Below are 71,278 nucleotides of genomic sequence, written 5' to 3' on the forward strand. Positions count from 1 at the left end.
GCTTATTGGTGGTGCTATGTTATGGAAAAGTGCCAAACAGAAATCGATTGCTTCATCGACTATGGAGGCTGAGTTTATTAGATGTTATACTGCAACCAAACAGGCAATTTGGCTCAGAAATATTGTAAGGGGATTAAGTGTATTGAAAAGCCACTTAAGTTGTACTGTGACAACAAGGCAGCAGTGTTTTTCTCGAAGAATAACAAGAGATCACTTGCAAACAGACTTATGGATATAAAGTACTTGAAGGTAAGGGATGAAGTGAGGAAGGGAATATTGATAGTCAACACATAAGCATAGAACTTATGGTTGCTAACCCTCTTACAAAGGCCTTAACAGTGGGAGTATTCAAGAAGCATACTCTTGATATGGGAATGAGAAACTCTTTTGATTTAGTTAATGAGTAGGAGTAAGCACTCGATTGATTCTTATATGATACATTCAATTGTTGGTTATTGTTCTTTGTCAATTTCTTTTGTTATTTGAACTATGAATGAGTTTATCAGTATGGAAATTTCATAATTGATATAATATTTTTAACAGATTTCATACTGAAGTTAATTTCAGTTTGTTTTGTGAACTAATGTTTTGATTATTAGTTCTTGACACCATGACTTTGTTAGCAACAAAGTGCTTTAAGTTGAATGTGTATGTGATCCTAGAGTGCAAGGAACAAACCAAGTTGTTCTTTGTTTTCTTTAGTTCTGCATTCGATTCAAAGTGACAGGTTGCTGGGAAAGGTTGTTGCATACTTATGAAGACTCAGTGATCACCATGAGTTCTTATTTGTTAGGATAAATCGTTGACATTCAAGTGGGAGAATGTAAAGTTGTGAATGATAATGAATGATGTATTAGATTACTTGTGTTGTAAGCCACTTGTTTATCGAGTTGTTAACGACATAAGTAATCTAATAGTCCTAGTGAAATAAGGATTATGGAGTCTTAAACTTTACAATTGACCTCAAAGAAATCTAATAGGTTTCGCTACAGAGATATAGAATCATGGTACTCAATCACTTAATTGATAGGGTTTAATTTTCACAACCAATAATAGGCTAGCTATGATTAAACCCTAATGATATAAATACTATGGTTAAGTCCCTGCTTCCATATGCTTAATCTCTCAAATACATTGAACCCTATTCATATAGCAGAGTGATATTATTGAAGTACTGAAAATAGAAGACAACCTAGAACTCTGCAATGGCTTCTTCTTCCTCAGGTAAGTTTTATGCAGACCTTATATTTTGCATATCTGCATGCAGTCCTTCCTTGTTACATAGAAATATGGCTCATGTAATCCTATAACCTTATTGTCCCATTATCACATGTATGTCTATATATGTGCATGTTACTTTTGTAATCCTTACAGCATGTCCTCCTTTGATCCGGTGAGGGTTTCGAATTCGATTTTAATAACCAATTTCAAGCGTGTATCTTGTCGTGTTCATGTGATATCGTATTAGATAAATGTTATGAATGACTATGAATAGAAAACCCCAAACCCCTCTTCACGGCTGAAACTTACCAGTAACGGTGGGTATAACATTCTACTTCATTTATTAGGGAATGGCATTTATGAGAAGGGAAAACGAAAACCCCATGCACAAGCCAGCAACATATCAAAAAGGACAGGACATCCACTTCATACCACAACCAAATAACGGAAGGTGCCCACTTTGGCAAAAGCCTTAGCCTTGACATGTTATTTCCCAAAAGTTATCATTTCTGTTAAGCTGCAATTTTTCTTCAATAGTACATAATACTGAAGTTTAGTGAGTGTAGGTTTAATGGGAATAGGAGTTCAAATGAGATAGGAGTGAAGATTTGGAGATTATGAAATACCAAAGAGTGAACGCTTTCGCTATCTTGGATCTATCATGAGATCTTAACCATATAATACAAGTTAGATGGATGAAGTGGAAGGGTGCATTGGGTGCGTTGTGCGATCGTCGTATGCTATTAAAGCTCAAGGGAAAATTTTACAGGCCGATAATAAGGCAAACAATGCTTTATGGCAGGAAATGTTTGGTCGTCAAAAATCAACACGTGCAAAAATGAGTGTAGTAAAGATGAGAATACTTCATTGGATGTGTAGGCACATGAGAAAGGATAAGATTAAGAATGAGAATATTCAATATAAAGTAAGATTGCTGCAATGGAATATAAGATGAGAGAAAATCAGTTAATGTGGTTTGGACACATGAGCCCAAGGTTCTAAAAAACGCTAGGCGATAGTCGGGCGGCGAGCCAGCGCCTAGCGCCTAGGCGGCTAGGCGGGATCTAGGCAGGCGCCTAGGCCGCCTAGGTGGATTTAGGTAAATTTCTTGTATATCTTGTAAATAAGTGCATATTGATACATAAAAAATTATATTTGTATGAAATTCATAGATAAGATAATAAAAGAATGATAAATATAAAAAGAATATTTAGTTTTTAAATAATTAGTATTTAATTTTTAAATAATAAATATTTAAAAGCCCCACCTAGTGGGTTGGGTAGTTCATAAACATTTAAAAATCAAATGGTTGTTCATAAAATCCACGTGTGAGAGGTTTGACACCTCCCCTCCACCCCCACTTTTCTCACATCAGGTAGGATTCCAAAAGGTGGAACTAGTTACGCCTTGGAAAGCGGTCTCACAATATTTTTTTTGGGTTTTCTTTTCCTCTTCTGCCTTGGAAAGAGGAAAGCCCCATTAATGTTTTGAATTTTTTACTTTTTCTCTTCTTCTCCTTCTCCGATTACTCTGTTTTTCCATTTCCTCTTCTTCTGTTGCTCTGTAAATTTCCACAGCAACCTCTCTCGCTTCTTCTTTGAGCTTCTTTCTGCTTCCAAGGCGCTCGCTCTGTCTCTCTCTCTTCTAGCCGCCAAACAACTTCCAGTTCTGCCCCATCAACTCTATTAATTCCACCATGAAACTCTGCACATTCTGCAACTCCATCCAAAACCCATCTCTAAAGTTCCAATCTTTTCTCTTACTCTTTTCAGCCACTCTCCTCATTTACTTCACCGAATCCAAACTCCAAACTCCACTCATTCTACCCCTCAGAACCCAACAAATTCCATCTGGGCCCCTCCCAAAGTCCCCAAACAAGACTCCTTTCCACCACAATGTCACCCTCACAGTCACCCTCACAGTCACCGTCGTAGTCGGAACTCCGCCGCAGAACGTTTCAATGGTCATCGACACCGGAAGCGAGCTTTCCTGGCTTCACTGCAACAAAACCCGGGACTATAACAACACATTCGATCCGACCCAGTCCACCTCCTACTCCCCCGTCCCATGCTTCTCATCCACCTGCAAGAATTGGACAGACCTTGCTGATTTATGAAAAGATTTTGAGTTAATCGCGGCGGAGCACCGCCGCCTAGCGCCCAGGCGCCGCCTAGGCGGCCGCCTCAACCATTTTTTAGAACACTGCGTGAGCCTACTGATGTTCTAGTTAGAAGATGCGACTATGAGATGAAGCTCAGGACAAAAAGGGTAGAGGAAGACCTAGGAAGACTTGAAAAGAGACTTAAGCAAAGATATAGAGTACTTGGAACTAGTGGAAGCCATGACACAAAACCAAGGCAATGAAGCTCTAGGATTCATACAGTCGAACCAACTTAGTGGAATAAGGCTTGATTGTTGTTGTTCTTGTTGTTGTTGGTACGTAGTACTGAGTGATATAAAAAATGAATCAATGAGATTGAAAGTAGAAGATAATAGTTGTGATTAAAACACTCGTAGCACTGATAACTTAGCATATAGTTCAAATGCTTACAAAAACACCACAAATTTCTCACATTTTCTCTTTTTGAATTTGTGTTTAAATCAAAGAACATATAAAGGAGAGCAAGAATTGACAACTCTGGAACTTGAAGTGGAGCAAAATCCAAAGCTTTTATCCCCTTGACTAGGAGTTTTGCTTCCAAAAAGAGGCATACTGTGCTCAAAAAGTCATATTTTTCTGTTCAATAACGAAAATACTAGAACAACGTCGGGCACTTTACTCTCTACCGTTATCTTTTTCCTTGTTCTTTAACAACTTTTCATTATGAGTTATGCAAACCAAGGATTTCATCCCAACAAAGCACTGAGTAAATATGACTACCTAGACACCAGACACCATCATGTAAAGTGGACATATAAATATGCAATCTTCACTGAAAACATGAATTCTTACATCAATCATGTTACAAACTTACAAACTGTCAGGTAGAATCCTTACCACATAACGATATGGGTAATGCTAAGGAGAGCATATTTTTTGAACCATTTTATGTGTCAGCAGAATCTTTCATAGGAGAATGTATATTCTCTTACCTTCTATTAGTTTCTCTGACGCTCTGCGCGTGGTCCCGGCGACTACACGTTTACTCACCGAATTGCGGCAGTGAGTGTGCCACTGCATTTGTCGTCGACGGTGCGCTCGTCGGTGGCAACGATGGCAACGTGTCCACTGGTGATAAAACGGCGCATGACGCCACTATGGTAGTACGTGGCTCCAGCGACTGTGACGTCTACTCGCCGAACCGCGATGGTGAGTATGATAGAACATTTGCCGCCGACGGCGCGTTAGCTGGCGGCAACAATGGCGACGCATGCAAGACCGAGACCTAACCTTAGGTTATTCAACATTGTGAATCACATGACACCCTCCGTTCGTGCAAAATCAATGTTGAAATAGTACTTTTGGATGTTAAATTAGAGGAAGGTTAAAAAGTGCTTATATAAGCTACATTAGGTACAAGTTCGGATAAATTGGACAAAGGCAAGGAGCCTAATGAGGAAACACGCACGGGCTACCTATGAGTGTTTTCCTTCAAAACTTACGTTTTTTATTAAACTATATTTTTTAAATGAATGATTTGAGCTAGCCTTTGATGAGACTTAAGTAGTGAGTTTACTTGATTGTGGCCAGGGGGAGGGTGAAGTGGCTATGTGAGTCTTCTCGGCTCCGAAAGAGGTGGATAACCATAGCTTGCCACTTGTTGTCTCCCTTTTTTTTTAAAAAAAAAATGTTAATGTTGATATTATAGTTAATCTAATAACTTTGGTGATTTATTTTCTTTTCACCACATGGTTATCATGCACTTCGTATAGCTATCTCCGGCCGTAGTCCGTAGGATTAATTAATTGCAAGTGTCGATATTTCTAGTAGTGGCTAGCTCGTAGATGCCGTTTCACTTGCTCGCTATACTATACTAGTATATGCTAGTTTTGTGATTGATTGTAGATATGATCTTTGAATTGTTTCGATGTGATTGTTTGATGATTTGATATGAATTGATTGACTTGGAATAATGATATTGTTTGACTATATATATTCTAGTAGATACTATTATGTAGTTTTAAACTACATACATTTTTCAAACGAGGGTTAGTATCTTCAAAATGATTTTGATTAGATAAATGATTATGATCCACTTACACTTTATTTTTCGACCCCTCAGGACATAGTGAGACCAGGGAGGTTTTGAGGCAGATGAGTGGGCTTGGCAGTGAGACTATTCGGTACTATGTGGGGTGATTTTACTTAATGTTATTTATCTAGTTGTAAAAATGGCACAATTTTGATTATGCCAAGTGCTACATTTTAATTTGTGTTATCTATTGTATGCACTGCTATGAGTGATGAGTCGATAATATACTATATAGTTTACACTAATCTTAGTATTAATTTATTAGTTATTTTGTGGGAAATTTGATACTTTGACTTACATTTCCAATGTAGGCCATTCGACCTCTTCTTGAGTAAAAAGTGATCAAATTGATGAATTTTGGAGTGATTCCAATTGGAGGATGTTCGTGTGCCTTTCAACCTAATTGTATCAAAGTTTTAGAATTTTATACCAAGCAGATAATTTATAGGGATGAAATAAAGAAGTAGCATGTAGTGTTGCTAAACTGACATTTTGGGCTTATTTAGGCTTTTTGGCGTCCAAGATGATGTTTTTTTGATTCGAGGCCTTCTGCAATTATGTTTAGGACATCTCAAACTTTAATTCTAGCCATTTTGGCTCTGTTTTGGAGTTCTGAAGGTACAGAAACGTGGGTGATTTGTGGCTGGGCAGATTTCCCATATTTGATTAGGATTATGTTTCCTATTTTCCCTTAAGTTATTATGTTTCCTAGTTTCACTTAAGTTATTATGTTTCCTAGTTTTTAGAAGACCTTTTCTAGTAAGAATTTTATTTTGTAATAGTATAAATAAGGCTTTTTTTAGCCATTAGGGTTGAGAGGAGAGAATGCACACACTAATTTGGAGAATTGCTTTTGACGATTCAAGTTTATTTTCAAGGTGTTTTCTACCCATGTTCTTAATAATATTTTGTTTGATGATTGTTCGTAACTAGTTTCGTTTGCTAGGGCGAGGCCACGAGCCTTAGCAAGAATATGTAGTTTCTTTTCAATTTACTTATGATATTATGCGTGCAGGTTTTGAATTTTTTATCACCGTGTTTGAAACTATCTACTTGTCTGGATGATTGGCCACCATTAAGATATTTAGAAAAGTAATTTGATGTAATTTTGGCAAAGGGTTGTCCCTAAAATTGACTAAGGCTTCTTGTGGTTAATATGTATAACTTCTTAGGATGGATGACACATCTTAAGGGTTACATGGTTTTTCAAAAGGTTTTCACAAAATTTAATGAGTATTGCATGTTCACATTTGATCTGGACACCACAGACAGGTTGCATGTTAGATATCGTTCTATGTTGGAGGTTCCAAGTAGGATATACTTTAGGAAAACCTAACCTTCAAAATATGCAAGGATAATTCATAAGTAATTGGAAGAACTACGAAAGATTGTTAAGGTGACAGCGGAACCCTAGTGCTTAAATAGATTTTCAAAACTATTTTCTTTTGTTTTCTTTACCTTCCCATTTATTTAATTATTTTTTAATATTTTAGTTCATAAAATCAACCTTTTCCAAACTTTGTTTTCAAATAATTAATTAAGATTTGGTGTGTACATAAATTATTCATTCAATCCATGTGGAGAATGACCTTGCTAGAGCCGACTATATTATAATTACCTTGTACTGTTGCAAGTATTTTAAATGTTTTTATCCTTACTTTTGCAGTTGGTAAAAATCCTATCAATGAGCTATGAACTCGATGTGTAATAAGGGATTGGGGAGGTTGTTCAGGATTTGCAGGACAGTTTGAATTACTTAATAAAAGGACCTTTTTGGTTTAAATTTGTTCGTATCATAATTTCTTTACAATGGCTTTCGTCATTAAGTTGATGTTTCGTCATTTTAGGGTGAGGTTATATTGTCAACTAAGCATGGGCCAACACATCACAGCCTTTAAGCTAGTTGGTTATTGGGTCCTTATGTCACATGAGTAAATGTAAGAGTGATATGAGTCCAACCAAAACAGGGGTTTTATTTGAAGAAAAAAAGAAAAAAAAAAGGAGTTAATGTTACCGTCCTCGGCGCCGGAAAACATCCGATCAGTTCTTGTCGTTGGTGGATTAGAGGGAAGAGGGAGGAGGGAGCGGAGAGCGAGTTGATCCCCAACATTAGATAGATTATTCAAACAAGAGTACAAACAGTCTTCGTGGTGAATAAATAACCCTTCATATACACGAATTGATATAAATGACAGAAGATGTGTACACTTCATACATTACACACAATCAATGCAACAAGTCGCTGCGATTTACACAAACAAAACATGCACATACTTGAGAGGTCCTCCTATCAATTAGGACACTCACCAGAAAACTCAGGATTGAATATAAATGTCCGTATGCTGTCCATTTAGGTTGGCCGGATCGAACTTGTTTATCTCGTCCACTTTCCTAGTCTCATCAATGAAACTAGCAAACAGCATTGCCATTTTGGATGTTGATCTGACCCTCGCTTTTCAGGGAACCAACATAAGCGGTGCCTTCTTTGTAACTACCCATACTGTGATGATTTCCTTTCATTCTGTCTCCTCGGGATACTTCGGATGTGCTGCTGCAGCTCATCCTCCGGCCAAGCTTTGGTGATTTTGCACGAGTTGGTGGCAGCTGGCATACAGACAAAGCAAAAATTTTAAAACTTGAGCTGTAATTTACATTTATATAAAATAATGTTTATGTATTTGTCACACTTCGTACAATGTAATACTATTCTATCTGTGGTTTCAAATAGCGTAACAGAATCTCATGCAGGGTAGAACCAGATAAAGTCACTGTATAACCTTTGTAAGTTCAGTTTTAGGTGGAGGTCCCTCATGATAGAAGCTTGGCATCAGGTTTGCCTTAAACGCTAAACTCTTTCTCAGTTGCTTGATAGCTGCCTCCTCCTCTTCCTTGAAATTCCAAGATTATGAAGCAGACAAAGGTAAAGAAAAATCAAGTAAGAATGACCGAGCTAAACTAAAAAACATGAACAGACTAAAAAAGTTAAGAAACAATGGAACAACAGACACCATCTGTTCAATGTTTTGGTGTGTGTGTGTGTGGGGGGTGGGGGGGAGAGAGAGAGTAAAACCTTGGTCCTTGCATCACGTTTGGTTTTTTGCACCTCCAGTGCTTGGTGCTTCTCCTCTAACCTTGAATAAAACTAGATATGGCAACAATAATAAGGGTGCACAGTCAATGCTTAGGGACTACTCATCGGAGTAATTAAATTTAACTCCACATAATAAAAAACTGTGAAGGCACTACCTCCTTCCTTTTCTTCGCACGCTCAGTGCATCTTAACGTTGGAGCAGATGCAACAGTTTCTCTGAACCTAAGAGTTCGTGCAGATGCTACTGTGCTATGCATGTTCAAGGAATAGAACTCAAATTCCGATTAGAAGTGAGTAGTAGGAAGAAGATGAAAAGACAAAAGAATCAAGCTAGGACTTCAAAATGTAGAAAAGGATACATGGAAGCTACAGAACAGGAATCTTCCTCATCAGAATGCTTCTTCTTATCTGGTTGCAATGGCTTCCTTCGTACCAACGGTGATATTGGCTGCAAAGACATAGATGTCATAAAAAACTTTTGCAACTACAACAGAGACTACACATGCAATCAAGCCAAGGAAAGACATGACAAAATGTTTTTGTCAACGTTCAAAAGAATAAAAATAACCAACAGAATTTTAAAACAACCTATATCTAGGCTTTGGTTAGCAGGAGCTACCTGGTTATGCTTTGTGGTATTAAGATGTCGCAGATCGCTTGTATTGGATAATTTATAAACACCATTACCGCAATTAAGAGCAACACTGACTAGACGAGTTCCACATGAAGCACGCTTTTCTGTAGCTAAGGTGAATGGCTGTGGAACAGTGTGTTTTGTTCCAGCATTTCCAGCAGCAGGTTTTGATGCATGTTTTACAGATGCAAGTGACGTACTAGTAACCTTTGTTTTCCCGGAATCCAGTTGAACCTTCTCCACAGTCTGGTGAGAAAGACCTGAATGGTTTGTGACACTTTCTGATTCCTTGTCCACGCAGATATCTGTAACTTCCATCCCTATTACACTTGCAATACAGAAAAAGCATCCCAATTGTATCAATATCATTATAGGTGTATCTAGAGTGCAAGCATGTTCGCACCCTCTCATTACTTACAAAAATAAAATAAAATAAAATTTGGTCATGATTTGGTGCTTACAAACTCTGTAAAAGCGTAAAAACATTTTTAATTCATGAAAGTGCAGAACGATATTTTAATTCATGTTTTTACCATCCTTTTCGATGTGCTGCTACTGGAAAACAAAAATATTCTCTTTTTCTGACCAAAAAGAGAGAGGGGAACAAAAGAAGATGCAAGAGTGATAGTATTAGCTAAGTTACAATGTAATGTTTTAAAGAAAAATAAAACAATTCCAGAACAACTATTGTGGGCAAACATAACAAAAACGTGACGTGATTTGACTTTTAAATACTCAAAATGCGTACAGATGAAATCACCCTTCTTCCATGAGGAAATATTTGTATGCTAATTTTTCTGCAGATAGAAGAAAATTACTCAGGAGTATCAGAAGAAGATGACGATTAACAAACAATGAGCGAGTGAGAAAAGATGATAAAGCATATTGAACTCGAACTATTAAAAAACTCATCATTCCCTTCAGCAGTATGATGGGTTTGTTAAGCATGCAAATAGATGTTAATTATTTAACATAAAGTAGCAAGAGACAGAATCATTTGCTTTGCCAACAACCAGAGGTGTGAAGAAAGAGGGAGAAGAACAAAATGAAACAAAAAATAGATAGGTGTGCTCAATCCGTATTTTCTTTGATGGGTCGCCATAACACCCTGAGACGTCGCCAAACAACAGACAAAGAAAATCGAAGAACGGGGAGGGTTTTACAAAGCAAAAGAGAATCACTCTGCACTAAATTTAAACTGCAGTAAGAGGCAATTTCGAAGGCACGGGCTTATGTATATGGTAGAAAAGCAAAATGTGAACCGATAAACACAGTCACTTCTTTACTTCACATTTAAATTTTGTGGAAACTGACAAATATTGAACCAATATGAGTACCAAGTGGGAATTCAAAAGGATCTCAAACCTCAATTTGTTGGATTAAGTACAAACAAAACATGTCTAATATTGCAAACAAACTCTTGTTAACATTACACTTCAAAGAAAAACACTCCAAATCCAATACTTTAGAAAGAAAAAAAAAGCCCAATTGACTTTGGTAATAAGGGCCGATATTACAACTAGGAACCAATTAGAGATGACAAAGTGACAGATGAGAGATTTTTTTATCCGCTTGAGCTCTCGGAGTGTTTTTGTATAAACCTTATAGTTGTCAGGGTGTTTTTATAATTTACTAAAACAATTCAGATTATAATGCCTAATTAAGATTAGCTTTGGCTGAGTAATCACACATATTTCTTTGACATACACAGAAAAGAAAAAAAAGTATGAAGCAAACCCATTTCACCTCGAATGGGTTAAACTGTAACAACCAGTTAACCACATTGGAAAATTGGAATATTGAGTTCTTTCTTCTCATTCCCCAGATACTTAAAACACACCAAAATCCGAAAAAAATCGTGTATTTTCCCAGCTGCATTTTCTCAGCAACCAAACAAAGATCTAAGTGAACCAAACAAGTTCAAAACACAGATTTCAAAATCTGGGTTTTCATACATAATTAGCAAAAATCAATCCAAATGCACGAAGAAACAAAACCAAAAACAGATCAAAATGAAACGACATTGCAAAAATCGATACTGCATTTCATGGACGCGCAACAAGCTATAGCATTTCGAGCAGATCGAGAGCATGAATGGACGAGACGGTGGCAAGGGTGGTATCAACTCACAGTTTTGGTCCGAAGTCTGAAGATGTTTCGCTCTGTGCGTCTGTGAGCCTCTCTGCCTATCGAGGTGTTATGTTTTCAAAGCATAGATTCTGTTGCTTTTATATGCGCGCGCGGTGCCCCGTCGGCATTGACGCCGTTTAATTCTTTGTCTGAAATATTTTTTTATTTTTTCACATTTTCACTTTTTCACATATGGGTAAGAATTTTAATTTTTTTACATATACAAGCGAGAGTAATAAGGGATACGAACTTGGGAGCTCGAGTGTAATTAGAATTGGAAATAAAGAAGAATGACAAATAGAAAGAGCCGCGTTTCGACTTCAAACCCTTCCTCTCAGTACAAATTTTACGTAAAAAAATGGTTGCGAAGTTTTATTTATTTATTTTTTCCTCATACGTATTTTCTTTGTGTAAAAATTCATAGCTTCAATTTACTTGTAGATTAATCACTTACTTTCTTTGTGTGTGTGTCTGTTTTTTTTTTTTTTTATGTTTTTGGTGGGGGGGGGTTTCCTTCTCCAACTTTAGACCTTTTTCGTACAATAACAACATAAACATGCAGATTTAAGCTTAATCAAGTTGGTTAGATAAATTTGAATCCTCCTTCTCATATTCGTTTTTTGTAAGAATCGAATCTAAAACCTATCACATAAAAGTAAAAAAGAATACCAGTAGACCATAGTACTAATTAAATGACATAATGTGGTTCAAATTCGCTTTTAACGAGAATCAAACCGGTGTTAGACGTGAGAGTTAGAGGCCACGATAGAGGGATTTTCAAACAATGATATTAAGAAGATGCTCATATCTTAACCAAAAAGCAATGAAATCGCAGACTTTCCGTACATATGATTATTGCTTTAGGTCCCCATGGTCCTCTGATTATTCTTGCTTAACCCTTTTGAAAAAGCCCTAACACCCTCTAATTAAATTCATATAGAATTCCCTCTCTTGCTCTAAATACCCATCATGAACTCTTAAACTAGATTAACAGCTATGTCTATGTGTTCCAACTTGTTCCACTCTTTCAATATCCTACTTCTTCCAAGGTTGATGTAATGTGGTTGAATCTAACTTTCTTTCGTATTCAACTTAATTGAGATATTCCGGGTTTTTTCACATGTTGTTTATCTGAATAAGGATTTTTTTTTTTTTTTTCACGTTCGTCCTTTACACGAATTAGTATATATGTTAGAGCAAATTCGAGCCAGCTATGGTTTCTTTTGAATATCCACACTGTAAACTTGATTGTGCGTACAAGATTAACAAGTAATCGTTCTGCGTTAAATTGATTTATCAAAAATTTCATAGCACCAAGGCACTCTTAATAGATTCCAAAGTTATATAACATCCGGTTCCTGCAGATATTCATTAATCTTAAATCATAGGTGTCCTCTTCTTTGAACTTGCAAATTATTGTTGCAGATTCAATTACACATCTTTTAGTTAACTATAGTTTAGGTTTATGTATCCAACACCCAGATGGATCCACACACAAATAATAGTAAACCGATAGATCTAAATGTCTTTTAGGAAGTATACAAATCTTAATTGCATGTAGCATGGTATCCAAATTAGTCTATATCCAAGCATGGTCTCATCAATTTGAAATAATTAAATCACTTCTATTTGGGTTAATATTTGAATATTGGGCTTTACATAAGGAAAAGTCCAAAGGCGCCAAAACAAATTGAAGTTACCCGAAGCCCAACATTGAAGCCCAGAGACAAATTTAAGCCTTCTCAGCCAAGGTATAGGCCATGTGCCTATGACCGAAATGACAACTGACAGAGACCAGCTCACTACCAGCTAAAAAGCACTTTCTAATGGCATAAATGTGTAATTACATGATGACTCACTGTCCTTGAGAGCCCTTGGCCAAGAATAAAGCCCATACTGTCGGGCCAAATCGCTTGTAAAAGGAGGAAGAGATAACAGAGACAATGACACTCAACCAATCAAACAAACAACATACAAACTCTACTCTCAAGCCAGATTTACATCCAAAAAACTGAAACCAACCCAAATTTAGTCCTTTTAGCAATAGTTTCCTTAGAAAAGCTATCTTTTGTCTAGTGTAAAAGCTATGCTACCCTCCCTAGTGTTGTAGTATCGATTCCCTCATGTAAAACCTATTTACCATTCATCCCTTTTTAGCATAAAACCTATTTACCATTCATCCCTTTTTAGCTTAATAGATCTATCTTCTAAATGTACTTTTCAGCTTGTATTCAAAAGTTATTTCCACCTGTTTTCCACCTAAGAGTCCCATTTGTATCAAGATATGGTTAACTTAATAAACCTGCTTTCATTAAAAACGAACTGGATTTGAGGAAATGGTCTAAAAGGGCTCTGAACTCCCTTCGTTTCGAACATGCAAGATTATGAACTAAAGGTCCTTGTTTACACAGCAAGAAAAAGAACTTAATGCAGACTTAATCCATCTGTAACAATCCTTTGATAAAAAGAAGTTTGAGTAATTTTGGGCATAAGTAATCACTCAAACCACATCTATTTCAACATCTATTATACTGAGATAACAGTGGCACACCTAGCCTTTTGTTAGTTTTGATTGCAAACCTCAAGGCCTACACCTAAGGCCTGACAAATGCACCATTCAAACTAACTGTGAACTCTCTTTGCAGCACACCAAGTAGCAAGAGCCCAACGACCGCACCCAAAGTGCCATTCATCCTTGGAGAGCTGTGCGCGAGGCTATCCACCTTTGCCTTGAACATACTTTTGGCATGCCCAGTGGGATCCATTACAAAGTCTTGTATGCAAAAATAAGGAAAGAGCGAACCTTCAGGTGGAATACAAAGTACGGGCCACCCCATTGTTTACCAAGATCATACATGGCAGACCACCTAGAAGATTTCTCCTTCCTACGAGGACCGACTATTTTCGAAAGCCCGACTTCATCTAAGAAGTCAGGAGGAAAAGTGATCAACAAAGACTTGCAAGCTACCATGGTGCAAGTGTTGAAGAGTATAGAGAAGATTTCTCTGGAGACTAGAGGAGAAGTGAGCAAACTCTGTTCTCTTACAAGGAGTTTGCAAAGGAGATTAGATCTGGAGTACTCTAGCTTAAAAGATGGTTATGCTAGAGAGATAATGAGAGAGGAAAGTCTTGAGAAAGAACCAGTTATTCCCCTTATTTCCTTTGCTCGAGGAAAAAAATGATAGGGGGAAGAAGAAGGTGGAACCTAGAACCAGTCAGCCAGAAGTGGAGGAGATCTTGGAAACAGATATGCCTAACCCTTTATTGTTCCCACTAGATAGTAGGGGCAAATCGGGCAAGATAAGAAAAAGTGTGGAATGAACCAATAAGTTAAAGAATCCAGTGTAAAAGTTGTGTCCACAACTGCGAGCAAACCTCCTCCTTATAGGCCACCACCACTGGCTAATAAGGAAGAATAAGCCAAATAGAGACAGCCTGAACCAAAGAAGAAGGCTTTCTCGGGCAATGAAAATAGCCCGAAATGGGGACCTCCTTACACCTCACATAGCAATGCAGTTAACCAGCAACTTAGAGACGAGTTGGTTGAGCTAAGAATAATAGTGGTCCAAAATGTCTAGCCACAGGCTCGCCTGCTGTTCGAGAACACCTACCAGAAACCCTACCCTAAATACATTGATGAGCAGAACCCTTTTTCCCTTAATTTCAAGATGCCCGCATTCCAACTTTTAGTGGAGATGATTGTGATGTGTCCTCTAGATATCACATCTTCAAGTTTTCCAACTACTGTGTGGCATTTGAAGACAATCCTAACTACAAGTTAAGGTTGTTTGGAAATTCGTTGGTCGACTTAGCATCCCAGTGGTACTCTCTTTTACCCCCTAATTCCATTGCCAACTGGGGGAAATGGAGATGGCTTTCCACAAGCAGTTTTATAGGGTGGAGCCCAAGGTAACTATCAACGATCTAGTTGAGGTGAAGCAATATGAGCATAAGTCTACAGAAGATTTCATGATGAGGTTTAGAAAGACAAGACTGAGATGTCAATTCCCTATCAACCATGCCTAACTTATGTTTATTGCTCTGAAGGCATTGAGATTTCCCTTGAGAAAGAAGTTTTACGATGTGCAATTCAGTGAACTGCAGGAGTTAGTAATAGCTGCTACAAAGTATGAAAAGTTTTTAGTTAAAGAGCAGCAAATGAAACATTCATCCAAGGTGCCCCCTTTCTACAAAAGCAAAGATGCAATTCACCAGTTGGAGTTTGAATGGCCTGAGATTGGAGAAAGTGACAGAAATGTAGGAGATGGGATGAAGCTGTGTGTGGCTGAGATGACCACTCTTTTCAAACATTTAATGGTAAAGAGCTTGATCCAGCCAGTTAAAGATAAAAAAAGTGATGATGAATGATGGAGGATTCATGCTTATGAAGTCTTCCAAGTACCAGGCTTATTTGTTTGATTTGACCAAGGCAGGAGAGATCTATGAGGAATTAGTGTGAGCAAGAGTAATTGTGCCCGACGACATCACAAAGATACCTAAACCAGAAGAGTTGAGAGGAAAGAAGTATTGCAAGCTTCATTACACTTTTAATCACTCCATCACCAACTGTGTACAGTTCAGGGATTGGATCCAGGACCTAATAATTAAAGGAAAGTTGTTATTGGAAAAACCCTTGGCAAATATGACGATTGATACAGATCCCTTCCCAGAGGCCCCGGTCAATATAATCAACCTCAATTGGGTTAAGAAAGGAAAAGAAAAAGCTACATGGGAAGAGAAGAATGAAAAAAAGCAAGCTATTAAGCCATCTGAAGGTACTATGAGGTTGCCCGACAAACCACAAGCATCTGTGGTTAAAGGAGTGGTGTTGTATAGCAAGTGTCAGTGTGAGTGCGAGCTAGAGGTGCCAGCATTAGGAGCAATCATTGATCAAGAGTTAATCAAAAGAAAAGAAAAAGAGGAACATGATGCCCGCAGAAATGTTATGCGGGCAACAGAAAAGGAAACTTCCAAGAATGTATTCTAAAGGTTGGGTAGAGACTTTCAACCTAAAGGCTTATCCGAGGTATTTAGAAACTATGAAGTCTCTGAAAAAGCTGAGGATAAGGAAGTTAATATGCTAAAGTGGGTAAAAGTGAGACCACCCTAGCTAAGTCATCACAGCAGTTCAAAGCAAGGATGGAGAGAAAAGTCCAGGAACTCGATTCCCTTAGTTACTAAGAAGGATTCAGCTTAACTAGGTCGTAAGTGGTACATAATTGGGAAGGATGGCAAACCTATTAGAGAAATTGGAGCATCTATGATCATGAGGGTCCAAAGACAGCATAAGGCCCACATGAACTCATTAAAGATCCCTCACCATTTCAGAAGCTTCTAGAAATGTCAAGTTTGAAAGGGTTATGCAAGGATGACAGCTCGAATGGAGGAGTAAGAAGGAGATAGAGAAATCTAATAATAAGATGAAAGGAGAATGAGATCATGTACTTCAAAAACCCCATCTAGGAAAATACAGAGTGCTGATGAGAGCTTAAGAAAGTGTAATGATGATGCTCACACCAAGTTGGAGGCCAGAACCTCTGTGTTTTGGGACCATCTCCCCCAAGAGAGGGATACCCCCACCTCTACTGGAAGATATACCTTGTCAAATGCCAGGACAATTACTCAATTTTGACATAACAGTAGAAGAATAAGTGCCAGAGTTAATGTTGCCCGAACATGTGCATGCATGAATGGATAAACTTGTATGTCAAATTGGATGAAAGAAAGAAGATTTATCTAGACCTAGCAACTTCCACATAAACATGACTTATGTTCTATCTTCCATGTTTTGCACCGAACTTGATCAACCTGCCACGATGAAGGGTGATTACCTGGCAACAAAACCAATGATGGCACTTGTTAGTGTTGAAGAAGCTGGGAAATGAGAGTCTAACATGACAGGTTTGTCCGAACCCATAATGAGGGAGCCCGAGAAGATATATTCAGACATAATGGTCTTCAGCAGCCTGAGTTTGGCCCTAGCCAACCATCTCAAACCTATATATGTGATTACTTATCTGGAGGGAGTACCATTCAAAAGGGTATTAATTGATGGTGGTGTTGCGGTTAACGTCATTCCATTTAAACAAATGAAGAGATTTGGTAGAAGTGAAGATGACCTTATCCCCACTGACCTCACAGTCTCTAGTTTTTCTGGAGCCATTACCAGAACACATGGGATATTTCCCTTAGAGGTTGACTTGGGGTCCAAGCAAATTATGTTAACTTTCTTCGTGATGGATAGTAGTTCTACTTATGGAGCATTGCTGGGCAGAGATTGGATTCATCAAAGTCTATCTGTGTTATCCACTCTACATCAACAAGTTACCATGAGTCTAGAGACGAAGAACCAAGTTTTTGGGAGATGGTGAAGGCCGAGTCACGGTCATTTGTCCCCACAGCTAATGGTGTTGAAGCCAATTTTTACAATCCCAATGTTGGGATTTTGCAGTGCCTAGGAACTGATAAGAATGGCCGCCCGACTAAGGTGACGGCCCAAAAGCTTCTGGAGCAAAGATTGTATATCACCAGGGAAGAATGGGACAGACCCCATATTGTCCCTACTCCCCAACACCAATGATGTCAGAACAACGAAGGAATGACTAAGTAGTTGCAGGTCAGGTCATTAATCAAAAGATTGTTGGTGTATGGGAAAGAGGAGAAAATAAGCAAGAGAAAACTTGTCCAAAGAAGAAGCAGAGTAGGAAAATGAGGCTTCAAGTAGCCAGAACAGAGAAGAAAAAGAATTTTTTGGAGAAAAATTAGAAACAGCCATAAATATGGCTGAGTGTATATATGACTTGGACTGGCCAGATGATGTACCCGAGAGTCCAAAGTCAGTTGAGTTTTTGTGCACCAAGCTTGATAAGCCAGCATCAGAGGTACAAGACCCTTAGAAACTATTAATTTGGGAGTTGAGGATGATCCAAGGCCCATACAACTTAGTGGCTTTTTAAAAGCTAGTGATCGGGCAAAGATAACGAGTTTTTTGCATGAGTTTTAAAGACTGCTTTGCTTGGCATTACACTGAGATACCAGGTTTAAATTTCACCTTAGTAGAACACATAATGCCTATTAATGAGGGATACAAACCTGTAAAGCAAGCTCCCAGAAGGATGTCAAATGAGATAGAAAAAAAGGTCAAAGAATAAATCGATAGGCTGGTAAAAGCTGGATTTGTTAGGCCTGCCAAGTATGTCGAGTGGTTGGCCAACATTGTACCCGTATTAAAAGCTATAACTAATGCAATTTAATGTTGTGTTGACTATAGAAACATTAATGAAGCCACGCCTAAAGATGAATATCCCATGCCAATGGCTGACCTATCCATAGATGCAGTTGCAAAACACAAAGTTCTATCTTTTATAGATGGGAATGCTGGTTATAATAAGATAAAAATGGCTAAAGAAGATATACATAAGATAGCTTTTAGGTGCCCGGAACATGTAGGAGCATATGAATATGTCGTCATGCCATTCGGGCTAAAAAATGCAGGTGCAACTTATCAAAAAGCAATGAATGTCATTTTTCATGACTTAATCGCCCATAGCATGGAAGTGTACAATGATGACATTGTAGTGAAATCTAAAACTGAAGAGCAACACTTGGAAAACCTCAGACAAGCCTTAGCAAAAATGAGGACCCATAAGTTGAAAATGAATCCTAAGAAATGTACTTTTGGGGTAAGAACGGGTAACATTTTGGGATTCCTTGTTCATCAAATGGCGGTGGAGGTAGACAAAAATAAAGTTCGGGCAATAATGGAGTCATCATCCCCAACCAACAAAGTGCAGTTGCAAAGGTTACTCGGAAAAATCAACTTCTTAAGGACATTTACTGCTAACTTGGTGGGCAAGTTCAACCATTGGCTCCTCTATTAAGGTTGAAGAACCAAGAAGAATTTGAGTGGGGCCCAGAACACCATGAGGCTTTTGACAAAGTAAAGGCTTACTTAGCCTCTCCACCAGTGCTCATGCCACCTCAGAGAGGGAAGCCTTTAAAGCTTTATATTTCTGCCTCTGAAAAGTCAATATAAAGCTTACTAGCCCAAAACAATGAAGGTGGGAAGAGCAAGCAATATACTACCTCAGTAGGATCCTTATTGAGGTAGAGACAAGATATACCCCAATGGAGAAGCTATGTTTAGCTTTATACTTCACTGCCTGCAAGCTAAGGCATTACATGTTGCCTTGCCATAACAATATTATCGCCAAGACCGATGTGATCAAGTATATGCTGTCAAAGCCAATACTAACTGGAAGGATTGGAAAATTGATTCTAGCACTCTTAGAATTTAGTTTTCAATATGTGCCTTAAAGATAAATAAAAGGGCAAACAATTGCAGACTTCTTAGCCAAGCACCAAGAATCATAGGATGAACTTATCAATATCCCAAGAACTCTAAAAGTGGCTAGTCTCTGAATTCTACCAAGTAAAGCCCTCTTAGGCAAAGAGAAATGGATTTAACAAGAAATAAAGAGAATAACCAGTCTCTGGATTACTCCTTAGAGGTTGTATTTTGATGGATCTTGTACTCAATATGCTATTGGGGCTGAGATTGTCATTATTGATCCCAAGGGTGTTTAACATTGTTATTCATTTCTTCTAGATTATCAAGATACTACCAACAATCGGGCAGAGTATGAGGCATTGATAATTGGCTTGGAAATCTTGATAAAGTTGGGGGCAAGTGAAGTTGAGGTGTTTGGCGATTCAGAGTTGGTGACCAATCAGCTTAATAGAGACTACAAGTGCAGACACATCACCATGGTAGCTTATTATTTGGCAACAACTCAGCTATTGAGTTATTGGGGTACTGAGATTTCAATCAATCATATTCCCAGATAATCAAATTCAATTGCCAATAAGATGGCACAATTAGCTTCCAGAGCACCAATCCAAGAAAGAAGGTTCAAAGTGGATGTGGAAGTACAAAGGAGAAATCTCCCTTCCATCTTTGAAATAGGGTTCAGCCTAAATGTGATGACCAAGGAACCTGAGATGAAGACTAGAGAACACCCATCATCCAATATTTGAATGACCCTTCTTTCCCCACAAGTAAAAACAATAGACGGCAAGCAACTAAATACGTCATGTGGGACAAAACTATGTTAAGAAAGACCCCAGATGGACTTCTGCTAAAATGCTTAGGCTTAAAAGAATCAATGAGAGTATTGGCTGAAATACATGAAGGAATTTGTGGAGCACATCAAGTTGGAACCAAGATGAGATGGTTGCTAAAGAGATATGGCTACTTCTGGCCCGACATTGAAAAAGATTGTAAGGCTTATGCCAGAGGTTGTGAAGAATGCCAGAGACATGGACCTGTCCAACATATGCCCTTAATACCCTTAAATCCAGTAGTGAAGCCTTGGCCTTTCAGAGGGTGGGTAATAGATTTCATCGGGCAAATTTACCCAGCTTTTAGCAAGGGGCACACTTTCATAATCTTGGCAACAAATTATTTTACCAAGTGGGTAAAAGCTTCAGCTGTGAAGACTATCACTTCAACTGTTGTTAAGAAGTTCATTGAAACCAAGATCCTACATAGTTATGGGGTGCCTGAGACAATTGTCACGGACCGCGGGCCATCTTTCATATCACAAAAAGTAAAAGAATTTGCAAACAAGTTCAAGATAAAGATAAAGATGATCCAGTCAAGTTCTTACTACCCCCAGCAGAGGCCAACAATAAGATCTTGGTGAATATTATTAAATGGATGGTGGCAGATAGTCCAGAGAAATGGCATAAAAACTTGGGAGACACTCTTTAGGCTTACAAAACCTCCAAGAGGGTAGGAACTGGAACTACTCTTTATGCCTTAACCTTCGGGCAAGATGTTGTGCTTCCTATGGAAATCAATGTGAGTTCGATCAAACTTCAAAACCAGTTTGGTCTACATAGTGAAGAATACATTCAAGTTATGTGTCAAAGAGTGGAAGATTTGGATGTAGCTAGAATTGAAGCCTTGAATAAAATTCAATAAGGGAAAAAAGTTGTTGCCCGAGCTTATAGTAAGAAAGTAAAGATGAAAATCTTTAAAGAATAAAAGTTAGTATGGAATGCAATTCTGCCTTTAGAAACTCAAGTTAAAGGTTTCGAGAAGTGGAGCCCTACTTGGGAATGTTCTTTCATTGTCAACCAAGTGTTGGATAGAGAATGATGTTACTTGGCAGATTTGGAAGGAAACTTGCAAAGGCATCCAGTCAATGCCAAGTTTTTTAAGAGATATCACCCAACTTTGTAGGATGTCAGGGATTGTTATATTGAGGATATTTAAGTATTTTGAGAAAAGTTAAAGTTAGTTTATGCAATTAAAGCTTCAAAGAACAAAAAAGACAAGTGGATATGAAGAAGGAAGTCATTTCATTTCAACAAAAGAATGAAGTTACAAAAACTTTAGCTCAACAGTTTTACATCTTTTGCCAAGACAGATATTCTAGAGTAATATGTTTGCATAATAGTGAAAATCCTGCCAAGTTCTTCTAAGTACATGTTGTTGTTGGCTAGTTAGGCTTCAAAGTCTTCAACTTCCTGGTTCACCTTCTTCACTTCTTCTATTTTCTTGTAAAGTTGACTTGCCAGGGTCATCTTCTCAGCCTTCAAAGTGGAAAACTTCTCCTCCAACTTTTGAATTTCATACTCTACCACTATGATCCTATCTTCCATGGTTGATCCCTCTTCTACCAGTTGTTGAAGTGTGGCCGAAGTCCGAGTGTGTTTTTCTTTATAACACTTCACTCTGTTGGATGCTCGCTCCTCCCGCAGATGTTAATCCCTCAACGCCCGCAGATTCTCAAAGAAATTGAGAAAGGATTCGTACTGAGCCTTTGACATTAACTGAGCCTTGTAGAGCTCAGTCAAAGCCTTCTCAGCATCATGAAGAGCCTTGAGGCTTAAGAAAGCTGTGAAATCTCTCCTCATCCATTCCCTGAAGGCTTGGCGCGCATCTTGAAGAAGTTGAGGCTCGGAATGATGCCTTGGAGATCTTAGCCTTGTCCTAATTTGCCCAAAATCTCTGACAAGCTTAGGCAAAAAGGTTGTTGCATGGGTGGATGCAAGGGGTGGGGGCATTGCTCCAACTCCTTCAAAAGCTGCAATAGTGAAGACAGTCTCAGAAGCAATGTGAGAAGAAGGCCTAGGAGTGCAGGGAGCATTAGTAATCTTGGTTTTCCTCTTTGGCCGAGGAATAGGGATCCCCGTAACCTCATAAGCCAAGAGAGGCCTAGGAAAAGCTGCTTTGCGTACTAAGGGTGAATGAGATTGGCCCTAGCCCTTGCTAAAACCCTGTTGCAAACCAAGGAAAAACGGAGTAGAAGGATAGTCTACAATTGAAATTAAAAGAAGGCTAGAAAAGGGATGTTGGTATACCTGGGTTGAGTTCGGAGCCTTGGAAGAAGGAGGATGAGTGTTGCCCGAGCCCGCACCAGAAACCTAAAACACCAAGGGAAAAGACAAGTGTTAATAAACTAATTTGCATAATGAAGAAAATAGAAGTAAAAATACTTGTATACCTGGGATGAGGCTTGAGAATGTGGGATAGGCACTTCTGTTACCATAACAACTCTGGGGGGAAGAAAGTGAGCTAGCCTGAGAAGCTCGCGGGCTAGTTACCTCCGAGACCACAGTGATTTTAGGAACTATTGGCTCCCCGAAGGTTGTAGGTGGTTGCTTAACGGCCTTAGGTGTTGGAGAAAATTGAAGAAGGCAAAGGTAGAATATAAGTATAAACAAAGAAAGAACCTTAAACATAGGAAGGTTCGAGTAAAAGATACTCATCAAGTTACTATCATCTTCCACATAATGAAGCATCTCCCCAGTTGATGGATTAAATTGAGAAGTTAGGTTTACCACCAACGTCGGAGGAAGAGTCGAAGTAATAGAAGCAGAGCTTTGCTCGACAGATGATGCAGGGTTTCCAACCTTTACCTATAAAGGAATGGAAATTGGTCATTTAACCTCAAGATTTGTATAGTCACAAGCTTAAGCTAAAAGTAAAAAGAACTATACCTTTGAAGGTTTAGATCTAGAAGAAAAAACATGCACTGCTCGAGCAAGAAGGGAAGAAGCCTCAAGCTGAGAGATCCCTTCATCCCTAGTGTCATATTTCAAACAATCAGCACAAAAGTTAAATGATGGAACTTCAAAAAGATATGGAGTAAAAGCTATATCTTCAACTCCTCGAGGATAGTATCGAGGAGCTCCTGGTCCTTCTGTTGCATTTATGCCCTCGACTGCCCCTCTTTGGGAGTAGGGGCAGGTCTCTTGGTCATTGGAGGCCCTAGTTACAAGAAAGAATGAGGTATTAGCTCATGCCCCAAGAAAAATTGAAACTACAACTAAGAAAAGAAGATTGTTTACTAAAAGACTTTTGCATTTTCCTGCCCGCTTCAACTAAAGAGGCATGGGAGAATCTGGAGGATTTGGAGGCTTTGGAGGTTTGAGCCCTAATTCTCTTCCTTATGGGAGTTACCCGCGGACCAGGTAAAGAGAGTTAAGGCTGAGGTAGCTCATCGGGCTCAGACTCAGAGAACTCTACCACTGTCGCTATTGTCCGCCAGGGTGCCCTAGTCTCCACTGCAGGCTCTGCTTCACCCTCAGAATCTCCAAACAACTCGGAGATGTCCTCATTGTCGCCAGAGCGTAACTGGACCCATCACCTTGCCTCGCTGCCTCAGCCACAACCTCTTGAAGAACAAGTGCATCTATAGCTTCTTCTTTAGGCCCGACATCCACCTCTTCAGTGTTGCCTTGGGGTGCGAGTTTAAAATAACCAAGGGGAGGGTTAGTGGAGGAAAAATTATAAAAGCATCATAAAATACAAGTTAAGGCAATGGCGGATACCTATTAGAAGAAGCTGGTTCTTCTACTGGATCATCTTCTTCTAGTTCTCGAGCTCATTCGGCTTAGGGTAGGATTTGATGGAGAGTTGCTCCTAGAGATGATCATAGGACTCCCTGATGTCCCCTCCATACTTCTTGGACCACTTAACTTCCCACCAAGTGAATAATGAAGAAGTGCACTCAAAGTTGAGGGTCACAGGCTTGCGGGTAACTCAGCACCTCTAGGCTACACCGAGCTGCCCGAAATATGACCTCCTGAGGAGAACGAATGCGGTAAGAGGTTTCGCAGTGCACAAAGTCAAAGAAAGACACTGGGATGACTTGTCTAAACCACAGCTGTCTACCACAGAAGTTGGGGTGGTAAACCTCCAGGCCAGGATGGTAGCCCGTGCGGTCACTCCGCACTCCTTAAGCCAAGTCTCATTGCTGGATACAACTCACAAACTTCTCATTGCATAAGCTATTTGCGTCTTCTCCAAAGGCATCTTGGAAAATTTGGTGAGAGATGCCTCGGCCAAGATACTGGCAGGAGCCACTTCTTCGGGGAACTCCAAGTTTGGCACCTGAAGTTCAGGGAAGTACCATTGCAACCACAACTGGACCATCCAGGTTGGCCCATTGAGGTTAGTCTCAAAGGGCTCACCCTTGGTCATCTCATACAAGAGATGGTAGAGGTGGGCAAAGAGGAAGAGCCCCGTGGCCACATCGTCGAATGAATGCAGTGCCTCCACTAAGAGAATCCACTCTAATTTCACTCATTTGGATTTGTTGGGAAACACATGTTTGTTGAACCAGTACAAGAGGAAGTACATGTGCTCTTGGTCCCCAATTGCTGTGGCAGAAGGCCGGCTAAAGGTGCTCTTGGTAAACGAGATAAAGCCCGTGAATGAGGTTTCATAGCTCTTGAAGGTCGAAGGAGTGTACTCCAATTGAATAATGAAATCAGAGTCGCCCGAACCTTCAGCAGTCGGGCAAGAGGGGGAAGACCAGTCGTGGGTCGCATCCACACACTGGCCCGATGGCTTTAGCTCAAAGACTTGGGCCATATCAAGGACGATTAGAGACATGGGACCCATCCTAAAATCGAATGTGTTGGTCTCATTGTTCCAAAATATGAGAGTTGTGGTTAGGAGCATGGGCTTGGCAATCACCGTGGTCTTGGAAAGCATTATAAGCTCGTAGATGCCATTGCTCATCCATTTCTTCTTCTAGATGGGCTCAAGCTCGTCCACCCACTGTGACCAGGCCTCATCCTTCATCAAGTGGAAGCTTCGATGATGAGTTGACCACTTGGAGGAGAAAATGCCAGCCTCGGCAGAATATAGGTTTGGGGTGAACCAATTGGCCTTAGGCATATTGTTATCCACAACAATTGGGACCCTGGAGGTCCAGGCATGCCCGAGGGACTGTACCCTTCCTTCTTCGAAGAAAATTGAGGTATTCAGGCCTGCCCGAAGGCGATGAAGGCCATTGAGTAGGCAGCGTATGTTGACAATCCCCTCGCCGGACTCACATAAGGGACGAACTATTTTGGGTGCCATTGATCAGTTTTTTTGGAAAGAGAGTGAAAGAAAATCGAGAGTGGAAGGCAAAGAAGAGCTACGAAGGCAAGTGAGAATTCTGGAAACTTAGAGAATAAGAATTATTGAGGTAGTTAACCAAGAGGTTTAAGTGAATATAGTAAGCAGTTAGTTAAAGTTGGAAATCATAGGTTAGTGCAAAGGTTTACTCGAAAACAGCTGATTAAGTGGTGCAAGTCCCAAGTAAAAGCATGCGGCGGTAGTTTAATCATTATTAATGTCCTAGATTGCAGACTTAACAGTGATTAAGGGGGCACTGTTTGGATTAATATTTGAATATTGGGCTTTGCATAAGGAAAAGCCCAAGGGCGTCAAAACAAATTGAAGTTATCTGAAACCCAACATCGAAGCCCAGAGACAAACCCTTCTCAGCCAAAATATAGGCCATGTGCCTATGACCATAGTGACAACTGACAGAGACCAGCTCACTACCATCCAAAAAGCACTTTATAATGGCATAAAGGTGTAATTACGTGATGACTCATTGCCCTTGCGAGCCCTGAGCCAAGAAGAAAGCCCATACAGTCGAGCTAAATCGCCTATAAAATGAGGAAGGAACAACAAAGACAAGGACATTCAACCAATCAAACAAACAACATACAAACTCTGCTCTCAAGCCAGATTTGCATCTAGAAAATTGAAACCAACCCAGATTCAGTCCTTTTAGTAATAGTTTCCTTTTATAAGCTATCTTTTTTCTAGTGTAAAAGTTCTGATGTCCTCCCTAGTGTTGTAGTATCGATTCCCTCATGTAAAACCTATTTACCATCCATCCTTTTTTAGCGTACAACCTCTATAAACACAAAGATAAGTGGCTGCAAGAAGTTCAACCTTACCCGACAAGGTGAAATCTTGCCCGAGTCTCTTTGTTTGTACTTTAGCTTAATAGATCTATCGTCTAAATGTACTTTTCAGCTTGTATTCAAAAATTATTTCCATCTGTTTTCCACCTAAGAGTCCCATTTGCATCAAGATCTGGTTAACTTAATAAACATGCTTTCATTAATAACGAACTAGATTTGAGGAAATGGTCTAAAATGGCTATGAACTCCCTTCGTTTCGAACATACAAGATTATGAACTAAAAGTCTTTGTTTACATGGCAAGAAAAAGAATTTAATGCAGACTTAACCCATATGTGACAATCCTTTGATAAAAAGAAGTTTGAGTAACTTGGGGCACAAGTAATCACTCAAATCACATATATTTCAACATCTATTATACAGAGATAAGAGTAGCACGTCTAGCACTTCGTTAGTTTTGATTGTGAGTCTCAAGGCCTACACCTAAGGCCCCACAAAGACACCTTTCAAACTAACTGTGAACTCTCTTTGCAGCACACCAAACAGCAAGAGCCCAACGATCACACCCAAAGTGCCATTCACCCTTGGGGAGCTGTGTGAGGGGCCATCCTCCTTTGCCTCGAACAACTTCTAAACAAACAAATATAATTAACTAAATTTGACGTGCAAATATTTTCGTTAAATATAATCTCCATTATATTCTCTCCTAAAAGGTAAGGTAGAGGATAAAGACTGTTCAACCTCAGCTAATTGTTATGATACGGGAGAATCACGAACGGCTCCATATTTATGTATTAAAAGGAAGATTCCATGCATGCATGCAGCGGTAAACAACTAAACAAGAGAGAATACATGCAGTGGTTACCGAAAGTGAGGTTATAATTGAGATTAGTGGGTAGGTTGAAGGGGAATCAAATGGAAGAAAATGAAGATCATGGAACAGATAATGGGTGTAGTTAGCAGACAATGTGAGCCCGTGGGTGGCTGCATGTTGTGTTTCTGTGAGCTGTTCGTGATGCTTCTCACTAATCCATACATACATACATACACGTGTGTGTGTGTGTGTGTGTGTGTGTGTAACGTTCGTTGTTGGTGGTGTTGTTGGAGGTGGAAGAAAGGGCATATGCATATGTCCTATATAAATAAAACCCTAAAAGCAATTCATGCGGGGACACTCATGATTGGAACCCTTATCACCGCCCCATATCATGGCTTAAATTCAACAGCAATAAGGGATTTGATCGTGTCCCACATTGAACATTTTACAATATGCCAATGGACATGCATGATTGAACTTTGTGTGTATTGTAGACGACTCCTACCCTAATTAAGTTCAATTTGTCACTTTAATTAAACACAATGGCCTTCTGTAGCCTAATTTTGCATGCTTTTTGTGAAAGAAGTTGCGTGTGATTTGTGCGTAATTCTTTTGAATGGAATTTTAATGTTTGAATTATCAATACATAACTTTTTGTAAATCATGTCAGGTAAAGACACATATAGAACTTTTGTAATAAGGAAGGACTTAGTTGTAGGTGGCACATCAAAAGTGTTTCAATTCAAACTGCAAATTGATTCATCTTCTTCAAGTGTCAAATCGCAACATAGCCTATAAGTCAGACTGCCAACATAATTTAAATTTTATTATATTTAGCAGCAAATTGCGTTCGGCTTGCAAAGTAGTGTGTCAATTTCTTTGTGCTCAAGTTCAAATTATTTTCCTTATAACTTAGACTAGCGATTAGTATCGCCTTCTACACACACAGAGAGAAAATTAGCCCCCCTTGATTGAAACAAGAGGAATAGTCAAGAGTTTAAAAAAGCTTGATTGGGAGGATTTGGGACAAGGAGGCTCTTTCCTTTTCTCCTTCTGGAATGCTTAAGTGGGTGCAACGTTTGGAAATCATTTGGACAGGCCAGTGTTCTTTGGCGACAAAGAAACTTTTTAAAATTTAAAATTTAAAGAACAAGAATATCATTGTTAGAGATTTTATTCGACCAAAAATATTGTATGTTATCTTTGGCGCTAAGTTGGTGGGTCTATTGTATTTGGGCACACTCGTGAAGGAAGAAGGATAGGTTACGTTTAAGAAAAATGGGTTTATGGTTTGGTGGTATGATTTGTGCCCTCTCAATATTCTGCCAAATAGTCAAGAGAGGTGGGCTTACTTAACAAACATGCGCGGGACAATAACTTGTGAAAACTGAGCTTTTTTTTTTTTTTTTTGAAAGAAACACGATATTTTATAGAAAGAACCAACACACTACAAAAGATCCTGGTTGAGAAAGTCCTGAACGAAATCAGGAGGATCCTCTAACCATACAAATTCATTACCAATTGAAATGGAATTTAGCTAATCTATGGGCAACTCCATTACATGTTCTTGGCACGCGCACAAATTGAACCGGGGAAACCAATTCCGCCACTAACCTGACATCCTCTGCTAACAAACCAACCTTGGACAAATCCTGAGAGTAGTTTTTAATAGCAGCAATAGCGAGCGCAGAGTCACCCTCCACAATAACCTGTGTAATCTTTGCTGAGCTTATTTTTTAAATAAGCAGACGCCGTCACTGACCCTTCGACCCTAACTCACGAACCCTCTCACCCGGAGAGACTTTTGTGAAAACTAAGCTTATTAATTTGTTAAATATTGGCTCTGCTACAATTATCGAATGAATGTGTTTGTAAATTACACTAAGTTGCAAATGCGAAACAAGCAGTGTGGTTGCGGAAAACTCTTTGGATTAGTCTGTCTGTTGTCACAAAGGGTATCACATTCATAACAAGATGGTACCAGGTGGAACCAACATGTAAGGGATCTACTACGGTCTAGTGATAGGGTTTAGGTTTTAGGTTCGATTCTCGGCAAAGACGAATTGAAACCACATTATTACTAGCCCATTATAAAACTAAGCCCATCCCCTAGATAATATGTTTGTTATAAAAAAAAATTTAAAAAAAGGCAATATTAAGTTTTTCGTACCCTCTATGGAGTATCGGAACTACAATGAAACTTCCATATGGGCTAAATGTAGAAGCCGCATAGGGCTTGGACTTGACCTTACATTTGTTTTGAGCAAGGCTGTCGTAGAGGCAACATACTCACAAACGAGATGGGACCCGAAGGTGGGGGGACACCTTACATCTCCTCTCCAGTTTGCAAATAGAAGACGTTACGGCGGAGCTGGCAGAGAAGGGTGTTGCCGTGGAAGTTACAGATGCGGCATTGTATTACACTCTAGATGAGAGTTATGGTCGTGTGAGTATCGATTTTTCAGTCAAGTTTTATTTTAGACATGATGATTGGTAATTCGTTAGTATACGTGTATATGTGAGACAGATTTAGCACCTTGCTTCCTAACAATGCACGCTTTATTTGCTGCTAAATAGTTTGAGGTGATATTCCAATCTGATTCTACAGTTGATATATAAACAATGAGGTCTGTCTGCAGAGTTTTTGCATCTCTCTCTCTAACGCGTGCCCGCGAACACAGAGAAACAACCACATTGTTAGAACAGCTGAACAAACATTAGAATTTAGAAGAAAGTATACCCCAATATGTAAAAGCTTACAAGCTATCAACTCCGATGGTTCACTGCAATGACAGCTTTGCTAGGGTCAATGCTAATACCCTGACCCCGTTAGATATATCCTGAATGGATGCATATTCTTCAGGCTTATGGCTGTAACCTGCAAAACCAAATCCAAATGGACGCAATAACTTAATAGCATTCTCTACTCATTCGATCTAGCATTCTCTACATGTCTAGCAACTGATTCATTCTTTTGTTCAACTATGTGAGTGAATGTCATCCAATGTTTCTAATTACGAATATCTTTGCGTTATAGTTGTGCTTTGGCACACGCAAAATGTGTGGCAGCTGACATGCTTTTGCAATAAACTAGATTCTCAGTCTGACTCAAATTATTAATTTCAGTACTACTACAGTTATTTAAGATGGTGGTTTCTAGAAGAAGAGAAAGGAGATTCTACCTTTGTAACATGGAATGAATACCATACCCATCGGAGAAACCCTGCAAGGATATGAAAATACATTAGTAGAACCTATTTGTGGTGAAAAGAATAACGGCATGCTGTTCACCATCTGAATTTCCTCAAATTTAGTTGAATTAGCAGCCTAAGTAGCCACTTGGTGGAGTACGAAAAAGCACATACTAAAAGAAATGAAATACGGAGAATGCATTGTATGAGGATGTATATGAAATACAGCAAATCTCAAATCTTGCTATAGACTTTAGATATACAGGGAATCCTTTCTTATAGGGATAAGGTTTTCTCTATCTTACCTGGCCATGAACAATGAATCGTGGTAAGCTCGGCTAATCATGAACTTGTACGTTAAGTTTAGCTCTTTCGATGAAGCTTCCATTGCCTCAATTATTGATTTATCAGAGATTGCTGGCGGATCCTGATTTATGATTTTGAACTCTGATAGACTGACCCCACGTTTACTTGCTATAGCAATTGCAGATCGATGAATTTTCTCAATTACAATGTTTCTTCGCTCTTCATCAATATCTCTTGTGTCTACAAAATGAAAAGGTATTACATAGTATCAAAAAATAAAACCAAATTTTTCTTCGATATATACTAAAAATCCCAAAGACTGGTATCCATTTGGCTCAATTTATGACCGAGAAAGGATATACAATGGTCTTTTCAAACTTCAGTAAAATTGTATATTGTGCTTGAAAATTTAATGACAGAAAGCATACCAATTTCCAGATGCGATTTACTTGGGATGCTGTTAATGGCTCCAGGATGTAGCTCCAGAATACCTTTGTATAAAATGATTATTAATATATACCACACACATGAAATAAGAACAGCCAACATAAGAGACTTGGAACACATTGAGAAATTTTAAAGAAGGTCAAAGAATTAATCCACAGTCCTGCACGTAGGTGTGAAGGAAACACAACTTACCAACTGTACCAACAGTATCAACAGACCCAGATTCCAATACGTGTTTCTCAACAGCTAGTGCTAATTCTGCAGCTGCTAGTCCAGCATCATTTCTGGTATAAATAATTAATGGAAACAATTATGAGGCATGTTTACTTGAATATAACTCAACAGCCTTTAACACAAAATACTTATGTTAGCTGCATGAGTCAGTTTTCAAAAGTTATTAGGAAATATCACACGGAATTTGCAGGTGGGATAAGGGGAAGGGAACAGTTGTGCATAACCCTAGAACTCAACAGGAAAGGTGTTGAAACTCCATTTTACAGTTTGCAAACAACTCACCTATTTGGCATTAGGACAGCACCGGCATGGCCTCCATTGCCTTCAAACTCCACTTTTATACTTGCTGGGGCTGCAATGGCAGTTACAATACCAATTGATATACCTGGATCACAAAACATACTGCTTTAACACATACACTATTATGCATAATGTTGGGAACATGTATGTTGGAAATGATCTACCTTCCTCCTCCAAAATGGGGCCTTGCTCAATATGCAATTCCACAAAACCAGAGTAGCTTTCTTTTTTTAAGAACACACTCAATAAAGCATCTTCATGTTTAGTGTAGCCAGCAGATCCTGCAGCATCTAAGAAGGATACATTTTGACCATCAACTGTTGTCTTCAGAGCATTAGCCAGGGCCTCAATCCCTGCCATTAAGCGGCTGCACAATATGTATTTTGCTTTTAAACATAGGCAAAAGCTAGAGTGGATTTATTTAAACAACACACATCATTGTTGGACTTCACCCGGAACTCAACAAATTAAGAGATAAAAGCGAATTAAATGTTTTATGTAGAAACTTCACCGAAACATTAGTATAGCTTCTAGTGTGTTAAAGTCTAACCAAGTAGTGATCCTAACCTTCCTAGACAGCTGATTCCAAAGCGCGTAGGCTCTTCCGAGGTGAACAAGATAACTTCCAGTGATCTTTTGGGTTTGAAGCCAGACCTGCCAGAGATTCAGTAGCATAACCAGAAGAGTTGTAAATACATTTCACCTCAGGAGAACCTAATATGAAATATGAAAGCAAACTTCTGATTAGGATCTTTCCATTATTAATATTTCCCAGAAGGTTATTTTTCACTCAATATAAATTCTCATTTCCTCAGTATTTTATGTAAGATCGGTGTCTCATCCTTGTCTCCTAGAGCGAAATCAAGCATGCTAAGGCTACAAATTGCCCAACTCAATTAAACGGTTCACACCAAGACTCATCAAAGTTGCATACCTTTTCAGTACATTGATGGCTTCTATAGCACCTAGAACACCCACAACACCATCATACTTTCCAGAGTATGGAATGGCATCAATGTGAGAACCTGTCGCAACTGCAGAAAGATCTGGATTATAGCCTTCCCTACATATAGTAACACAAGACAAAACCATGGTCAGAGAAACTTAATAAAAGTACGATATAAAGAACAGTGCATCCCAACTAAATAAGGGGCAATAAATATATGCCACAGGGATGAGAGAGAATATAGAAAAGCTCCTATCTACTGTAACCAAAGCAGTCCCGAATCAGGGTTTTCCAAAGTTCAATTGATTCAATTGAAACAATCAAGTTTATAACATCACAATATTCAAATAACAAAATAGAATACGAATAAAAGTTCGAAGATTAGGACATAGTACACTCACCACCGACCAAATATGTTACCAACAGCATCCTCTCTAACAGATAGACCAGAAAGTCCCATCAAGTTTTTGATGAACCTGCAGTAAATATTAGCCAAAAGAAACAGTATCAAAGACATAGCAAAGATCGAATATCATCTCAACATAAATCTCAATACTTGTTTGGGTTGCCATTGTTCTCATTCTGCTAGTCACCATTCTGATAAATATTCGGAAATTGATTTTATCGAAATCCAATTAAGACTTTCTACATTAACTCCATCCAACAATTAAGCCATCACGTCAATGAGATGCAATATGGAAGTAGAACATTACTTGTCAATCTATACATACAACAGCCATGGTACAGATTACCTAATGTTGAAATTCTACAATCAAGCGAAGTTCAAGCCACCCCACGAAATCCAAACAGACTCACTGAAATTAAACCTTAGTTGAATTGACAACTTGACACTGAAAAGGTAACATGCATACCTACGAGCCAATACATCTTTCTCAGTATACAAGACCCTGGTAACTGATGGGGCAGGTGTATCCGAATAAGTCGAAAGTTCATCAATCTACCAATCCAAAAATCCACAAAATTTGCTCAGATATGAACAAATGAACAAACCAAAATCTCACAAACAGTCATATGAGACAATTAAACAAAACCCAATCAGCCAAACTGATAAAGCAGATAAACCCCAATTAGCAACTATCAAATTGATTAAATGAAGTACCTGTTTCTGCAAACTTTGAGTCTCAACTGAGAGTAAAGAAACAGTGGTGTGAGACTGAGAGGTAGAGTGTGATTCGTGAAATGGGTAGCCAGAGAAATCCTCCATTGTTTTGATTGTTGCGTCTTCATTTTCGTGAGCAGAGATTGCAGTGAAGGAGCAGAGGAGGAGGAGGAGCAGAAGAATTGCAGAGCTAGGGATATTCAGAGACATGATTTTTCTGGGTTTTTTTTCTTTTCTTCAGAACAATTTATAAATTCAGATGGGGTTTTATCGGATGCGTATATAAACATACCATTCAATATAAAACAATGGTATCCACCATGACCATGGGTGCTTATCTGACACTGGTTTTGTCCTGTTTTGTGGTACTTTTTTGAGTAAATTACATAAAAACCCCTCAGGTTTAAGGTCTATTACAATCTCATATAATATCTTTAAAACATTTTACTTTCATACCTCACGTACTATTTTATTTCAAAACAACACCTCCGTTAGATTTTCCATCCAATGGTCTGTTAAATGCTGACCTGACTGCCACATTTGTGCTGATGTGGCTGCCACATGGCAAAAAAATAATTTTTTATACATTAACAATATTATAATATTAAACCTATTTAACAAAAAAAAAAAAAACCAGAAAACTTGAACCTAGATCCCCTTCCCCACATCTCACCCCCACCCCCTTACCCATCTCCTCCTTCCCGTCCGTCCGTCCCCACCCCCTTACCCATCTCTCCCACTCTTCTTCTTCCTCCACACCAACCCCAACACACTCCATGTCACCCTTTCTTCAATTCCCTCATTCCCTCTCCCTCTCTAGGGTTTGAACTTCAAATTCCACCCCTCTCCTGCCTCTTCCCCTGCCACCCTCTGCCTCCACGCGTCTCCTTCCCCCAAAACCCATATCCCCATCCACCTCTCCCACCTCAAAGCCCCCACCTTTAATCATTTATCTGTTTTTTTTCACTAATTTTCTTAGAAACCCCTGTAACCCAAATACCTGCAACCCACTGCCTGAAAACCACAACCCACAACCCAAATACCTACAACAGTCGCCCGCGGGGGTCGCGAGCTCATCGTCGAATGTGGGTCATCGCGGCAGAGGAAGGCCGGTAGGTCGTCGCCCGGGGGGAGGGGGGACAGCAAGTGCGTCGTCGCAAGGGGGAGGGGGGAGAGCAGGTGCGTCGTCGCCGGGGGGGAGAGCAAGTGGGTCATCGCCGGGGGGGGGAACATGTGGGTCGTTGCGGGGGGGAGAGCAGCTGCGTCGTCGCCGGGGGGGGGGGAAGAGCAGGTGGGTCGCGGCAGGGGACGGGTTTGGTTTCTTCTTATTCTGGGTTATTCTAGGGGAAGGGATTTTTACAGATAGGTGAGGGGGAAGGAAGGGGACTGGGTTCGGGTTTTTCTAGTGTTTTTTTTTTAATTTTTAAATAGAGTTAATATTATAATATTATTAATGTATAAAAAATTATTTTTTTGCCACGTGGCAGCCACATCAACACAAATGTGGCAGCCACGTCAGCATTTAACAAATCATTAGATGGAAAATCTAACAGATGTGTTATTTTGAAATAAAATAATACGTGAGGTATGAAAATGAAATGTTTTAAAGATGTTGTATGAAATTGTAATAAACCCTCAAACCTGAGGGGTTTCTATGTAATTTACCCTACTTTTTTGGTTTTGTTTATCGTTTGGTGAGTGTGACGTGTGGTGGGGTTTAGGGAAAGGAGATAGTAAATTGTAGCAATAGTTTCACAACTCTAACTCAATTGGAACAATGATTTTTCAACTAAAAATTCATTAGCATTGGTCTCTCAACTCATCAAAGCATGCAGCTATAGTTCCTCAACTAAAAATTCATCACTAATGGTCCCTCAATGTTAATCCAACTGGAGAAATGGTCTCTCAACTTTAACCCAATTAGAGAAATGTTCCCTCAACTTCAACCCAATTGTAGCAATGGTCATTCCAACATAACACATTTTGACAAAATTTTGACGAAGTTGACGAAAATGACTATAGCTACACGTTTTGATGAGTTGAGTGACCAATGGTAATGGATTTTTAGTTGAATGACCATTGCTCCAATTTGATTAAAGTTGAGGGACCATTGTTACAATTTACTTGAAATGAGATTATTCGCGTTCCAGGAGGATCCTCATCGAACCCTCTTTGTAAGGATGCTGGAATCCTCCAATCACATTCGTTCATCGTACATCGTGCGGTCAGAAATTATTATAAATTTAAAATTAAATATAAACAATACCTAATAAAAACTGACTGCACGATGTACAATGAACAGATATAATTGAAGAATTCTCAAAATCTTTACAAAGAGGATCCAACGAAGATCCTCACTCATTTGCGAAATGATTGGGAAAAAGGGTAAAGATTAGGATTTTTTTAAAATGAAAAAGTGGGTACATGCATAGTCGAATCAAAGTGTAATTTGCCTCACATTTTATTAGGAAATGATTACGAGAAATCTTACGTTCAATTCTTGTCAAAATTAAATTTGAATTACATTTTAAATAATCTTCGTCTTTCACTTTCTTAGTGTAAATAATATTTTTTGTTTAAAGAAAAAAATTATCATTAATGCATTTGTATACGAATAAATTTTGGGTATAATAATATTTTAGAGAAAGAAAATGAAGAAAGCAAAAACTTAACTTCAAATTTTTACTTTTAGAAAGCAAAAACTTAACTTCAAATTTTTACTTTTAGAAAAATATCGCCCTATAAAAAGAAAAGAAAAAACATGAGTTTAAGAGACAGATTTTAAACTATAGGCAACGTGAATCAAACATACGTGAATCAAACAACGTATCAGTAGAGAAATTGGCCTCCTGAGAAAATGAGCCTCTTGATTCTTCCTAACATAGGAAATTAATACCACTCCATAAGATTTCAATTTTATATTTTTGTATAACATAATGTATAAAAATAGACAACAATATATTTACAACTATAAAATCAAAATTAGGCCAAATCTCATTATAAACTCGGTAAAATAATTTAGCTTAAACCTCAAACAACGAAAATCGAACATAAGAATTTTCGCTTGCAATTAGATTTTATAGTTTTAATGAATCCCTCTTTAGTTTTCTACAATTTTCGATTTCAAAGTTTGATATTTTTTATTTTACTTTTTAAAAAGAAAAACCTACTGACTTTGATCGGTTAAATACAGGCTTAGCTTAAGTTAAAAAAAAAAGATGGAAAAGACTGTTGTAAATATTATGTGGATGGTCCACATGAATAGTTTGTTACTATTTATGCACAGTATTTTCACTATTCATTTGTGGAAAATTTGTAAAGTGAATAGTGCTTTCTTTTGTTTATATAAAGGAAGAAGATGAATGAAGTGAGGAGAGTTCACGGGAAAGAAAAAGAGGAAGGAAGGAAGAGGAAGAGAGAGAAGGAAGAGGAAGAGAGAGAATAGAGGAAGATGAGAGGAGATAATAGAGAGAGGTATCTTTGTACTCCTATTATTTCAGATTATAATGAAAGCACCACTGCTGCCCCGAGGACGTACTCCAGTCACACTGACTGTAGAGGAACCTCGTAAATTTTGTGTCTTGTTTCATTTATTCCACTGCACCCACCGTCGATTTTACAACACGTTATCAGCACGAGAAGCTCTCATGTCAGTGGAAAGCACAACGCCACAAATCATGTTCACCTCCTCCAGCTGGAATCTCATAGATAAGAAAAAAAAATTTCATTTCATCTTCAAATCTCAGTACAATTGATTTTCTTGAAGCAACTATATATATTGTTATATGACTGTATATCATCCTTTGCAGAAGCAAAAGAGTAAAAGACTAAAAATTTGTAAGAGAATTTGACAGCCATGTAAATAGCCTCGGAACTCCAACTTGCGGACCTCGGATTGAAATACTTTCTTCTTGAACGTTGTTCGTCTGCTCAGTATCTACAACATATCAAAATTTCAGAAAATGTTAACGGTGCGATCGTCGCAGATGTCTGAAATACCAAACCAGTTTCCAATTTCCGCAGAAAACTGGGCAGCCACCTTATGAGTACCAAAACTCCATTTCGGTAGCTCAAATCGAAATTGTTTCTTCACGAAAGTTGTTTGGTATCCTCTTATCCATATCATACTAAATTTTGAACTAAATCTAACGGTTTGATCTTCTCATAAGTTGCAGACACTCTTGACTCCAAAACTTATGGGAATCGTTTCGACTTTTTCGAAACTCACCGGAAGAGGAACACCAATTGGAACTTATTGTTACTATTATTTACTGAGTAACCAAAATGACTTCGAACTGTGAAATAATAATAAAAATAAAAGGGATGAAACAAAAGAAGTGGCAGACCAAGAAAATGAAAAAGCAAAACATGAGGACTTAATCATTGCATTTTCTGTTTTGGCATATTTATGTGCATGGTGTTGGTTTAAAGCCCATGTCACAAGTTCTATTTATTTAAAGCAATTTATTTATAGTGGGTAGAATTATTACCCTTTGCTTTAAAGCTTTGATATTTATGTGAATGGTGCTGAATCAAAGCCCTTGTCACAAGCTTTATTTACTTTAAAGCAATTTATTTACCATGGACGGTTTTACCGCCTATTGCTTTAAGTTTTAATGGTGCTGAATTAAAGCCCTTGTCACAAGCTTTATTTATTTAAATGCAATTTATTCATTATGGCTGAAATTACCGCCTATTGCTTTAATTTATTTATTGTACTTATCTTTTATTACAATGAGTATAACAAGGACCCAGAGTTCCTTGATTAGATCAGAACCTGCAGTTTCTTAATCCTCATCATATAAAATGATTGGACCCGAAGTTCCATCATACAAAAGGATCTGGCATGAAGTCCCTTGATCCTGAAGATCAGGACATGAAGTTCCTAGATGAGTACCGTAAGTTTGAAGTGCCGCAGTGCCTTAACTTAATTGTAATAAAAGCCATAAGAGTCTCAGTTTACAGACTATTAAATAAGGACCAGAAGTTTCTTATGTCCATACTCAAAATGGTTTAGCAGAAGCCTTTATTAAGCGAATGAAATTGATTTCCCGCGCTCTGCTCATGAAAACGAAATTGCCAATTTTCTACATGGGGACATGTAAACTTTACATGATGCATTATTAATTCGGTTGAGACATGTTACCGACCATCAATACTTCTCAGTACAACTCGGGTTTGGAACCAACCAAACATTATACATTTACGAGTTTTTGGTTGTGTTGTCTATGTGCCTGTAAGACTGCCACAACGTACTGAAATGAGGCATCATTGCGGATTAGGCATTGATGTTGAACACCATCTATCATTCAATATTTGGAATTCTTGATTGGGGATATGTTTACCGCATGGTTTGCGGACTATGATTTTGATAAGACAGTTTTCCCGTCATTAGGGGGAGAAAATAACATTGTTCCAGAAGAACGATGAGAAAATATCATTCCAGAAGAATGATAAGAAAAGACCGTTCCAGAAGAACGAAGAGAATTTGTTTTATTTTGATTCACGAAGTAATCAATGAGAAAATGAAATATGAATAATTGAATGATGCAACGAAAGTGATGAAATCATATATACTTACTGCAAATGTGCCTACAAGAATTGATATCTCTGTTGGATAAAATAATGAGACAGTAAATGATTTATCTGTTGCACGCCTGAAGCATGGAAGATTTTTAGACTCAAAAGGTTCAGTTATTCGAAAGAAGAATAATATGGCACTACTGAACTATTGCATTCCCGAAGCATAACTGTTGCATGCCAGAAGCATGACAGTCGTCGCATGGATACACGTCCCAGATATGACAATCCACAGACATGGGAATATTGATGTCTCATACATGAAGCATAATAGACATATAGGTTCCAATGACTCAACTCCCGGAAGTGGAGATTAAAATCCAAGCTCTATAACGCTCAAGAGGAGGTTATGATCCACATTCTCTCAATTATGACTATCCTGGAAGAGATAGCGTCATGCCCTTGAAGAGGCAATGGATATCCAAAGAAATGAAAAGCTTTTATGCATGCGCATGCACATGAGAATATGAGATCACGGATTGATGATAACCAATGGTAATTTTGGTTTTTACAAGTAGCTACTAAATTCATCAATGAGATGTGTTAATATTGAGTCACGTTCTTTTGTTCGTCGACAAAAGAAAAATTATTGGCCAAAATGGAGAAAGGCAATTCCATTACAATTTTGTAAGAACGTGAGCAAATGAACCTATATATATATTTGAATACAATACAAATAGCCAAAGGATGTTGAACCAAGGAGGTTATATATGGGCATTTGTAATACAGTGTAATACACTTACATGATATGACACAAGGTTGTAAACGAGTTCATATGAATGGAGAATTATATACGAAGGGTTGTGAGTCGCCCACATTATATCTCCATAAGTAAATCCCTCAAGTATACATGGGAGCAAATTGCTCTGTATAAATTCCAAAGGAAAATGTGTCATGAAGTATAGAAAACCCTTGAAGGATTCAAATTGCTTGAAGTAAGCCCCTGAAGGGTAAAGCATAAAATATATACTCAATATCAATGGATGATATAAATTGCCTTAGTGAGTACTATCATTATGATATTGTTGCAACATACTAAAATATCTTGCAAGAGTCAATGACATTAAATTATAACTCTTGAAGAGTTGATGATATTAAATTGGGACTCCTGAAGAGTCTAGAAAAATTATAAAGTGTTGAAGGAATTATTGTCTCGAGCTGCAGATCGAACAATCTACCAACACGAATCTTATCCATGATATTTATGATATTAAAAGAACCATATGGATTGAAGATTATGAGTTGAATACTCATATGATGAAGACACTAAGAATAATCATTTATCTTCGTGAGGGTAAAGATAAATTAATATTTGGTCCAGAAGTACCACATCTTAGTGAAGTATATGCTTTATTGTATTTGGCACAATACATTGAATGAAATAAAGCTTATTTATTAATATCTCCAAGAAATTACAGATATATACATACACATGAGTTAAAACAAACAAACAGGATGGAGCCTTCACAAAGGTTGCTCATGTGAAGCCTCAGTACTCGGAAGTACCCCAGAAGGGGGAGGCACTGGAGATTGATCATGTGGCACCCCAGTACTTAGCAAAACACCAGAAGGGGAAGGCATCAGTTGCTTTCGGAATCTAGCAACGAACCTCTGGTGATCACTTTGAATCCGACTTTCGGATTCCTGCAGTTGGACGAGCTTTCTTTTCATGCTCGTAGAGTAACTATTTGCAAGCACGTGTAACACCCTATTCTCGTGCTTGAGCCCTCTGATCTCTTGTTTAAGACTTGCCACCTCCGCCATTAATGATTCAACTTGGTGAGTTTGAGCAAGTAGGCGTTGGCCCATATTGGACACAGAGCCAGCACACTGAACACTGAGAGCCAAGGAGTCTTGAACGGCCGACTCTTCAGACCGTTCTGAAAGGATCTTGTTATCCCTTGGAGTGAGAAGATTCCTAGCTACCACAGTAGCGGTTATGTTATTCTTCATCATAGAGTCCCCAACCGTAAGAGGACCATTAGAAGATAAGAAGGACGGGCGCCATATATTATCCTGACGTTGCTCGTCTGTATCACTCCTAAGACTCAAATCTAAGCAAATGTTAGATGGGCAAGTCATTTTTCAGAAATGATGAAGGAAAAACAGAGGTCAAATAAAATTTCAGAAGTGCAAGAAGGTGGAAATTTCTCAGGCAGCAATTTTCTGAGTATACCCTTGAACACAATTGATGTCTCTATAAAAGAAGAGGCAGCAGAGCCACTTGTTCAAAGATCGAAGAGGCACCGCTCTCCGAATTTCAAAAGCCAGATTTTCCTGAATAAAGTTCGTTGGCATTTTTCAGACGTAATCCCAACTTTTTCAGATGTCGCGTGCAATTTTGTCAAAGATCTCTGACAAAGTTGAAAACGCGTAAATCTTACTGTTCTATTTACACCATAGTTGCTGACAAGAGTAAAAGCACAGCACCACCACTTGCTATTGGGAAATCTCTATATATGTCGACCTCTGTTCTTCATAACAAGGCAGACCTGCAACTCTGCAAGAATACCTAACTCTTCCTCATCTCCGAGAATGCATCTTCAACATAGCATCTCGAAATACTCAGTTTTCTTCCTCTCCGAGAATACCTCTTCAAACATGTCACACCAGGGCAAGATTATCACATATCTTCAGGGACCAGAGCAAGATTATCTCATATCATGCAATCTCCCTGTCCTTTCCTTTGTCCATGTTCTTGCCTGCGAAGACAAGGATAAAGAAAGCAATATGTCGAAACCTCCACTCAAACTCCCGGTAAGGAACCGACTGCCTGGAACCTTTCCCGATTGCTTACCTAGTATTGCTCTCGAGTAGTCATCTTCAACTGTTGTTGGAGCGGGGTCCCCAGTCACCAAGAAGTGATGAACCATTCAAATGCAAGGGTTTGCATTCCACTCCTGCATCAGGGGACAAATCCTACAAGAGAAGATGCCACACATGCATGGGGGAAAACCAAGGAAAATACTACTGAATCCAGGGGAGCAAGTAAGGAAAGTGAAAATGATACATTGAAGCATGTGGAGACAAGCGCAATGAACGCGTGCTGATTCATCCATGACAAAACTGAAGATCACTTGCCACATGAAGCTCCTCATGGTCCAATTTCATTCAAGATCCAGCTTCGAAGGTCCTTAAAGAAATTACAAGTCCGATTCAAGATCAAGTGTCCACCATACTTGAATCAAATCTGCTCCAGATAAAAGGAGTAAATTTCGATCTTCAATGCTAGTCTAGCAGAAAGTCCTACAACCCAGTTCAAGAAAAAGGCTGTGGAAAGTTAACAATAAGTAAAGCAACTCTTTTAGCAATTCTTCTTACTAAGAGACTAAAGCAGAACAATCAACGATCAACCTAAATGATTTGAGATCAGGGGGAGATACTCATCAGGGGGAGCATCCAAGACAGATCAAGATTTTAACGAGTCAATCGAAGACTTGTGGCCATCCAAGGGGGAGTGTTGTAAATATTATGTGGATGGTCCACATGAATAGTTTGTTACTATTTATGCACAGTATTTTCACTATTCATTTGTGGAAAATTTGTAAAGTGAATAGTGCTTTCTTTTGTTTATATAAAGGAAGAAGATGAATGAAGTGAGGAGAGTTCACGGGAAAGAAAAAGAGGAAGGAAGGAAGAGGAAGAGAGAGAAGGAAGAGGAAGAGAGAGAATAGAGGAAGATGAGAGGAGATAATAGAGAGAGGTATCTTTGTACTCCTATTATTTCAGATTATAATGAAAGCACCACTGCTGCCCCGAGGACGTACTCCAGTCACACTGACTGTAGAGGAACCTCGTAAATTTTGTGTCTTGTTTCATTTATTCCACTGCACCCACCGTCGATTTTACAACAAAGACAGCTTTCAAAAATCAGCTTATTTCAACAAAACACGGATGAACATTAACAAGTTAATGAACTTCTCAATTTTTCAATCCTACCCTCCCCTTTCTCATGCTTTCTTCCTCATTTTTCCCAGAACCCACTCAAAGACTTCCAAATTTTGAGACTTCTCTCTCACTCTCACTTCCCTTCTCTATTTCAGAAAAATCCTTCAGGTGTGAAGCCATCTCTTCCAAAAAAAAAAAAATCCTTTATATTTTAAGCAAGTCTTTCTCTTTTCCTTGTTCATTTAATTGTTTTCTTCTATTATACAGATCCTAAAACTTGATGGAAAGATTGGAGCTTTCAGCTTGCTACACCAAATATGAAAGAAGCCATCCTTCCTTGTCACAGCCCGTCTCGAGATTTATATATCGGGAGCGTGAAATGACGATACTACCCTTGACGTTACTAAGGTATGTGTGTGATATGTTTTGAATTTTTCATGGTTCCTAAGCTTTTGGAGAAAATAATTTAAGTTGGATTTATTTGGAATGTATTTTTGTGTGGTTAGGGATTAAAATTAGTGTGTATGTTTGGTTGGACCACACACAGCCAACTCTCCCTGCTCTCTTCCCCGTACCTTCCCTTTCTCTCCTCCCTCACGACTCTCTCTCACTCTCTCTCCCCCATAAACGTACGGCAACAACTAAAACCCTTCAAAACTTCATGGATCGAAGCAAATAAGGTATGAATCTTCACCCTCTTGATGTTCTGAGTTGATTGGTACTAGTTTTAGGAAGTGAAACCCTCGGGATCGTCGGGAAACCCTAACCCCGAAATTGTGCACTGTTCATGCACACGTAAAATCTTACGTTTCAGGGAATTTCAAGCTCACAGTGAGCTTAAGGACATCCTCGCGAGCCTCGGAGTGCTTCGTTGGTGATAATTGGACGTCGGAGGACCGAGAGCGAAGTCCTCAAAGTTTCCCGAACTATCGTGCTTCGCCAGGTAAAATATAGTGAATTTTAGACCCTAAAACTAGTCCATCGTGATTCTTCATGGTTGGGGCTTCAGTTTGATATAAAATTCGAAGAAAATGGTTGAGAAACGAAGGAGAACAAGAAGTTACAAGTTTGGCCGGAAACCAGCCGCCGGAAAAACCAGTCCGGCGACTGGCTGGGGAAGATGACGCGCGTGGGGGCGCGTGTGTCCGTGTGTTCCCTGGCGCGCAAAAAATTAATCTAAAAATTTCTCAACGTCCGTGACGTCGAGTAGGTCGATGTGGTATATTCATATACCCAATTTGAGCATCGTATGAGAAGTTATTTCGAATTGTTGGTTATGTGTTTAAATTAACGTTTTTATAGTTGTTTCGCATATAGGTGACACTTATCCCGAGGACGAGCACATCCAGGGATGTCACGGGGGTTACGACCCATCGACTTATCAGTGAGTGGGCATTTTTGTTTTTGTATTACCTATATACAACTGTTTTTCTCAGAAAATGCGTTTATATGAAAATTTTGATTTAAATTGCCATGCATGCAAATGTTGAGATATTTAGTTTGATAATGGATGCATATATATGTTAATTGACGCGGTGGACGCACATGTGAGTTTTTATATTATTCAGATGAGTTATTTTATGAGAACTGCATTGAAAGCTCATAACTTGCACCCTAGGTGTTAGTGTTTATATTATTATTCACCACATCGCACGCTCGTCTTGGATCCAAGTAGGTGGATGTCGTACAGACCATGTGAGGGTTCCGACATGCTAGTCGTATAGATCACTAGATGTGATTCCGACTAGTGGGTGACCTTAGTTATGCGCGCTGATGATTGATGAGAGAAGCACTAGAGCGTATTTATACACCTTTCATCGTACAAACTACTATACGTAGTTCCGAGTGATGTGCAGTGTAGTGCTGTACATGTCACAGTTGGTGACTCCGGCAAGGCCGTATAGGTCACTGTGGTGACTCCGGCTGAGTGGGATGTTGAGCTTTAGAATCAGCCGTACATGACCATTGTAGGGTCTCCGGTTGATTTATTATTTCACCTAATTGATATTGATGCATTTCTGATTATATTTGGCATGGTGTGGCATATTATTTCTGATATGTTATGTTGATGGATATGAGCTGAGTTGTGATGATATGTGTATATATATGTTTATATACTATTTTTCTGGGGAAGTGTACAAGTTTTACGGTGAGGGGTTGGAAATGTTTTAAATGGAATGTTTTGGAAAATCTTTGATTTTACTGACCCACTCATCTTTGTTTTGCGCCCTTCCAGGTTCTAGTTAGCGGTTGGTGACTCTCGAGGTCTTTTTCCGGCATTCTGACAGACGCTCTACATGTAGGACTCACCTGCGGGTGATGTACTTTTATTTTGGTCCTACTTGACTGCACTTAAACCTATGCTCTGAATTTATGTGTTTACCTTATAACTCATCCTTTTATTCTAGTAGGTGGTTCTACTAGAGATTGGTTTGAATTCCTTTATATTTTGTTATGTCTTGCTTCCGTGTCGCACTTTTGGTTACGTCACGCTCACGTGACGGCCAGCACGCCTTGATCCTCTAGGTCGGGGTGTGTCATTCCTCCCAACGATCTCTCTCATTCTCCAGGTCGCGTTATTCGGCTCGGTGTCCTTCCTCTGGTAAGCTTCTCTTGTCTAAAATTTCATTATTTATTTGTTTGGATTTTTAAATTTGGGGATGGGAGAGTGAGTGAAAAAGGGGTGGGAAGAGTGAAGGGATGAGTGTATGGGTGTCGGGAAACAAACATTGGGGATGGAGGGTCGGGAAAAAATTAATTGGGGAAGGTGATATGGTTTGTGGAAAAAATTAGGGTTTGTGGAGAAAACAAGAAAAATTGAGAGAGAAGTAAGAAAAATTGATTACTTCTCTATTCATTTTTTTTTCGAAGAGTTGTTGATTACTTTTTTTAGATTAATTTCTTGTTTGTCATTATCTTTTGGTTATTTCAAACAATCATAGTTGTTTTACAAAAAGAATTTATCAAACATTATAATATTATTATTTTTTTCTTAAAACACTTTTACAAAAAAATATATCAAATACTCTGCTGCTTAATTTCATAACACCGGAAAAACCATTTTTTTTCAAAGCATAACAATACCAAACCAGCTGGAGTCAAAAGAAGGCGGGAAGAGTTGAACCCCACAAACCCCTAAAATCAAAGTCCGTCCCTCCATCTCTCTTCAATTTCAGAGACTCAGCGTGCAGAGGAAGCTCCACAGCCCACAACAATGGAGGCCCCCACCCCCAAACACACGTGCCTAAAGCTCGATCTCCAAGAATCCCAGCAACCAATCTTCGTCAAGGGCACGTGGTTCCCCTCCCGCTTCGAACTCTCCATCACCGACGGCCGCAACGCCTGGATCTGCTCCGCCTCCGAAGACCAGGTCAGCGACCGTGCCGCTCAGTGGGACCAGCCGGTCTCCGAGTACGTGGCGCTGGCCGAGCGCTACTTAGGGTTTCAGCACCCTGACTCCGTATACGGGTTCGCCGACGCCGGCGACGGCTACAAAAGAGTAATTAAAAATTGAAGCTTTTTATTAACTTAATTTCTTGGGGAAATTATGTTAGTTGTAATTAAAGTTGAGTAATCATTCGATTGAGATTGATTGTTTGTACAGCTTTCATGGACGTTTGAGAAGGAAGGGACGAAGCTCGAATGGCGGTGGAAATGTCAGCCGTCGCCAAACAGTAAGCAAACCACGGCGGCGGTGTTGGATTTTCTCATGGATGCAAATGTTGGGCTAAGTGTAAATTTCCCTCCTTTTTATAAACTTAATTATTTTTTGCTACGAAGTGTTGGATATTAATAGGAATGATAAGAAAACTAGGTTGGAATCCACGCAATTTTGAAACCCTGTTGGAATTTTTGGAAATTTAATCGAAAGATGAGTTGTGATTTGGATTTTCAAAGTATTTAGCGTTTCTGAAAGAACCTAGATGGGTAATTTCATCTACTATGCACCGGATTTGAATTGTATATATATGTACAGACTGCAGACTCTGAAGATTTTCTCTCAACTTTGTTGCACAAAAGATTGTGATTTTTTGTAAACTTGATCTTGCGTTGGGTTTATCGGAGAAGCCAATGTTGAGCTAGAGTTTTTTAGACTTCCAGTCTGCCGCTCTACATTGTCTAGGAAAGAGCTGATTGCATCTGACGTAACTTGCATTAAAGTTGGAATAGTATCTGGTTGATTACTCATGTCAATAATGAAGAGTGGTGTATAGTATGTCGGTTTCCTTGTTTTTACAACTATTAATAAGTCACTGATTTGTGTTTCTTCTGTTTGTACATATCATGCATATTTGAGTCAGTATATTCTGCTGGAGGTGGTTATGAGAGTGAGTTTAACTTGTTTGCTTGTTTCATTCATAATATGTATGTGTGTGTATAGGAAGAAGTTGTGAGAAAAACTCAATCGTTTGAGAGGTTGAAAGTGGAAGCTGAGAAGTGTCTAGCACAGAGTGAGAAGATTACCAATGAGAAGATAGAATTTGAGTCCGCTATTTATGCAAAGGTGCACCATACCATACCTCTATTAGCTATGCATCGATTTTCTGTGTTCTCAAAATGTTTCTGTATTCTGTAAATGGAGCTTCAAACTTCTCCTGCCATATAATACAGTTGGCATTCTTTGCACTTTAGAGTGCAGTATGTTCAGTAAATAATATACCCTTGCGAAAGTTAGTTCTTCATATGAAAAATTCCCTACAATGGTTAGAGTCTAGTATTTGATGTCTTTGCTTTTCAGAGATTCTTTTGTTTTCAACTAAATTTGCATGATCTGGCCAAATGTGTATCAGAATCATATTTTGATCATGCGGTCACTTTTAATGCTTTGACCATTTGGGATGTGATTGATTTGTTCCCATCTCACTCATTTAATTGAGACTTGTGCAGTTTTTTTTTCCTGAATCTCTTGACTGACATGTCTTTAACATCTTCTAGTTTCTTGGCGTCTTGAATTCAAAGAAAGCTAAACTAAGAGAGCTCCGAGATAAGCTTTCAAACAAAGAGGTTGCTGGGAAACTGCCAGAAGAAGAGGAAGCAAGTTCAGAACAAACTGAACCTTATGTCAGTGGCGATGACAAAAGCGAGGAAGAATTTTTGAAAGATTATCCAGCTACCTCCAAGGATGCTCCAACCATTAGGTCTCGAGGTAGAGGTCGAAAGAGGGGAACGCACAAGTAGCGTGTCACTCGTCAATTCTAAATTTCAGCATGCTTATGTCAAATATTCTGCGCCCAGGATGTTCCTATAAGTTTGTAACTTCCTATTTAATGTGTATGATATTGCAGAGTTCCTTTTTAATAGTACTGAGATCTTTAGAGGAATACACACTTCTGTACTTCTATCAAGATCTCGTTTCACAGCTGTTCTAAGCTTCGTAAACAGAAACACGGCCTAACCACGAACTGGTTCCGCGGGTCTAGTTCAGGTTTCTAGGCCAGTTTTATTTGTTATGCTTCAGTTTTACTTATACTCCAAAACTGAATGCCAGGTTCAAGTTTTGGGTCCTTGACGGACTCAAACAATTCCGTCGCCTCGTCAATGTTTCCATTCTTGCAGAGTCCATCCAACATAACGGTATATGTAGACAAGACAAGGGTTTGACCGCAAGTTTGCATCTCTTCAAAAGGTTTATGTGCGGTTGTAACTTTGCCAGCACGATATAAAGCTCCTATAAGTGTGTTGTAAGATACCGGACTAGGTTCCAATCCGTTGCAACGCATTTTCTTAAAGAATTGTACACCCTCATCAATCTTCTAACCCTTGCAGTAGCCGTGTATTAGTATGTATGTAGCTAACAACCTTACGCTCAAAAGCCTTTATACTGCCACAATGATGTTCCGTGCCCACCATATAATGCTATGTAGAGAAAAACTTGCACGTGACGTTGTATGATTGGCACAGTCATCACTCTAAACTTAAGGAAAGGAGATTCAAACTGGGTTGCAACGTTGGACAAACACATTTTGCATAATTTGTGAGGCGATATTTACCGCACTAATATATCGTTAATGTGATGTCTTATGTCAATCATATAATGTTATGTGCAGAAAAACTTACATGTGACATTGTATGATTGACACATTTCGTCACAATGATGGTTAAAAGTTTTCCTAATCCACATCTACCAGGAAGATCTTTTGTTAAGCTTTTCTCCAGTCTTTTTTTTTTCTTTAACATATTTTTGTTATGTAACTGTCTAGCTTTAACCGTTACTTTCTACTTTCCTATATGTTCGTGTAGCACATTATTTGTGTGATTTCGCTGCAGATTTTTACTACATTTATTTTATCCAATCTTTGGAATTGGGGATTTGTGAAATCAGAAGAAAACAATGTCTACAGTGAGGGAAGGAAAGAAGAAACCAAAGCCAGCCATGGAGCCTGGAGTTATTTCGTGGGAGGAGAGAAAAAGCCTCGCAGACAAGGATGAAGAGCTTTTGGAGAAACAAATACAAGATCTCAAAACATGGGTACTTATATTTCATTCATTTTTTATGGCCTCATTTTTCTTGTATGTGCGTACTATAGATATTTGACAGGAAATCATAAGCACGCACCATTTATTCGCCTTATACATTTTTGTTTAATTATTTTCATTGTTTTTGTTTGATTTATTCAATCTGAACGCCCAAAAAATCTGTAGAAGAAAAAATTGTGTGCAAGTAATCATTTTCCATGTTTGATTCTCACTTGAGGGATGTGATAAAGCATTTTGGACTGTTGATCATGTTGATGCTCGCATGATGAAATCAATGCAGTCAATGGTATTTGAAAGGCGTTATTCTGATAAAAACCGTATACCATAACGGGATAATGTTATTTTCTTTCTCAGAATGTCATCGCACACTCATTTTGTGTCTGATGTATTGAAGTTTATGGGATAAACGACGTTAAAACATATAACACATGTATGACGATGACGAGTAATATTTTCATCTCGTTCTCGCAGACGAACATGATAGATTCGATAGAGGAGAAAGAATTAAAGGAGTATTTGAGAAAGAGACCAGATGAATTGAAGACAGTGAAGATCATCCAAAAGACCAATTCTAAACAGAACCAAAGAGGTGAAAAGCCCAAATGCTCAACATCTAATGGGATTATGGCTTCGGTTTGGAAGTTCCACAAGGAAGAACAGGAGGATGAAGAATTTTAGGCCATTAAATGCTTATGGAATATTATTTGTTTGAATTGTAATTGGACGATTGGTGGTAAAAATAATTCAGGTATTGAAAAATGAATTAGCAAGATTTCCACTAGTTTTTTAGAGTGCGTTTGTTGTACTGGATTACTTCGGTCTGGACTAGCTCTAAGGATTAAGTTAGATTAGCTTAGAATAGACTAAGTTAGATTAAATTAATAAAACGTTTGGTACAATATCTGACTAAAAAGCAGGTTAATGAAAATTAATGAAATTGCAAATTAACAATAGGATTACATCAAACTCAATAGCAAAATACCCACAATTTTGAGTTTTCTATGGCATATTTCAAACAGATATAGAACTGGTTTGGTATTGCTGTACTTTGAAAAAATAAACTGCTTCTGTTGTGTTGTGAGAATAAACTCATTTTTGCTGCTTCATGTTTTCAGCTTTTTCCACCCAAAACTGTGAAAATAAGCTGTTTTTAAGTGTTTATCAAACATTTTTTTGAATTCAGCTTTTTTTTATACCCACTTTTTATAAAAGCACCTTAGTACCAAACCATTACATACACCCCAATTTGGACGGGTAAAACTGGATTTTAATTCTTTCCAGTTTAATTTTGGTTGAGAGCTATTATTCCTACCCCAAAGTCTTATCTTCTCATCCACCTTTTAATGAATTTTTTAATTACAAATTTGTCCATTTGTAAAATTACTAATAAGGTCCTTAGTGACCCCCTTTTGCATTACTTTTTTTTTTGGGTTAATCTCAGTTTACTACCTTAAAGTTTCTTGGTTTTCAACATTTGGTACATGAAAGTTTTTTCATCCCAGAGGGGTACATAAAGTTATAATTTTGGAACACTTTCATACATCCGTTAAGGTTGCTGTTAAGTTTGCCGTTAATTACTGATGTGGCATCCACGTGAGCAATGACTGAGCGTCACGTGGATATTAAAAAAATTAAAAATTAAAAAAATTAAAAAAAAAATTGGGCGTTTGCACCCACCCTTCTCTCCTCTGCACCCATTCTTCTCTCCTCTGCACCCACACTTCTGCCTCCATTTTCTACTCCATCCACTTCATTTCTCTCTCTCCCCCTCCCACATCTCTCTAACACACAGCTCCATTACTGAACCAGCAAAATCGAATCAATCCATTGTTGAAGCCCAAGCCAAATGACTTTCTAAACCATCTCTAAGTCTACCTCGCAAAGCGTGATGGCGTCGACAAGCTCCTTAGGATATCCCGGTACGCCACCAAGATCATTCTCACCTTTTCTGGACTTCCAGAAACCCTACCCCTAAGGCAATGGCTCAAGGGCTTTGAGTCGAGCGTCGGCGTCAGCCGCAAGGCTTTCCGGTTATTAACCAATGACACATGGCAAGTAAATGTGAGTCAAGTTAGTTACAAAGGTAGTTGGGATTGAGTTTGTTAAGGAGGACAATTTTGTAATTGAGTAAGGATGTTAGAGGGTAATAGTGTAATTGTGGGTTGTTATTGGTTATTATATATAACCATTTGATCCTTCACATTCAGTTTGTAAGCTTTGTAAGAAATCTTCATTACTAAGAAATCTGAGAACAATTCTTCCTTCCATTTCTTTTCTTTCTGTGTGATCTTTGTGTTCTTGAGAAATCCATAGATTGGTTAATATGGTATCATCGCCGGAAGAGGTTTGCTATCGTATTCGGTTCTGGTGATTTTCCGCTGCTCATCGACATTACCGATCAATTTGATTGCTGGGTCTCTTGAAGATTTGGGGTTTCTTGAAGATTTTGTTGTTCATCAACACTATTGGTCGATTCGATTGTTGGGTTTCTTGAAGATTTTGCGCTTGGAGTTTATGCAAATGTTCGATTTCTGGTGTAAATCAGGTGATTTAGTTCTTGGTACCCATATGCAAATCTGTAATTTTGTTTGAGAAGTTTATTGCGATTTGTAAATTAGGAGCTTTTTGATATGAGAAATGTGTGCAATAACTACAATTGTTGTGAATTAGATTTTCTATGATTTGAGTTTTATGTGAAAAATGAAGAATGGTGTTTGGTTAGTATGCTGAGGAGTATTCTAGTTGTGATTTGTGTATTCTGAGACGTGCAAAGGAGTGTCAATTTCTTGTGATAAAGAAAGTGTCAGTCTTTCTTGTATTCTGAGAAGTGCAAAAGAGTGTCAATCTCTTGTGCTAAAGAAAAGTGTCTCATGTCAGCAAAGTGAAAAGGAGTATCAATCTCCTGTGATAAGAAAGTGTCAAGTCTTTCTTGGTATAATTTGGAGTGCTTGTGAAATCAAGATTTCAGTATTTTCTTGGTAAACTTTTGAGGGGTAATATTGTTGGAGTTTTAACTGTTTTGAGATTCTTGGCTATAAGGTGTACAACAATGGTGTCTTCATCATTCAAAGTAGAGAATTTATTGGGAATGTTAACTATAAAGTTGAGGGATGATAACTTTGTCAAATGGGCGTTTCAATTTCAGTTAGTTCTCAAAGGATATAAGCTTTTTGGCTATTCTGATGGTACAACAGTATGTCCACCAAAGTACGTGATCAATACAAAATCAGGAGTAACAACTGAGATTACAACAGATTATGTTGAATGGGAGTCTAGGAATATGGCGCTTTTGAGTTTGTTACTGGCAACTCTTACAAATGAGGCTATGGAGTATGTTTTGGGATGCAAAATTTCATTTGAGGCATGGAGTAATCTTGTGGATAGGTATGCATCTGTTTCTAAGTCTAGAGTGAATATCTTAAAACTGAATTGCATACTATTCAAAATGGCACAGATACTATTGATAAATATATGTTGAGACTGAAGAATATTAATGAGCAATTAACTGCAGCTGGTGTGTTAATTTCTGATATTGACATTATAATTGCTGGTTTAGTAGGTTTGCCTAAGGAGTATTCTGTTATAAGGACTGTAATATTGGCTAGGGAGTCATCTATTACCTAGAAAGAATTCAGGGCACAATTATTGGGTGCTGAAAAGGAAATTGAAGGTGAAATATATCTGTTATCTCAGAACATGTCAGCATTATATGTTAATGGTTTGAATTCCTCTAGTACTAGATCTTCTTTTAGGGCTGAATCTACATCTAATCCTGCATGGCACAGTCATATTCAATCTACTACTGGAGGTACTATAACTCAGACTCCTTATACTGGTGCTACACAATCATTTCTTCTTGCACCACAGCCATACTTGCAGCCATTTCCTCAGCAATATCCACAACCATTTCCTTCTGATCTTTCAACGTGTTATCCACCATCTTATGGATTTGGTTTCATGAGTAACAATATCGGTTCAAGGAATCATTTGGAAGTAAACCATTCAATGTTACAAACTACAAGGGCAACAACAATTTCAGGTCTAATGGTGGTTATACAGGAAAACCCTTTAACTCTGGTAGTTCTTCTGGTTTTCAAGCTAATACTACAAGGCAGAATAGGTCTAATGCATGGTTCGGGAATACTGATACTAGGTCCAGTGTGGTTGTTGAGTGTCAGATATGTAATAAAAAAGGTCATACTGCAGCGAATTATTTTCAAAGGAATACAAATACAACAGCTCCAGAGTTCATGGTTGAGTGTCAAATATGTGGAAAGATGGGTCATTCTGCTCTGGAATGTTATCACAAAGGCAACTATGCTTATCAAGCACAACCATCACCATCATCCTTCAATGCTATGGCTGCACAACACTATCCTTCAACAGAATTCATTCCTAATGATACGTGGATAGTAAACTCTGGAGCATCACACCATATCATTGCAGATGTCAATTCGCTCAATCAAGTCAAACCATTTGAAGTTTTTGAAACCATAATCATTGGCAATGGCACAAGGTTATCAATTGCAAATACTGGTTCTACAATTCTGAAAACTAAATCCAGTGACCTTGTTCTTAATAATGTGTTGCATGTCCCAAATATTTCCAGAAGTTTATTATCTGTACAACAACTATGTGTTGATAACCATAGTTGGTTTATATGTGATGAAAGTGAGTTTTTTGTGCAGGACAAGAAAACAAAGGAGATTATGTACCAAGGAAAGAGTAAACCAAGGCAATTGTTTCAAATTCCAGTAATCAAATGTTCAAAGGGAGTGCAGTCTATAGTTCAACATTCATCTGCTTTTCTTGGACAAATGGTAAAATCCAAGCATCAAAGAATGGGTCATCCTACAAAAGAAATATTAGCTGTGATGTTGAATAAGTCTGGTATATCAGTTGAGGTAGATGATAAACATAGTATGTGTACTCATTGTATCAAGGGTAAAATGTCAAGAATTCCCTTTCCTTCTAGGATTGATAAATGTACTTCACCTTTTGAAAATATTCATACAGACATTTGGGGCCCATCTCTTGTAAAGTCATTAGAAGGATATAGATACTATGTAACTTTTCATGATGAATACACAAGATACACTTAGATTTTCCCATTGTGCTATAAGTCAGATCTCTTTCATATGTTTGTCAAATTTTATAATTTCATACTTACACAATTTGGAGTACCTATAAAGTGTGTACAATCTGATGGAGAATGAGAGTATACTAGTCACTCATTCAAAACCTTTTTTGCTGCAAAAGGAATAGAACACATGATATCATGTCCATACACCCCACCACATAATGGTTTGATTGAAAGGAAGTATAGACATATAATAGAGACAACAATTACTCTACTTGTCATTGCCAAATTACCCATTGCATTCTGGTATTATGCTTATGCACATTCTGTATTCCTTATAAATAGAATGTCATGTAAGTCTAGCTCCATGGAATCCCCTTACTACAAACTATATAAGAAACAACCAGATCTAAAGTCATTGAAGTTGTTTGGGTGTGGTGTGTATCCTTGGTTAAGGCCATATAATGTCAATAAATTGCAGTCAAGGTCTGAAATGTGCATTTTTTAGGCTATTCAATGGGATACAAAGAGGTGATTTGTTATAACCCAATAAATGACAAGTCAATAATCTCAAGGCATATTATCTTCGATGTGACCATGTTTCCTTCTACAAAGGCACCAAGATTGTCACAAGAAGAACAATTTACTACTACAAGTTCTAAACCAGTCTCAGTGCTTATTCCAGTACCTATGACTGTGGGAAATTCAATTAATGACACTATGATCCATCCAAGCCTAGTTAAGAATAATGTGTCTTCAATGCATCAGTATGAGGATACATCATCTTCTGGGGTTCATCATTATGCAACTAGTCCAACAAATCAAGTCTCAGATATGCAGGAATTTGAAACACAATCATCATCAGCAACTACTATTTCCAACCCAATTGGTACAGCTTATTTGCTTCCTGTCCTAGATCCTGCAAACTACAGGTAATTCTCCCTCTACCTCATTCCAATGCAATATCCAATTATTCTAATGTATCCAATGTTGGCACTAGAATTCAGACAAGGCTTAAGACATGAGCTATAACAAGACATGATCACTCTTCCTTTCTTGCACGTTTTCCTGAGTTGTCATCTCTACAACTTCAACCCTCTCTGGTATTTGCTAATACTGTGGATCATTGTGGTTATTCTTTCATTACTGATATTGAAGAAATTGAAAAACCAAAACATTTTAGAGCTGCATCAACAGTGACTCAGTGGCAACAAGCTATGCAGGAGGAATATGATGCCTTAAAGGCTCAAGAGACTTGGAAACTAGTTCATCTTCCATTGAATAGAGAAGTACTTGGAAGTAAATGGGTCTACAAAATCAAAAGGAATTCAGATGGCACTATATCCCGGTATATAGCACGTTTTGTGGCACAAGGATTCAGTCAAAATGAGGGCTTGGACTACTCTGAGACATTTAGTCCAGTAGTTAGGCACACTACAGTACGAATAATCCTTGCTTTGGCAACACAATTTAATTGGAATGAGACAATTGGATATAAAGAATGTTTTATTTCATGGTGATATTGAGGAAGAAGTATATATGAAGCAACCACAAGGATTTGTTGACTCTACATATCCAAATCATGTGTGCAAGCTAGTTAAGTCATTATATGGACTTAAACAAGCACGAATAACCTGAAATTCAAAATTTACAAGCTTCTTACATGCACTTGGTTTCAAAACAGCATTATCAGATTCTAGTTTGTTTGTGAAGATTGATGATGGGGATGTTATTCTACTTCTTCTGTATGTAGACGATATTATTCTCACATGTTCATGCACACAAAAGATTCAATCTGTTATCACTAATCTTGCTGAAGTATTTGATTTAAAAGATATGGACAGGTTAACATATTTCTTGGGATTACAAATCCAATACAACTCTGATGGTTCATTGTTGGTTACACAATCAAAATATGCCAAAGAGCTACTCAAGAAAGCAGGATTGGAGAACTATAAACCCGCATCAACACCATCGAAACCCCACTCTCAGTTACTTGAGGCTGAAGGCAATCCTTTAGCTGATTCTACTCATTATAGAAGTTTTGTGGGAGCACTTCAGTACCTAACCTTCACTCGTCCAGATATTGCTTACTCAGTCAATATAGTTTGTCAATATATGACTAATCCAACAGATTTACACATGCATTTGGTGAAGAGGATCATGAGATATTTGCAGGGTACTTTAGAATGTGGTTTAAAGTATACCAAGGCACCTAATTTTAACATTGCTGTTTATTCTGATTTCGATTGGGCAGCTGATATTAATACAAAGAGGTCTATCATTGGATTTGTTGTGTTTTGGGGATCTAATCTAGTGTCATGGCAATCAAAGAAACAAGCTACAATTTCAAGAAGTTCAACAGAAGCTGAGTACAAAGCTCTAGCTCACTGTGCATCTGATGTCTATTGGATTAGGTCATTACTCAAAGATATGAGTCAAGTTATACCTATACCTCTCAAACTTCATTGTGATAATCTCTTTGCCCTAGCATTATGCTCCAATCCAGTATTTCATTCTAGGATCAAACACCTAGATATCGATTTTCATTTTGTTCGAGAGAAAAAGGTAGAGAGGTGATCTTATTGTGCACTATATACCAACTGAACAACAGGTTGCATATGTGTTTACTAAGGGTCTTCACAATCCAATCTTTGTTAAACACTGCATTACTCTTAATCTGGGAGCTACCAATTCAAAGTTGCAGGAAAGTCAACAAGCAATGCAGAAGTTTTCAAGTGTAGAAGCATCAAGTGGTCATAGTCAAATTAGTAATGTATCTTGCTCTAAATGATCAACACACAAACCTAGCTTGGGACTTTCCCAGCTACGTTTGAGGGGGGAGTATTAACTAATGGCACATGGCAAGTAAATGTGAGTTAAGTTAGTTACAAAGGTAGTTGGGGATTGAGTTTGTTAAGGAGGATAATATTGTAATTGAGTATGGATGTTAGAGGGTAAAATTGTAATTGTGGGTTGTTATTGGTTATTATATATAACCATTTGATCCTTCACATTCAATATGTAAGCTTTGTAAGAAATCTTCATTACTAAGAAATCTAAGAACAATTCTTCCTTCCATTTCTTTTCTTTCTGTGTGATCTTTGTGTTCTTGAGAAATCCATAGATTGGTTAATACCGGTTAGGTAAGTTCGTCCAGGACGTCAACGCTGTGAGGAGCTCGAAATTCGATTCGCATCAGGAGTTACTCGCATTAGTTAATCGCGTACGGCGGCGAGGGATTGTACATGCACCATTCCGTCTTAATTCAAACTGCAAACCTTAATCTCCCTAATTCCTCTTTCTGATTCTTCCATTTCCAATGGCCTCTGATGACCCCGATAAGCCCTGTAACTCCAAGACCGAACCAGAAACAATAGCCCTAAGAATCAAACAGAAGCATTCCCGTCGCGTGAGCTTCGCCGACACCGAGATCACCTCCGTCCACATATTCAACTGCGATGAGGAGTACGACACACCTCTCAATGTAAAGCCCCAACCCAGCTCTCAAAACGACGTCGCACATGCCAAGAAATCGGTGATAGGGGTTTTTAGGGACTTGGGTGGTGACAGTGACGATTTTAGGGATTCCGATGACTATGACCAAAATGACGACGGGAGGAAGTCATTTTTTAGGCCAAACGGATTGCCCTTTACTGGGAATAATATTCCGGGATCTACTACCTCCAACTACGATAGAGTTGAATAGGGAGGCCATTGATGGAGAGAGATGTGGGAGAGAGAGAGAGAGAAATAAAGTGGGTGGAGTCGAAGAGGGAGGGGGAGGGGTGGGTGCAGAGGAGAGAAAGGAGTGGGGTTGGAAAGGGTGAGGGAGAAGGGTGGGTGCAGATGCCCAAATTTTTTATTTTTTATTTTTTATTTAGTTTTTTTTAATGTCCACATGGCGTCCAGTCATTGTCCACGTGGATGCCATGTCAGCAGTTAACGGAAAACTTAACAACAACCTTAATAGATGTATGAAAGTGTCCCAAAATTATAACTTTATGTATCACCCTGAGATGAAAAAAACTTCATGTACCAAATGTTGAAAACCAAGAAACTTTAGGGTAGTAAATTGAGATTAACCCTTTTTTTTATAAAAAAATAAAAAAGAAAAGTTTGAGCGTGATAACTCTCACGCTATGTTTAGACGATTTGTCTCCCTCAAACCCTAACTCATCCTTCCCATCTCCTTCTATTCAAAGAAAGCAAAATCATTCAAAGAAAGCAAAAGGAATGAACTTAGAAAATGACGTTTCTATGGAAAAAGTAGATGATTATGTTCCCGCCAAAGAGGTAAAAGAATAATTTTATGTGTGAGTCATCTTGATTTGTTGACATCGTACAATTGAAGCATAGCTTTGTGGCTTTTTATTTGAATTTCCATTAGGTTAGAACGTTTTCCTATGGGAATTCCTGGAATTCATTTTCATTAGGTTAGGGTAATAATTCAGGTAAGGCATGTTTGACGCAACTGAAACTGATAATCGTCCAATTTGATGCGGTCTCCTAAACCTAAACTCAAATCCCTTTCTTAATTAGCACTATTTTTGTCTTGATGTAATGCCCATTTATTTACGTATGGTGGAATTCGTTTGCAGCAGGTAGATGAATTTGGTAATAATTCAGCATCTACACATATGGTGGACTGTACTAGTGAATTTACTACAAATAAGGTAATATTTGCTTGACTACACAATTGATTTACTTATACTCTTGTATGTTTATTCATATTGTGCAATTTTGGTATGTAGTTATTCAAGAGTAGAGAAGAATTAATACAATGGGCTTGAGAAGTTAGGAAGGTCAATGGTTTTGTTATTGTGACGTTACGATTTAATCAAGGTAGCAAAGATAACAGGAGCCCTAGACTTACATTGGGTTGTGAAAGGAATGGACAATATGTAAGTCGAATTCACAAAAAAAGACATAAAAGATGAGGATAGAAGGAATTCTGGAATGAAAAAATGTGGATGCCGTTTCAATTAAGGGGTAAAAAGCTACCAACTGATGATGATTGGATATTGACAGTAGTTATTGGAGTGCATAATCACACAACAACAGACCATTTTGAGGGTCATTCATTTCCTGGTAGATTATCATCGGAAAAGACTTTGTTATTGATTGATTTGTCTAAAAGTTTGGTGTAACCAAATGAGATTTTGACTACACTGAAATGAAGAAACAAATGAAATGTATCTACACTAAGGACAATTTATAATGCATGTCAATGTTTGAGGCTTTTGGAGAAAGGTGGGAGGTCCCAAATGCAATTATTGATGAGTAAGTTATCTGAGTGTTGGTACACTGAGTGGCATAGGAGTTGCCTAAAACTAATACTATTTGGACTTGTTTGGAATTGTTACATGCATTTCCACATACTTTGATTATGGATTGTACGTACAATACCAATTGGTATCATATGCCATTGTTAGAAATGTTGGAGTTACGTCAAATGATATGACATTTTTTGTTGGTTTTGTTTACCTTTCTGCATAATGAGAAGATAATTACGTTTGGGTCTTGATTATATTGCGAGGACTCATGGATGGTATTGTTATGCCTGATGTTATTGTAATAGATAGAGAAATGACTTTGTTGAGGGCCATTGAACTTATATTTGGTATAAGTAAGCATTTATTATGTAGATGGCACATCAATAAGAACGTGCTAGCCAAGTTCAAAAAATTATAAGTCCAAGGAAGATTGCGATAGATTTTGGAGAAATGGAATACAATGGTTGCATTTTCTACTAAAGCCGATTTCATAAGGAGAAATTTTATTTAAACCCATCTAACCTCTTTCTACACCCAACTTAAATTTTAAATGTTAATTGTCTATTTTACCTTATTCCATAATTACTATTAAGTACAAAATGAAATTAATAATAAAAATCAAATTTATCAATAGACCCACATACTATAATTAAACCCTAGAATCACCATTTGTTTATCCTACGTTCATTCCGACTAAAACCTTAATAACTCTGATAGAGAAAAACAAGCTTTTCTATTGATGGATGGTGATTTTGAAGTTTTTAATCCTCAAACTAAGGTATGACTCGATTTATGAAAATTTTGTTTGTTTGCTTCTTCTTTGGATTAAATTTCATATTTTTTTTATATTATATTGTATTTGTTTTTCTCTGCCTTCTGTATGCGCCCTAAAACACCAGTGCAATGACTTTTGATTAGTACTACGAAGACATAAAACTTGATTCTTGGTGCAAATAAAGATTGCTCAACCTTAACCACGAATTAGTGGGTGACATGTCTTGCACCTTTTTTATTCGAAATAGCTCCAATTTGTTTATTTGTTTATTAACATAGCAGCAAAACACTCATCCCTATGCCACTTTAAAGTTTCTTAAAAAGTACTTGAAAATGCTCGATTTAAAAAGGACTGAATTGGGGCTTCCATAACATTCTCTTGGCAAATTCAAGTCTGTGGAATGATCTCTTAGATCCCAAGTCCATGGATGGGTTGTGGTAGCAGAAAGAAAAAAAGCAACTATGGAAATACTAGTCCTATATGGCATATGCAATTATAGAGGGGCAAATGACACCTCTTTGAAGAAGAATAACATTCAATTAGAGATGTTATTTTATAAAGGGAATAGGTGTAAAGATAATTTTACATTTTGAAATGGGTTTGAGATGGTAGTTTAGGTAATAAATTTGGGTTTAAAGAGATAATAATTCTTTAATAAAAACCAATATGGGTGAAGAAAGTAAGTTGGGTGTTAGATGAGTTCAAATAAAATTTCCCTTTCATAAGGCAGACATGACAACTATGCAATGAGTTTAGTATGTACATGAGATGCTTCAATATGTGATAAATACTTGGTTGAATCCATATAAAGAAAGGTTTGTTGTAGCATGGATTGATAAATTTATGCACTTTGGGAATACAACCTCAAATAGGTAAGCATTTATCACTTGTTACTTTATTTTCATTTTCATTTTCTAGTGAGATTGCTAAATCCTTGTTACTTTAATAGGGCTAAGTCTTCACATGCCAAATTAAAAAGACATCTTGGAAGTAGCCAAGGAACATTTGAGACATCATGGGAAAGTATGCATACTCTGCTTAGGTTGCAGCACACTGAAATCAAGGTTTGTTTTTTTAGAAAAGTTTGATAGTGGTGCATCATGATTTTAGACATTCATATTCATGAAATTTCGTGGCTTTGTCTCAATTAGTGCACTATATATGGTCCTAAAGGAGTACACGTTGTCCAAAATGAATGGTATTGACTCCGAGGCATGTGGTTGTGTTTTACGAGACAGTCATGGATTACCATGTGCTCATGAGATTGTTAGATACATGAGAGATGGTCGACCTATTCCACTTGAGAGCATTGATCCTCATTGGAGGAAACTTGACATGAAGTGTACACCTATAAGAAATGCAGCAAAGTACGGTTATGATGCAAAGATGGAGTTGTTTGGATAGAATATGATGCAACAACAAGAATGGTCCTTAAGAGGAAACTTATGGAGTTAGTATTACCACAAACTACTTCCCTTGTTGAACCATCCGTGACAACCAAGACTAAAGGTAGGTCAAGTAAAAAACAGATAAATCTACTTGTAGTGATCCATCATTGTTTGAGGTTGTGGAATCGGAGCAAGGAAGTTATTCACTTGATGGTATTTGTCCTGAAATGAGTTCAAAACAAAATAGGCGACCAAAAGAAAAGGTGCATCGCGCTCGTTCAATTAAGCCGATTGAGTTAACTAATACATTTCCAGTAGCATTGAGGTCATACATTATTCTTGTAAGATGTGGCAGTTGATGGACATTGCAGTTTTAGAGTAATTACATCATTATTGGGTTATAATGAGAATGGATGGGTCCAAGAGCAGAAAGATTTGTTACAAGAGTTAGAGACTTACTCAAGTTGTTACTCCAAGCTATATGGGTCTAAAAATAGGGTCCATGAGTTGAAGCATGCATTGAGATATTTTGAAACTCATGCAAACATTGATCGGTGGATGACTATACCTGACATGGGCCATATTATTGCATCATGTTATGGTGTGGTACTTATCCACCTGTCAGATGTACAATGTCTTACATTTTTACGTCTTAGAACAACACCTATACCACTAGCAGCACCTAAGGAGATCGCCATCGAATTCACCAATCATCATTTTATGCAGGTATGGATATAAGGATTTATTGTTGGAAATTTTTGCAGGTGATCTTATAAGGATTGAATGCATTTACTTTAAGTTTAAGTTATAAATTTCTTGTAGTCTAGTTTAATTAAGTTGTACTTTTATGCATGTGTTCTTGAAATCAGGTCATCCAATTCCTTTTGTAGCAACAAATTGGGAAAGATATTGTGAACCATGGTGTTTAGAATGGGCTACTCTGTTCATTGCTCGTATACAATAGTTGAAATCCATTGTAGGATCTACTATTATAACTAGAGAGATTGTGGAGCTTGATGAAAATTGAAGCTGGTAAGCAGTGCCCCCATGCTTATGCGTCAGACAATTTCAGATTCTGTTCATAGTCTTGTTTCTTAGTAAACTCTAGCGTTTCGATGCTTTTCTGTATTTTTCTAACTAAATTGTTCTTGGTTTGTTCCCTAGGGAATATGAATTGAGATTTTTTTTGTCTTGTTTTGCTTTAGAATTCATGCTCTTCTTTTAAATCCATGCCTACGGTTTTGTTTTGTTTTGTTTTTTTTTTGGAATAATTACTAATTTTTTTTTTATCCCTAGGATTTTGGTTGCCCAAATCAAAACCCACCTCTTTAACTATCTGCCATCTTGAATGGAATTTCAGAAAGCATTCTTCATAAATCTAGCATAACCCCACATACATGCGTTCCTTACGAAAAAAAGGCCGAGGGGTTCAAGCTCAAGAGATGATTTACTTGAGTAAGCTTCTCCATTTTCAATTCCGACCAAACGTGTACCTCATGCTGAAGATTAGAAGACCCCAATTTTTTTAGAAATAAAAGTGGGTGGGGATATAACAATTTTTTTTTTTTGTCAAACGATATATTTTGTTACATGAGATGTTAGATTAGTAATCGACAAAATTTAAATCCACGTCGTCATGTAATGATTGAACACCCTTTTCATCACTATGATAAAAGGCTACTTTAAGTGAAGAAAAAGTATTTTAATTTTTTAACTTTTTATAAGAGATGTAAATATAACGTGCTGGAGAAATAAGATAACGGTGATCCAGCAGCTGTATTTTGGTTTTCTCTGGAGCGTAGGCCGTGGGCGAGCGCGCCTATCATCCTTGTTAAACAAATCCAAATCCACATGATCCAAATCCAAATCCAAATCGACATCCACGTTTACTCCGACTGGTAAGATTACTCCCTGTTTATTTTCTCTTCAGGGTTCTTCAGAACCACCTCAAACTCTTTCGTCGGCGATATCTGCTGCGAATTAGGAATAGCTGATCCTTTCAGAACCCGACTATTGGTGCGGTGCCCGCCTCTCATCGCCGCCGAAAGCAACCTCGACGCTGTTGCGGGCGGAGGAACGCTGTCATACGAGCCACGTAGCACGCTGCTGCTGGTAATTTTACTTTTCTGATTTTATACGAATTTGTTTGTTTGTTTGATGAGAAAATATGGAAAACTAGAGAAACATTTTGAATTTAGGGTTTGCAATAACACTAATTTTGACTGTGATTTGTTATGGGTTTTGGGTATCCTTCCTCTCTTATACTTTTATAGTGCCTGCATCAACCCTCTTCGTTCTTTTTCTTCTTTTCCAACTTATGCCTTCATTGATATTAGATTCTTATATGTTGCATAAAAATTGCCCTTAGTTTTAAGCTTGCTTTTTGGTTTAAATTGCGGCGGCTTGGTTCAAATTGTTCCTGGAAGGTTTGCTTTTTGGTTTAACGAAAGAGTAATAAGCATTCATGAGTTCAGTGAAAATGAGTTGAAATTGAAGGAAGTAACTTTTGTATGAAATGTAGAGTGCTTTGAGCTTTGGGAAACAACCGGGCGCTACTAGGAAGATTATTAACTAATGTGATCGGTTGTCCCAACAATCAAACTATCATCTTTTACCGAAGTGTAGTGGTGTTCTATGATATTTAGGACTTATGTTTTTCAAGATTGATTTATCTTAAGAAGGGTTGAATATCATTGGAGCTTTGCTTACTCAGGAATCGGATCATATGGGTTTCTCATCAAAACCCACCATGTGAACGATTAACCTTTTTCCTTTTCCCTAGTGAACCATCAAGAATTTTTATTTAGGTACCTGCAAATATTCACATCATTTATGAAAAATATTATTTTGGAGGGAAAAGAAGCTCATTATCTAAATTCAGAGTAAATTAAGTGTTACTTACAATATGAAATGAAGGATGAAAGGCTAAATCAAATTTTTCAAGTTAGTTTATCCCCAGAATTATTTAGAGGGTGACGTTATTTTTTATTTTTCATCTTTGGAGAGCAACATATCTAGCTTTTTTGTTTGTGGTTGTCTGCAGGATGCTGATTGTTTGATTGTACATACCTTGACCATATTGGTGGCAGTTAGTAAAAAAAATGCTTGCTGGAGTAAAGATCATACCCCGAGATCAGATTGATAAGGTAAATCCTATCCTTTGTTCATTCTGTTGTTTAATTTGTTATTTTAGAGAGTAGCTTAATAGTTTATGTTGTTGGTAACAGGATGAGAATCTGAGCGCTCCTGGGAAAGAAAAACAAAAACAGAAGAAGAGGTCGAGTAGTAAGGTGAATAAGCGTAGGAAGGAAAAGAAGAGTTCTCAATATGGTAGTTCAGATGGTGAAGAGCTTGATAAAATAAAGAAGGGGTCCAAAAACAAGTGGTATTCGTCGGACGAGTATTCAACATCATCATCATATTCTTCGGGTGTTGAAAGTGAGGGAAGTTCCGACCGAGGTAGAAGGAAGAGTCAGAGTAGGAAAAAAGGTAAGAGAAGTAATGAGGGTATTTCAGAGGATAAGGTCAGTTATAGCTCAAAGAAGAGATCGAAGAATGGCAGGAAAGAATATGCATCAGAGGATCACTCTTCCTCTGCTTCTGATGGTAAGGACAGTGACAGTTGTTCTGATAGGAAAGAAAGGCGCAAAAAAGGAAGTAAAAAAGATAGAAAGAAAAAGAGTAAGCGTATGAGTCGAGGAGTCATGGAGGATGAAGAAATTTCTGGTAGGTATTCTACGCCATTCTTTTAAAATATATATTATTTAATCACATGGTCTTTACAAATTCACATTCTTTTTGTCGATGTAGATGGTGATAGAGGAGCTGGGCGTTTGAAAGATGGGGAAATTGCAAGGAAGGAATTTGGCTTAGAGTGGATGCTTAGACCTGAAGGAAAAGCAGATAGAACCCCTACTGTGACTGTCAAGGAGCAGCCAAAGGAAACTCCGAGTGATGAGGTATGCTTTTTCACCTAGTAAAGCTAGAATTTACCTTTCTAGTTCTACTAAATTGGAGTTACAACTAGGCCATAAAGTTTCCATTATGTGGCAAATAAGTTCATGTTTGTTTTGGTTGGTGTGGGTCAGAGATGGCACAGGAAAAGGTACAGGTTTAACCCATCGGCTTATGGGTGTAGATCAGGTTTAACCCAACTAAACTGACGATTTTTTCTTTAGGAGGCTAAGTGCCACACTTTAGAGTTCGAAGACTAAAATGGACACAAGCCAAATTACTGAAATTAACTGCAAAGAGTTTTAACCTACAACTGAAAATAAAAAATGATTCCCGACTTCTTTTTACGAGTATATGGTTTGCTGACTACATTTTATCTTCCCTGTGTTTTAGATAAAGGTCAATCCCAGGGAGTTAAATCCACATTTAAAGGATGACGGATCTGGTTATCCGGAAGATACAGATGAACCTGAAGCTACTGGAAACAAACTTTTATCTTCCTCAGTTGTTGGGGATGGGGGTGCAAGTTGGAAACTAAAAGCTCTGAAGCGTGCAAAAGAGCAGGCGACTCGAGAAGGACGAAGGCTCCAGGAGGTATGCTGATGCGTAAACAAAGTGGAGGGTGCCCTAATTCTGCATGGTTTTCTAGTCTTATATTCTCTATGTTTTTAGTATTTTAATATCTAGGGTTGTAGTATAGGAATTGTTATTGGCACTTCAAAAATCTAATTGTGTACTCCAAACTTTCTATATTTAGAAAGAAAAGTACTCTCATGAGGAGTGCACAATTAGATTTTTGGAGTGCCAATAATAGTTCCCTTTAGTATTTTAATATCTAATGTTTTTATTCTTCTGATTTCCTACTTTTTGTAAGGACTAGGCAGAAGGGCACGTGTGATGCATGTCATGGTAGGGAGTAACTTGCAAAAGAGAAGTTTAAGGGTGAGAGAGAAACAATAGGAGGGGCATGCTAGTCATATTACTAAATAACCGCTAAACTTAAATTTGTTTATACAACTTACTAAGCTTAAAGGGGGGTTTAATAGTAATTTACCCTCTTTGGTTGACAAAGTGGGTCCTCTTAATTAATAGTATAAATTAGGATTATTTCCAGTTTTATTGGGATTAGATTTAATTTCCTGTTTTATTTTGGATTAGTATTTCTTTCCCGGAATAAGTTTACTTTCCCTCCCATAGGAATATTTTGGTGAGAGGCCAAGAACGGGTGTAATTCCAGTTTATTTATTTTTTTTTAAATTTTTTATACAATGTGAGGGGGTGGGGGAATAAATTGGTATAGAACTCACTTCTGCTAATTTACCCAAAGCCCGCTGCACAGTCCCATCTTACATGTTAAGCTACCTGATCTTTTTGGTTTTGGTATCTTCTTTGGGATCTGATCCTTATTTTTTTATACAGGTTGTTGGAGAGCGTTGGGGTTCTCTTGGTGAACTGACCGTCTCCGTTGCATCTAATAAAGCTGCCCAATCTCGTGCTCATCTACATGCCATAAAAAGTAGACAGAAAGGGTTGAGTGAGGAACACCAACCAGATTCCAGCAATCAAAGTGACATGGATAATAAAAAGGTATATGGGAGGGCACTCAGTTTTTCGAAAATGCTTTACTTTGAAATTCAACTGTTATTGACCTTGTTTTTTAGTTTATAATTAATATTTTTGTTTCTTAAATGCTACGTGAATTTGATTTCTAGGACACTAGTCGGCACTACCTGAAGGATGTATCTTGTGGACTTCCTAAATGGAGGGAGCCTAAAATTCAAGATTCTTTATCTTGGAAAAGGCGAGATGTTTCTACTCAGGATTCTAGTCTTTTGGCGGAGGCAGTTGCTAACTTAAATCAGTTTTCAAATGATGGAAGCTTCATGTCTGACGTTCTTCGTAAGCGAACTGATGATTTTAGTAGTCCCACTCGTGAAAATATAGCAGACACTAGCAAGCCAAGTGAAGCAAGTGCCGCATTTCATGAATTGAATGCGAACCAGTTGGCAGCTAAGGCGTTTCAACTTCGTATGAAAGGAAAGCTGGAAGAAGCTGGGGAACTTCTGGTAAGAAGCTTGCAATATCCTCTCTCTCTCTCCCAAGTAATATGAACAGCTTTTTATCCTATATGCTAATGTTAGTAGATTGAATTGTCTGTAGTCTGTTCTCCACATTATCCACAACAACTTAAATTACCACCCGGTTTATTGAGCAACTTAGGATAGAGGTTATCTAACTTCTAATGCAGTGGAAAATACTCTTCTGCAGTTAGGGCTACTTTGGTTCATCTTGTTTAGGGAATTTGCTGTCCTTTGTTTGCTGTTTTCTTTTTTAAACTTCACAAAATCCTTAACACTTTTGCTTGGGTTGTGTCCCTACCATTTTTTGCATGCATCTATTTAGTTCTACAGAGATGCCTATGCTTCTCTGTATTGCGATATTAAAATCTTTCTTATGATTATTAGTTTATAACACTGTAACCCACTTGTTTAGCACATAGAATGCGGACAACTTATTATTCGTATACCACGATTTTTTATTTCAGTGATTAATTGATTTTTTCTTTTTGCTAATAGGAAGAAGTAGAAAACAGAAAGGCAAAGCAGGCTAGTGGAGATAATTTTATGAGACCAAGAAATGAACGGAGCACAAGCAGGTAATGTTGCATATTCTTATTTTCTATTTTCCCCTATTTTCCCCTATATATGGAGTGCAAGTTTAGTGCAAATGGAGGCCCAAATGAGTTAGGGGTGAGGATCGGAGATCAGGAAGTACCAAAGAGAGACTACTTTCGCTACCTAGGATCTATCTTGCAAAAGAACGGAGAAATTAGATGGAGACCTCAACTATAGGATACAAGCTGGATGGATGAAGTGGAAGAGTGCATCCGGCGTGTTGTGTGACTGCCGTATGCCCCTGAAGCTCAAGGGAAAATTTTATAGGACGACAATAAGACCAACGATGCTGTATGGCACGGAATGTTGGGCGGTGAAGCATCAACACATACATAAAATGGGTGTAGCGGAGATGAGGATGCTTCGTTTGATGTGTGAGCACACGAGAAAGGATAAGATTAGGAATGAGGATATCCAAGGCAAAGTAGGAGTAGCCGAAATTGAAGGAAAGATGAGACAAAATCGGTTACGGTGGTTTGGACATGTGCAAAGAAGGCCTACTGTGTTGAGAATATCGCGTTTAAGAATGGGAAAAACAAGAACAAACTCCGGAAATCGAAAAACAAATAACCAAGATAAATAACACCAAGAGTTTATGTGGTTCGGCAATATGTGCCTACGTCCACGGGGCAGCAACAACAATCTTTCACTAAATCAATAATGAGTACAACCAATAATCTTGCCAAATCTCTAGAATTAGGACCTGACGAAAAACCTAAAGAACAAGAACAATAAATACACTATCTCTTTTCTTTTCTCTCGCACACACTTTACAATATTCTCTCACTCTAATCCCTTGAGTGGTATACAATTTATTGTTTTGCTCCCTTCTCAAAACTAGTACAATAGCCCCTTTATATAGACATAATAAAGGTCTTCTTCAATAGGGATTATTAATCCTAATTGGAATCTAGTTATGAATCCTACTCCAATTGAGAAACTAACTCCAATTGGGTAAACAACTCCAATTGGGAAAACAATTTAATCCTCTAAGACTATTAATTCCCAATAGACTTAGGACAACTAATCAAGGGCTGGAGAAAACCCAACATACTGTTAGAAGATGCGACTACGGGACAGAGGTCCAGGGTCGAAGTGATAGAGGAAGACCTAGGAAAACTTTGGAAGAGACTCTAAGAAAAGATTTAGAGTACTTGGATCTAACGAAAGACATGACACAGAACCGAGCGCAATGGCATTCTAAGATTCATATAGTAGATCCCACTTAGTGGGAAAAGGCTTTGTTGTTGTTGTTGTTGTTGTATTGTCTAATGCTTTCTGCTGTAAATAAGATACAATTGTGGACTGATTCTTGAAGTTATAAAAAGGAAGTGTGGAGGAAAGTAGTATTTGTAATGGCAAATGGGTCTTTTGCAGTTCTTGAAATGAGCGTTCAGTTCTTGTTTTATCCTGCGTGCTTTTTCCATTTCTGTAGACAAGTACAAGAACTGTAGTGTATAGTAGAATTTGTAACATACAACACGGGCCAACTCTTATAGGATTCGTTATGGAAATCCTGTCAAGGAGTGTTCATTTGTTGATTGATTTCATGTGCACGGTGTGATTTGTTTTTTCCCTCACATAATTATTGGTGTTCTAATCAGATTGCCTTTTATGTAGACATGTTATGCAGGAAATGGCTCTTCGCCAGAAGAAAAAGGAGGAGGATGCTGATATGCATCTAGCTCAAAGGATAACCCAGAACAAAAAGTACAGTATATCTGGTCAGGCAGATGATGAATATGACTATGATGACACTCCAAGAAAAAAGTCCAAGAAGAAGCAGGGTAGTGATCAGAAAGTCACCCAGAACAACAGTTTTGCAACTCGATTTGCAACGCAGCAGGAGAGATGTCTCTTTTGCTTTGAAAATCAGAGGAGGCCAGCGCATCTTGTTGTGGCCATTGCAAATTTCACGTATTTGATGTTGCCACATCAGCAGCCTGTTGTGCCTGGTCATTGTTGTATTATACCAATGCAGGTGAGCTTAAATTAGTTTCTTCTCTTACCTTTTTGTTGCAGTAGTCATTTGATAATGAGCACGAGTCATTCGTACTTTACTTTAAAGTTCCAGAAAGCCTACTTTACTTTAAAGTTCCAGAAAGCCAGATTTCATGCTTTTGTTTACCATCTTCAACTCCAATGAAAAAAAACAGTTATTATTGGAACCCTTTTCAGGTTAATGTGAAACATCCAAGTCGATTTGATTACTGGGGGATGTAATTTTAGTTCGCTCCTTTTGTCATATTTTAAATGCTTTTGTTGATGTGTATTTGATTCTGATCTATATAATTCTTAACAGCATGTGCCTTCCACAAGAACTGTTGATGA

General features: G+C 38.1%; 4 protein-coding genes and 1 long non-coding RNA gene across 7 annotated transcripts in view; 3 read left to right on the forward strand and 2 right to left on the reverse strand.

Annotated features, from left to right (window-relative positions):
* Positions 1-7,510: 7,510 nt before the first annotated feature.
* On the reverse strand, positions 7,511-11,334 carry LOC103453399 (protein WVD2-like 3). The gene is made up of 7 exons (XM_008392940.4): positions 11,270-11,334; positions 9,125-9,459; positions 8,865-8,953; positions 8,661-8,754; positions 8,485-8,556; positions 8,192-8,302; positions 7,511-8,018 (listed from the first exon to the last, which is right to left on the reverse strand). Exons 2-7 carry the CDS (start codon positions 9,455-9,457, stop codon positions 7,824-7,826), a joined length of 894 nt encoding a protein of 297 aa, XP_008391162.3. The 5' UTR covers positions 9,458-9,459; positions 11,270-11,334; the 3' UTR covers positions 7,511-7,823.
* Positions 11,335-29,847: 18,513 nt separating this feature from the next.
* Positions 29,848-34,185, reverse strand: LOC103414713 (ureidoglycolate hydrolase). 2 transcript variants are annotated; one of them, XM_070810254.1, is made up of 13 exons: positions 33,855-34,185; positions 33,607-33,692; positions 33,136-33,210; positions 32,723-32,851; positions 32,356-32,442; positions 31,953-32,155; positions 31,771-31,873; positions 31,447-31,538; positions 31,236-31,298; positions 30,807-31,047; positions 30,493-30,533; positions 30,071-30,188; positions 29,848-29,968 (listed from the first exon to the last, which is right to left on the reverse strand). In XM_070810254.1, exons 1-12 carry the CDS (start codon positions 34,062-34,064, stop codon positions 30,091-30,093), a joined length of 1,428 nt encoding a protein of 475 aa, XP_070666355.1. In that variant the 5' UTR covers positions 34,065-34,185; the 3' UTR covers positions 29,848-29,968; positions 30,071-30,090. The 2 variants fall into 2 exon arrangements, with proteins under 2 accessions (XP_070666355.1, XP_008351302.3); XM_008353080.4 differs by having other exon boundaries at positions 29,848-30,188.
* Positions 34,186-46,403: 12,218 nt separating this feature from the next.
* On the forward strand, positions 46,404-48,667 carry LOC103453401 (DNA repair protein XRCC4). The gene is made up of 4 exons (XM_008392941.4): positions 46,404-46,821; positions 46,927-47,055; positions 47,704-47,826; positions 48,258-48,667. Exons 1-4 carry the CDS (start codon positions 46,537-46,539, stop codon positions 48,498-48,500), a joined length of 780 nt encoding a protein of 259 aa, XP_008391163.3. The 5' UTR covers positions 46,404-46,536; the 3' UTR covers positions 48,501-48,667.
* A 959-nt stretch (positions 48,668-49,626) lies between these two features.
* LOC139190511 (uncharacterized) lies at positions 49,627-50,571 on the forward strand. Its single transcript, XR_011574777.1, has 2 exons — positions 49,627-49,791; positions 50,271-50,571. It is a non-coding gene; the product is annotated as an uncharacterized lncRNA (long non-coding RNA).
* Positions 50,572-64,017: 13,446 nt separating this feature from the next.
* The window catches only part of LOC103453402 (uncharacterized), an 8,381-nt gene continuing 1,120 nt past the window's right edge, over positions 64,018-71,278 (forward strand). Inside the window, exons 1-11 of one of the 2 annotated variants that reach the window (XM_029091151.2) lie at positions 64,018-64,216; positions 64,322-64,430; positions 65,362-65,464; positions 65,546-66,044; positions 66,129-66,277; positions 66,666-66,866; positions 67,692-67,859; positions 67,985-68,338; positions 68,849-68,928; positions 70,568-70,928; positions 71,250-71,278. The exon at positions 71,250-71,278 is cut by the window's right edge and continues 184 nt beyond it. In XM_029091151.2, the coding sequence (XP_028946984.2) occupies positions 65,420-65,464; positions 65,546-66,044; positions 66,129-66,277; positions 66,666-66,866; positions 67,692-67,859; positions 67,985-68,338; positions 68,849-68,928; positions 70,568-70,928; positions 71,250-71,278 (1,886 nt within the window). In that variant the 5' untranslated portion in view covers positions 64,018-64,216; positions 64,322-64,430; positions 65,362-65,419. Of the gene's footprint in view, positions 64,217-64,302; positions 64,431-65,361; positions 65,465-65,545; positions 66,045-66,128; positions 66,278-66,665; positions 66,867-67,691; positions 67,860-67,984; positions 68,339-68,848; positions 68,929-70,567; positions 70,929-71,249 lie in introns of both variants that reach the window. The other variant, XM_008392944.4, reaches the window with a different exon arrangement.

This window comes from Malus domestica, chromosome 13, assembly GCF_042453785.1.
Source record: "Malus domestica chromosome 13, GDT2T_hap1".
NCBI classification, from domain to species: Eukaryota; Viridiplantae; Streptophyta; class Magnoliopsida; order Rosales; family Rosaceae; genus Malus; species Malus domestica.

What these genes read in the sequence shown, in the direction of transcription:
- LOC103453399 (XM_008392940.4), bottom strand. Translation starts at nt 9,457, where the DNA reads ATGGAAGTTACAGATATCTGCGTGGACAAGGAATCAGAAAGTGTCACA. An exon ending in ATACCACAAAGCATAACCAG is followed by an intron (nt 8,954 to 9,124) that starts GTAGCTCCTGCT and finishes ATGTCTTTGCAG; the next exon opens with CCAATATCACCGTTGGTACG. An exon ending in TCCTGTTCTGTAGCTTCCAT is followed by an intron (nt 8,755 to 8,864) that starts GTATCCTTTTCT and finishes GAACATGCATAG; the next exon opens with CACAGTAGCATCTGCACGAA.
- LOC103414713 (XM_070810254.1), bottom strand. Translation starts at nt 34,064, where the DNA reads ATGTCTCTGAATATCCCTAGCTCTGCAATTCTTCTGCTCCTCCTCCTC. An exon ending in GGAATCAGCTGTCTAGGAAG is followed by an intron (nt 32,156 to 32,355) that starts GTTAGGATCACT and finishes CATATTGTGCAG; the next exon opens with CCGCTTAATGGCAGGGATTG. An exon ending in CCCCATTTTGGAGGAGGAAG is followed by an intron (nt 31,874 to 31,952) that starts GTAGATCATTTC and finishes TTTGTGATCCAG; the next exon opens with GTATATCAATTGGTATTGTA.
- LOC103453401 (XM_008392941.4), top strand. Translation starts at nt 46,537, where the DNA reads ATGGAGGCCCCCACCCCCAAACACACGTGCCTAAAGCTCGATCTCCAA. An exon ending in ATGCAAATGTTGGGCTAAGT is followed by an intron (nt 47,056 to 47,703) that starts GTAAATTTCCCT and finishes GTGTGTGTATAG; the next exon opens with GAAGAAGTTGTGAGAAAAAC. An exon ending in AGTCCGCTATTTATGCAAAG is followed by an intron (nt 47,827 to 48,257) that starts GTGCACCATACC and finishes AACATCTTCTAG; the next exon opens with TTTCTTGGCGTCTTGAATTC.